Here is a 60948-nt window from a genome sequence, read left to right on the forward strand (position 1 = left end):
CTCTGTGGAGATATTATAAGAAGGCAAATAAGGAGATTGGAAAGGCAAAATTCAGGTGAAAGATGATGGTGGCTTAGAGGGAGGCGGGGGTGAGCTGCTGGGGATGGACAAAAAGAACATTATAAACTGGAAATCCCACGGGGAATTTCTACAAGAAAACTTCCAGATTTTCACCTAGAATTTGATAATATTACAATAAAATACATGAATGGAAATGCGTCAATATGAATCCAAGTAAAAGAGTTAATGAGAAGTGTCTTTTGTCGATCCCTTTACCAATTATAAAGTTTGGAATCCAACTTTGAAATTTAAGTGTATGCATAACAGAAGAAAATACACCAAAATAACGGTGAATAAAACAAACAGGAATAATACTGTTCTTCTGTATGCTTTTCTGAAATTTCCAGGGACATCAACACGGAACAGGGGCAAATACGGGAGAGGCTGAGGAAAGAGGTATGGAGCAGGGGTACTGTTGTGCTGTGGGAACCTACTGAGAGCAGGCAGTGGGTCAACTCTACAATGAACACGTATATACCTTTTATAACCAGTTTTTTAAAAGCAATACATGTTTTAGATAAAACAAATTTCACTGAATTTCCTTCCATCAGCTTGATTTTCAAAAGGAGAGGGGTACTGCTATATTTAAAGTGGATAACCAACAAGGACCTACTGTATAGCACAGGGAACTCTGCTCAATATAAAGTAACAACCTAAACAGGAAAAGAATTTGAAAAAGAATAGATACATGTATATGTATAACTGAATCACTTTTCTGTACTCCCGAAACTAACACAACATTGTTAATCAACTATACTCCAAAACGAAATAAAAAGTTTTAAAAAATAAATAAATAAAAAGGAGAGTGGTTCTGATGGGAGACCGTTCTCTGTCTTTTCGTTCTCTAGTTCTAACTAATAACTTTCTCTTCCCTTTGGACCCTCCACATAATAGAACTGATCGACATTTATGTAGTAAGAATCATGCTCCAGGCAGATTAGTCTGATGCAAGTTTTGCTCACTTGGCTTTCAAGAAGCTTTAGATGGAATTATATGAGTGGTCTTCAGTGCTAAAAGAGTTTTAAGATCCAAAGACCGATACATACACCACCTTTCTGCGCTAAACAAGTATCACTGAGTCCATAGCAATAAAATGAGCAGCCGTATAAGGGTTCAAAGTTGTGCAAAACGTTCTGTGACAATGGAGCTTGCAATCTATATGGGAAGCCGAAACAAAACAGCTATGTCACAGACCACAAAAGAACACGAGTCTGAGTTACTTCCGAAGGGAAGTGAGGGGCGCGTAGGAGGTGGATATGAGCCGCGGGAACTGCAGCGGAGGCGCGGCGCAGCTCACCTTCACGCGCTCGTAGTAGCTCCCGGTGCGCAGCAGCGCGACGCCTTTGAACTCGGACTCACAGCTCTGCAGTCTCCGCAGCAGGTGGTCCGTAAGCCTGTTCACTACCTCCGCCGCCTCAGAGATTTCCTGGCGGCTCAGCCTCAACTTGTCCAATACCGCCCGGGGCTTCCAGGCGCCGGGCGCCTCCTTCCCGCGCCCGAGACTGGAGACTGGGACCAGCGGGCCGGGGACCTCCGTGGGCCCGGGCTGAGGTCTCCGCTCCCGAGCGGAGTGCGCGGTGCCCTCGCGGCGAGATGCACGCCTGGGAAGGGGCGGCCCCGGGGCCGCGGGAGGCATCACCCCTTCGGTCCGAGCAGGCGGACCTTCCACCCGGTCCTCGGCGCGGGCGGCCCGCGCGCGTACCGCCCGCGCGCGTACCTGCCGCTTCTCCTGGGGTTCCGGGCCGCTCTTCTCCCTCCGGGATCCCGACGGCCTGGCGGGGCCGCACCTCCGCGCGCTGGGCCGGGCGGCCTCAGGGACGGCCGGGGACTCTCTAGGCTCGGTCGGGGCGCCCTTCACACGCGGCGCCGAGACCCTGGGGGCGGCGGCTTCCGCCTCCGAAGCTGCTCCCGTCGCCTTTCTGCGCCGCGGGGCCATTGCTGGCGCTCTCGTCTCCCCAGAGGGAGAAGACTCGGCTTCGGAAAAAGGCCTTGGGAGGAGGAGCCAGCAGTGGCGATTGGAAGTGAAACTTCAACATCTGGCGGGAACTCACCAAATGCTTCGCGGAAGAAGAGCCCAGAGCCAGGTGGCCACGGGGAGCCACGCCCCCGCCGCGGAGGGGCGGGCCCACGGCGCTCCCGCAGTCGCCCACTTTCTCGCCTTCGCGTGGAGCGGTACCGGCGGCTTGAGAACCGCAAAAACCCAACCCAGGGCAGCGCACAACACCTTCGCGAGCTTTGAAAGCCAGACGCATTTGCCGGCGTAGCGCCTACAAAATTTGGGGGAAACTATAACACCTTCTCGCACATTGAAGTTGACAGAGAAACTTTTTCAGTGTAAGTTTAAATAAAGCATTTTTTTTTATTAAAGGGAAATAGAAAATAAAATTTTTACTAGATGGAATGAGATGTGGATTGACTATAATTGGAATAAATATTTCATATTATTTGATTTTGTAAAAGCACGCACAATCTTAAACTGTGAAGTTCCTATTGGTGAGTTTTAGCCACTGGTTCTCAAAAGCCCATCAAAAAATGGCACGTGCATTTTAAATAATCCATACTGCTTTGGCGTTGTGATTCAAGAGTATCTTAATACAGGCTTTCAAGTATCGCTGTCTAAAGCCAAATCGTTTACAGAAATACGTATTTGACAGGAAGCCCCTAGGTTTAACGTGCCTGGTAGTTTTCTTTTTAACCATCCTAACCATTTTTAAGTGTACAGTTCTGTGTGAAACCATCTCCACTATCCATCTCAGAACTCTTCATCTTGAAAAACAGAAACTCTACCCACTAAGCCATAACACCCCATTCCCCCTGCTCTCTCCGGCTTCTGGTAAGAGCCCTTCTATTTTCTGTCTCTGAATTTGACACTCTGGGTACCTCATGTAAGTGGAGTCATACAGTATTTGTCCTTTTGTGATGGGCTTATTCACTTAATATAAAGTCCTCAAGGTTTATCTATGTTGGAGCAGGTGTCAGCCTTCCTTTTTAAGGCTGAATAATTTCATTGTACGTATGTACCATATTTTGTTTTCCATTCATCTGTCAATGGACAAAAATGCCTTGATTACCTTTTCAAAAGTTTTCTTTGAAACCAGTATTTTCCTATGTCCTTCTCTTTGAACTGTGATGTAAGAGATGTTTTTCTTTTGTAAAATGGAAGGAGGACTATTGTGTAATCAGACTTGTTGTCAAGCAGACCAATTTCAGGGAAATGTAAGTTGAAATGTGGAAAGCCGTTTCCTTAAAACTGCAGGTGTATTTGGGCTGTCTTCCAGGATGTGCAGGAGTATGCCTGCTCCAGACTGAAGACCTCTGCTCTACGGGTCTATTTTTGCTCTCCAAGGGCTCCGTGCTTGTCATGGAATCCTGTAAATGCCTCTATAGCTGGCTTAATGCTGTCTTCCAGCTGTTTCCAAAGTCTTCTAAAGTGCACTGGTGTTAGCTTAACCGAAAACGTGCAGGCAGCAATCAACCAGACCAGAATCAAATACCTCTTCTGCTGACCCGTCAAAGGAGGAAAACTTGTTTCTTGCTCAATCTTGCAGCAGCAATCAGTGTCCAAATTATAGAAGGAATGACTTTTTAGTTGAATCTTGATAACGAGTTTGGATTTTATCTAGTAGGGAAAAACAAGAGATGTGGGTATATATTTTAACTAGATGATTTTATATCTTCCCCTTTATATCTCATGTTTGTCTCAGTAATTCATTCAGTCACTCAACAAATATTTGGCACAAATACTATGTGCCAAGCTCAGTTCTAGGCTCTTGGGAGATATTGATAAACAAAGATCCTTGTCTTCCTGGAGCTTGCATTCTGTCAGGGAGAAACAGACAATAAACATAATACATATGTAAATTATCCCATATAGTAAAAAAGGATGAGCTATATTGAAAAAGGAAAAAATAGTGCAGGAATAATCAGGAGTGAGGAATGGTACAATACTAAAATAGTGAGAGAGTGACATTTGAGCAAAGATTTAAAGGAGGGGATACCCAGGGGAAGAGTGTTCCAGAAGAAGGAAAAGTTAATGCAAAGGACGTAAAGTGGGACTATGCCTAGTTGTTCAAACAACAACCAGTGTGGCTGGAGCTTATGAACTTTGAGGTGATGTGTGGGTTATCAACTTACTGCCTCTCAGCTCCAAACAAACCCTTCAATAAATGCTTTCTGATAAACAACAGAATTCCTTTAAGCATTTCTCTTTTAAAGTGCCCACTATGTTAACTTTTCTCAGTAGAAGTTGCTGGAGGAACACTGCAGGAGAAAGAGGTTTCCTGCAATCTCCAACGTAACAGAGGGAGTGGAAGGGGATTGACAGGGTGAAGGTCAGACTTGTGGGTGTGAGAACATCTGGTAAAGCCTGCAAAATGATCCCTCTGGGACCTTGCAGCCTTGGCCTGGCCATAACCTATCTAAAGCATACTAGGCAGGGAAACCAAGATTCCTGCCTGACCTACATACAGCTGCCTGTTATCCACAGGGTCCCATACCAGGCATTTGATCCTTCTGCAAGACCCCTATGTTATGTAGCCCATGCTCTCTAAAGGCCTCCTGCCCTTGAGATCTGAATCCCTTCTTTTTTTTTTTTTTTTTTTGCGGTACTGGGGCCTCTCACTGCTGTGGCCCCTCCCTCTGCGGAGCACAGGCTCCGGACGCGCAGGCTCAGCGGTCATGGCTCACGGGCCCAGCCGCTCCGCGGCATGTGGGATCTTCCCGGACCGGGGCGCGAACCCGTGTCCCCTGCATCGGCAGGCGGACTCTCAACCACTGCGCCACCAGGGATGCCCTGAATCCCTTCTTAGTTTATTCTTCCTTGGGTACTCTCCCTCAGCCCTAGGGTACCATATATAGTTTCCTTATATATATAGTTATTCTTTTATTATAGTTAATTATTATTATATTAAACATCTCCTGTTTAATCTACTGAGTGATTTCTATCTCCTGATAGGACCCAGACTGCTACAGAATTGGAACTGGGAGTGGTCCCAGGAGATAAAACCCTAAAGATGGGATTTGGGGATTGGTTTGGTTGTGCCCTTGGGCTAGAGTGCAGTGCTCAAGGAGGAAGAACCAGCAAAATGAGGAGAGACCAGAAAAATAGGAGGAAAACCAGAAAATATTGATGTCTTAGAAGATAAGAAAGTGAATCAAGAAATGGCTGTGAACAAGACATGGAAGCAACCGAGATGTCCATCAACAGATGAATGGATAAAGAACATGTGGTATATATATACACAATGGAATATCGCTCAGCCATAAAAAAAAGAATGAGGGCTTCCCTGGTGGCGCAGTGGTTGAGAGTCCGCCTGCCGATGCAGGGGACACGGGTTCGTGCCCCGGTCCGGGAAGATCCCACGTGCCGCGGAGCGGCTGGGCCCATGAGCCATGGTCGCTGAGCCTGCGTGTCCAGAGCCTGTGCTCCACAACGGGAGAGGCCACAGAAGTGAGAGGCCCGCGTACCGAGAAAAAAAAAAAAAGACATAAACCTGTATTTGTTAGCATAGAAAAATGTCCATGATAATCTATTATGTAAAAAGCAGATCACAATACAATGTATATAGGTCATAGATAGTATGATCACATTTTCATTAAAAAATAATGAAAATATATTTAAAATTAAAACTTAAAATCCAGTGCTGGCTACAGTGTGATGAAATAATCTTACACAGTTCGTACAACCTGATACAAAGTTTTTAGAAAGTTAATTTAGCAGTTATCAAAAATTTAAACATTGAAGAGTCGGTACTTCCCTGGTGGCACAGTGGTTAAGAATCCGCCTGGCAATGCAGGGGACACGGGTTCGAGCCCTGGTCTGGGAAGATCCCACATGCAGCGGAGCAACTAAGCCCGTGAGCCACAACTACCGAGCCTGCGCTCTAGAGCCCACGAGCCACAACTACTGAAGCCCGTGCGCCTAGAGACTGTGCCCTGCAGTAAGAGAAACCACCGCAATGAGAAGCCCGCACACCGCAACGAAGAGTAGCCCCCGCTCGCCGCAACTAGGGAAAGCCCGCACACAGCAACGAAGACCCAACGCAGCCAAAAATAAAAATAAATAAAGAGTTCCATAATTTTAAAAAGATATATGTACAAGGATGATCATAATATCAAAAAATTAGAAACGTGAACTAAGAATGCTGCCTGCCATGTTGGTAAACAAAGGATGTTGCAGCCATCAAGCCCACAAGCCCAGACAGTGAGCCCTGAGGGAACTCAGGATGGAAACCAGGAATGCCCATAACCTAGCAATCAACTGCTGCAGCCACCCACCCCCCAACGGTGCACCCTGAGGAGACTCAGGATGAGAGAACACAGGATACTGGCCCCAGATAGCTGAGGTGAATATCTAAGGAATGATTTCAGTGATCCAAGACTTTGCATCTTCCCATACATAGAAAAGTGCTAATTTTAGTAACCTGAGATGTCTGGCTTTCTTTAATTAACAATAATCTTTTGATGTTCCAACTTGTACCTGCCCTTGGTTGCAAAAACTCCTATATATCCTGGCTTCCCCCACGCCCACCTCTATGGAACAGTCTCTCAGAGTTATCTGAGATGCTGTCTCCCAGGCTTGAAGTCCTCAGAATGTCTGCTAAATAAAACATAACTCTCAACTTTTGGATTGTGCATTTTTTTTCAGTCAACAGAAACAATCCAAATGCTCAGTAATTGGAGTTGATTAAATAAACTATGGTTCACATAAACAACTGACTATAATACTAAAAAGTGAGATAGATTCATATATACTGGCATAGAGATAGTAAAAAAATACATCGTTTAAAAAAGAAGCAAACTGAAAAGCAATATAATCAGTATTATACATGCAAAATAATAGTAGCATTAGTATAAGTATGAAACACTAGGAGGCATTAGCAACAAAATGCTGACAATTATTATGGAGATGAGGGCCGGAAGGCCTGATGGAAGTTACGGGTTCCTTAACTCTCAAAGTTTTGTATTTCTGGAAGCTTTAAATTGTGCATAAAGAATGATTATTAGTAATGTAATAAGAAAAAAATTATGCATTCGATAGATGTTAATAATCAGAACAATTAAACTGCCACATGGGCTGTTTCACTATCTAACTAGTCAAAAGTTTCCTCTCTAAGAAAGATGTTTGTCTGCTCCCCCATGCCTTCAAGGCCTCTACTTGCCCAGCTTCAAGACCGAAGAAAGAGCCCGGAGTCATCAACAGAGACATCAATGGTTTAATGGATAGGGGGAGCTTACCTGTCTGAATCAAGGTCCTAGAGTGACACCGCACTGTGTACGGCGGAGGGCGGGCAGGACACAGGGCAGTCTTTGCTCCCAGGGGCAGAGGGAGGTTAGCAATTATAGGGGTAAGTAACTACAGGTCGACTCATTACCAGGGAAACCAGCCGAGGGGCACGCCCCCTCGCCAGCCCTTTGCTAAGCTATCACTAGCTAGGGCCTGGGGCAAGTATGTAGGAAGGTCAGTCATGTGAGTCGGGTGTAGGTGAGGCAGGAACCGGTTAAGCAGGGGATGTATAGAGAGCAAGAGAACAGCTACCTCCAGCGGCCTAACCATACAGAAGGTTTTAAAAATACCAACTGCAAAAGGCTGGACATTTAACCTTCAACCCTTCCATTCACCTAATTAGCCATCATGAATCTTTCATCCACAAATACATTTGAAGGCCTTTGAAATCGATTCCTATTCAGACTCTAGTCTTCATAAACAGAAGTCAAGGTGATAGCCGCACCAGAAAGTTCAAAGAATCTGATAAAGCAGTCATTCAAATTCTTGTTTGTAGGTGGCCACCTGGTGATCAGGGCAGCAATTCGCTGAAAAGGACAAAAGATGACGGAGTAGGAGTCCCCCCAATCCAGAACCATATGGAATCAAACAGCGTGCGCCAACCAAGAAAGGAGGCACACACCTCGCTGGCCACCTGCACAGCTGCCGGGTCTTGTTTCATCAGTAAAGTTTCGCCAAATTGCCAATCAGCGGCGACGCTGGACGTAGACGCGCTACGCTGTGACATCAGAACAAGATGGCTGCTCCCTGAAGACGTTCATCGAAATGTTGCCCCCTCGCTCGTGTCAGGCTCAGAGTTAAAGACTCGGCCTTTCTCCAACCATGTTCTCCTTCCGAGGCTGTGGTCGCTGGGTCGCGGCTTCACTCACCAAACAGCACCATCCGTCTTCCCGGTTCAGCGGTGACAGCGCGGCGCCCTGGACTCCGCACTTCGACGTGGTAGTCATCGGCGGAGGACATGCGGGGACCGAAGCCGCTGCCGCCGCCGCTCGGTGCGGCTCCCGGACTCTGCTGCTCACGCACCGAGTGGACACCATCGGTGAGTAGCGCGGTGTGGGGCTTGCCTAGGACGCAAGAAGCCAGTGTCCTCCTCCGCCCCCTCCCAGTGCCTGGGATGTGGGCAACCTTTTCCCTCCCTTAAGGCTGGTGAGAATCCTGCCGACTGTGGTTGTAGCCTGATTTGTGTTTCGCAGATCAAGCGGGCCCGGGCCAGAGCTCTAAGACTAGGGGCCATTCTGTGGACCGTGGATTGTGCTGCTGCCGAAAAGTAATTAGTGGGGAGGGTGCGGCGGCCTGGGGGTTGGTGAGAGGGGGTGCCTTGAGAAAAGGGCAAACTGTAGGAACACTGGCTGATGCCTTATTTCATTGTTGCCATTTGCCCTTTACTAGCTTGTTGCTTTGGTTAAAGAGTGAATTAGGACTTCCCTGGTGGCGCCGTGGTTAAAAATCTGCCTGCCCACGCAGGGGACACTGTTGGATCCCTGGTCTGGGAAGATCCCACATGCCGCGGAGCAACTAAGCCCGTGAGCCACAACTACTGAGACCAAGTGCCACTGAGCCTGCGCTCTGGAGCCCGTGAGCCACAACTACTGAAGCCCCCGCGCCTAGAGCCCGTGCTCCGCAACAAGAGAAGCCACCGCAGTGAGAAGCCCGCGCACCGCAACTAGAGAAAGCCCGTCCACGCGCAGCAACCAAGACCCAACGCAGCCAAAAATAAAAATATATAAATAAATAAATTAATTTTTTTAAGTGAATTAACATTATTAGTACTCGTTTATTAAATGACCATTGTGTTTTTCTCGAGATTTTGTGAAGCCCTTTTGAAGAACGAGGGTACTTTTTTATTGCATTCTGTATTCCTACTGAATGTTTATTCCCCAGTTTTGTGCTAGGACGACCCGACAGTGCTTTTTTGCACTTACAGGCTGTGGTTGGACGGCCATAATTTAAACAAGACTCCTCTCTAGCATCATCTTAGATACTAGCTAGGACATTATCCTGTAAATTATGCATGCCTATGTCTTTCCTCTTGCATTTTGCTTAAGAGTGAATAGTAACTGAAATGTTAACTGTGCTTTGTGTAGTGAAATACTTTTTAAAACGACCATTCAGCTCATAACTGTGGAGAAATATGCACTGTTAACAGCGACTCTTTTGGAGCGAGGCTGTATGATTACCCGAGTAAAAACCAGGAATAACAATTTAAAAAATCTAATGAACAAAAAAGTATTGAACTAAGATGATCATTAAATAGTATAAGTAATGTAGTTCTGTCAAGGATAAAGGAATTCCCATCAAAACCCATATTCATTAAGTAGTCATTAATATCCTATAAAAATACCCATTGTATTTATACCAATATAATATGACCAAAAGTTTCTTTTTAAATAAATAGATTTCAGAGATATTTTAATAACTCTTATATTAATAGATGAGCTTAATAAATGACAGTTCTATCTTAAAATCAAAGTCTCATTTTTTTAAGGTAATTGGATGTAGTAGAGTATCAAGTATTTCTGTCCTCAGAAAGATAGCTTTGGCTGAGAAAGTTGAACTTCCGTAAGAATACGGAATGCAGGAATTGTCCTCTTTCAATTCAGTCATATCATCTGCAAATAATGAAGTCAGAGACAGAAAATCTTTTTTACTAACCTGGAAAATAATGCTTTTCGACAAACTATTTTTTGGCATTCACGACAAAAGAGAAAAGTCTTCTGACACTAAATCAGACACTGGCAAGTAGGATTACCATGATTACTTTAGATCAATAAAGGTTTACCCCTAAACTGAATTTAGGTCATACTCCCCAAACAATGCCTCATAGGGAATAGTGTTTACCTAAGTAAATAGTGATTCTGTGTCAAAGGAAGGAGGGAAATAATCTACTGCAGCTGTCATCCCTGTTTTTAGAGTAGGGACGCTGAGGTGCAGAATATTAGATAACTTGCCAAGATCACATGGAGCTTATGAGTGGTAAATCTAGGAACTGAGCCAGATCTCTTGCTCACTCCTAACCCATGCTCCTAATCACAGCACGATTCAGCCTCCCTCTGGAGACCATGAAAACTTTTGGAGGGCATGTAGCTGGCCACAGCGGATCAGCAGATTGTTGACATAGTTTTCCCACTCTGTACCTCCCATAAGACTTGGGGGATTTAAGGAGAAGGTATAAAATGTGAATTCTACTTTCAGGAAGCTTATAATTTAATTATTTCTGCAAAATAAGCATAAAGAAAACAGCAGATGGCATTTATGGAAGACATACTTGATTATAACTGTGAACCAGTGCAAAGGGACTTCTTAAAATTATGCTTGATTTTGGAAGGTTTCATGAGGTAAGAATTTCAAGGTCACATTGAAAAGGAAGAAGAAAAGGCAACATAATGAATGTGTACAAGGGAAAGATTCAAAAGAAACTTTCAGCAATGGTTTGTCTTCCAGGATGCCCTGCATAACTTTTTCTCTTTTTAAAATTTGATTTATTTTTGGCTGTGCAATTGGGTCTTCGTTGCTGCGTGCAGGCCTTCTCCAGTTGCAGAGAGCGGGGGATACTCTTCGTTGCGGTGCGCGGGCTTCTCATTGTGGTGGCTTCTCTTGTTGCAGAGCACGGGCTCTAGGCGCGCGGGCTTCAGTAGTTGTGCCTTGCAGGCCCTAGAGCGCAGGCTCAGTAGTTGTGGTGCACGGACTTAGTTGCTCTGCGGCATGTGGGATCTTCCCAGACCAGGGCTCGAATGCAGGGGGATTCTTAACCACTGTGCCACCAGGAAGTCCCACCCTGAATAACTCTTGCATCCTGTTGGAACTCCAGCATTTTTAGTGTTTGCTTCAAGTTCTTTTATTTTATCAAGACTCACTATATGCAGGATACTAATATATTTATTTTGTTTATGTCTGTTCTCTTTAGGTCAGATGTCCTGCAATCCTTCCTTTGGTGGCATTGGAAAGGGGCATTTAATGAGAGAAGTTGATGCCTTGGATGGCCTGTGTTCTCGAATCTGTGACCAGTCTGGTGTACATTACAAAGTATTAAACCGGCGCAAGGGACCAGCTGTTTGGGGTCTGAGAGCTCAAATTGATAGGAAGCTTTATAAACAGAACATGCAGGTAAGAACAGGGCATGAAACCGGGAAAGATTGTAGTGATTGTTTAACTGTTATGTTTCAGCTTGCTTTCTGTTTTGACAGAAGGAAATCCTAAATACACCGCTGCTTACTGTTCAGGAGGGAGCGGTAGAAGATCTCATTCTTACAGAACCAGAGCCTGAGCACACTGGGAAATATCGCGTCAGTGGTGTTGTTTTGGGTATGTACTGCCTACAGATGATAATAATAGTATCAAACTCCATGTGAGAAATTGATTTTGAGCAGAGTATGGAGATGTTTTGCTAATTCTAGGAAACTGTGTTTTCTGTTCATACATGAGGAAAACTGTATAAAAAAATCATACTTCTCCTTTCATTTTGACAACGAAGCTCACATTCTGTACCATCTTATTTTGGGACTCTGTAGCCTGCATAATTGTGTATTTTCCTCCTGGTATTTCTTATTTCTGATTTTAAATATTTTTAATTTATATTTTACAGGATTATTGTATGTTTTTTGAGTTTTATATTAATTTTTAAATTAAAATAACACATGCATGTAATTTTTACAAAAATCAAATAGAATTTAAATTTGTATGTAAAAACAATTTCTCTCTATTATCTCCCTCTACAGACTTAACCACTTAAACAGTGATGGGAAGATTTGTGTGTGCACAGTTAATTTTATTGCTTGGGCAACTCTGTAGTCTGGTGATTAGGGATTGAACTGGCCTTTTTGTTGGGAACTCCCAAACATCTGTGTCTCTTAGTCCTCAGGCAAAGAATCCATCTTCTGCCAGGGGACTGGACTGTTGGCGCCTGCTAGCATTCTAGGAACAAAATGGTAGGAGGGGCTGTGCTGAAGAATCTCAATCATTTAAAATACAGAGATTAACTTATTTTCCCTATTTTAAAATTAATTTTTATTATACGTTTATTAGTTTTTTTTGAATGGGGAATACATATAATGGTAAACGGTTTAAAGGAGATGAAAGAAGGTAGAATGAAAAGGTGGACTCTCATCTTGTGCCCCAGGCAGCCAGTTTCCTGCCTCGGGAGTATTGCTCGTCTCTGGTGTGATCTTTCTGTGTGTGTGTTTATATTTCCCCCCAACACACATAGCAGTAGCATATTGTACACACTATTCTGTCCTTTTTTTTTTTTTTCAACCACTTAATCTGTGTTTGGTTTTCTTTGCTTTAGGGAGCTATGTTTCTTTCTTAAAAGTTCATGTTTTTGTCCTGTATATTACCTTAGTAACTATGATTTTGTATAATATACTTAATCTTCTCTTTCTTCTGTCAGTGTTTACTGACTTCCCTCTGTTGAACAGTTACTAGTTTTATTTTCATTTCCCTTTCTCTCCCCTGCGTCCTTTCCCCTCCAGATTTGATGATTATATTGTTTGATTAGTGTAAGGTAGATCTGTCTGCAGGCAAACCTTCATACGCAGATTTCAACTCTTTTCTCTCATTTTCAGCCCCCTAGCTTCATTCCTACAGTTCTTATATTCAGTCCTCCAGTTTCTGAGCCTTGGCACGGCAAGTTGCTTCATTGTCATCAGTATGTTCTCTTGAGGTTCTTGAGTTAAGGCCTTCTCCCCTCTGCTAAATCAGTTATCACTCTTCCAACCACTTTTAAAAAATTTTATATTGGAGTATAGTTGATTTACGATATTGTGTTAGTTTTAGGAGTACAGCAAAGTGATTCAGTTATACATATACATATATCCATTTCTTTTTCAGATTCTTTTCCCCTGTAGGTTATTACAGAATATTGAGTAGAGTTCCATGTGCTATACTATACAGTAGGTCCTTGTTGATTATCTAGTTTATATGTAGTGTGAATATGTTAATCCCAAACTCCCTCCCCACTGCAACCACTTTCTATCTTCTGAAAATATTTTGAAGTTTCTCATCTTTTGACAAATTCTTTCCCATTACTTGTCCTGTGATTTTATATCTTTTTTGCCCCTTTATTTCATTTTCTTGGAGTTTAAAGAGGAAGAAGAAATCATGTGAGGTGGTCTGTCATATTTAACCAGAAGTCTAAAATTAATTAATTTAAAAAATTAACTGAGAACAACAAAAAGTGCGCGGGAGCTGGGCGGGTGCGCGGACGCCGGGGCCGGGCCCCGCTGCGCCCCGCCGCGCCCCGCCGCTCGGGGGGTATGTCTCACAGCCCGAACTTGACCGCGCACATGCCCGCCGCCTCCCTCAGCGCCTCTGGGAGCGTCCACCCGCCCTCCACCAGTATGGCGACGTCTTCCCAGTACCGCCAGCTGCTGAGTGACTACGGGCCGCCATCTCTGGGCTACGCCCAGGAAACTGGGAAGAGCCAGGTGCCCCAGAGCAAATACGCGGAGCTGCTGGCCATCACCGCAGAGCTGGGGAGAGAGGTCAGACCCCTCTCCGCGGGCAGCTGGAGCGCGATGGAGAGCCTGAAACGCGGCATCATCCACGCACGAGGGTTGGTGCGGGAGTGCTTGGCAGAAGCGGAACGGAAGGCCGGGTCCTAGCTGCCTCGTTAGCCTGGAAGGTTTTCTGTCTTCTTCCGAGAGGAGAAGTTACAGTAGTTCATTTCCCCTGTTAGGATGAAACTTTGTTTTCAAAATGGTAACAGTTTTGTTTCTCCACCCCCCCGCCCCTCCCGTGGTTCACCAGGCTCCGAATCTACAGCCTGTAAGATTGAGGAAAGATTTTGTGGTTGATGGGGAGTTACATTTTAACTTTTTTTTTTTTTTTTTTTTGCGGTACGCGGGCCGCTCACTGCTGTGGCCTCTCCCGTTGCAGAGCACAGGCTGCGGACGCGCAGGCCCAGCGGCCATGGCTCACGGGCCCAGCCTCTCCGCGGCATCTTCGCGGAGCGGGGCACGAACCCGTGTCCCGAACCCGTGTCCCCTGCATCGGCAGGCGTACTCTCAACCACTGCGCCACCAGGGAAGCCCAATGGGGAGTTACATTTTAAATAGTGAGGAACTACCCAGGTGGTGGTGGTGGTGTTTTTCAAAGCATTGATTCAAAAGAGGCACGTAAAAACTACCTTACAGCACACTAGTTTGCCTCCAAGATACCAGTGTCTCATTCTCCTCTTTTGAATACATTTATGTTACCCGCATTGTTCTTTGTTCCTTTTCGTAAGCTGATACAACTTGAAGGGGTTTTTTTTGTAGTGCGGACTTGACAGCACACTTAACTAGTAGCTGGTCCCCTCATTTCCCATACACTATAGATTCTGCTTAATGTAATTTCTTTTTTGCTTAAGCATTTGCATGACTATTAGTGCTTTGAAGTCAATTTTAAAACCCAATTTTAGAACCCAGAACCACCTAAATGGTCTTGTCAAAAGACTGAACCTGAGGGCTTCCCTGGTGGCGCAGTGGTTGAGAGTCCGCCTGCCGATGCTAGGGGACGTGGGTTCGTGCCCCGGTCCGGGAAGATCCCACATGCCGCGGAGCGGCTGGGCCCGTGAGCCATGGCCTCTGAGCCTGCACATCCGGAGCCTCTGCTCCGCAACCGGAGAGGCCACAACAGTGAGAGGCCCGCGTACCGCAAAAAAAAAAAAAAAAAATGCACGAGTTATAAATACAGAAGAAAGAGCAACCTCCTAAACCAAACCTAACAAGGATCCCGAAATTTTTTCTGAAACTGTATGTAGATTTCAGTTCTGCCTTTCCTGTAAGTTGATCCAAACATCTGGAAGAAAATGGAACTGTTTGCATCTTTTTATTTATTACTCGATGTAATAAGGCTTATTTTCATTAACAGCTTGTAAAAAAAAAAAAGAAAAATCACCTGAGACTATTCAGTGCTGACAAGGTTTTAGGAGCATGTGTGTCGGTGAGAATACATCATGCGCTCCATCCCAGCTTCCTTGGATTCTTGAGATTGATAACATATAGGCTTCTCACTGATTTAAAATCGTTTTCAAGTTTCTAAAGACAAAATTTTTCCGTAGTTTTACTACAAAATAGTCACGTTCCAATTTGATCCATGGTAACAATTAGAACCTGAGTTTTATTTTGTTTCCTATCCTTTAGTGGATGGAAGTACAGTGTATGCGGAGAGTGTGGTTCTAACTACTGGGACGTTTCTGAGAGGCATGATTGTAATTGGATTGGAGATGCATCCAGCAGGACGTTTAGGGGATCAGCCTTCCATAGGGTTGGCTCAGACTCTGGAGAAGTTGGGGTTTGTGGTGGGAAGATTGAAGACTGGGACTCCGCCCCGGATCGCCAAAGAATCCATTAATTTCAGCATTCTAAACAAGCAGACACCAGATAATCCATCCATACCGTTCAGCTTTATCAATGAGACAGTGTGGATCAAGGTGAGATCATTTGTGAAAATCTGGCTTTAAACAGAGGATATAGACTAACCATTTTTTTTTTTTTTTGGTAGCAATTCACTTTTCTTCACTATTAGCGTGCAAAAAAAGGATCTTTAAAAGGATTAGCTGATTTGGCTACTTGGGTATTTCCCCATAAATTCTTAAATTTCATTACTTTGATAACTTTGCCTATTTAAACTTTTTGAAATAGTTTCAGAAAAGTTGTAAGACTGTGAAACTCCTATAAACCATTGAAATTCACCCATTGTTAATATTTTGCCCTCTCTCCATATATAGAGAATAGATACATGTATATATTTAATGTATAAAACAGTAATATACACATTTATTTATTTTAAATTTATTTATTTTTGGTTGCGTTGGGTCTTTGTTGCTGCGCACGGGCTTTCTCTAGTTGCGGCGAGCGGGGGCTACTCTTTGTTGAGGTGTGCGGGTTTCTCATTGCGGTGGCTTCTCGTTGCAGAGCACGGGCTCTAGGGTGCGCGAGCTCAGTAGTTGTGGCGCACGGGCTGAGTTGCTCCGCGGCATGTGGGATCTTCCTGGACCAGGGCTTGAACCCTGTCCCCTGCATTGGCAGGCGGATTCTTAACCACTGCGCCACCAGGGGAGCCCCCCACATTTATTTTTACTCTTTTTTCTTTTCCAGAAACATTTAAAAGTTACAGAGATTATGACCCTTTACCTCGAAATACTTCTGTCTGCATCTCAACTAAGCTCAAAGACATCCTCTTTTTTTTTTTTATAGACATCCTCTTTTATAACCTCAATGTAGTGATGAAATTTGGGGAATTTAACATTGACACAGTGCTGTTATCTAATACAAAATCCATAGATTTTGTTGATTGTCCCAATACTTTTTTTGTCCCAACATTTTTTTTTTCCAATCTAGGATCACATATTGCATTTAATTTCATTTCTCTTTAATCTGCAACAGTTCCTCAGTCTTTTTTTTTTTTAAATAAATTTATTTATTCATTTATTTTTGTCTGCGTTGGGTCTTCGTTGCTGCACACAGGTTTTCTTTAGTTGCGGCGAGCAAGGGCTACTCTTCGTTGCAGTGCACGGGCTTCACATTGTGGTGGCTTCTCTTGTGGAGCACGGGCTCTTGGCATGCAGGCTTCAGTAGTTGTGGCTCGCGGGCTCTAGAGCGCAGGTTCAATAGTGGCGCACGGACTTAGTTGCTCCGCGGCATGTGGGATCTTCCCGGAACAGGGCTCGAACCCATGTCCCCTGCACTGGCAGGCGGATTCTTAACCACTGCGCCGCCAGGGAAGTCCCAGTTCCTCAGTCTTTAATGGCACTGATACTTTTGAAGATACAGGCAACTTCTACCTATCCTTTGAATTTAAAACACAAAAAACTATATTGTGTGTTTAGAATTAAGGGCTAATATTTGATGGTCCTAGTTTCTGGTGAGTGTTACCCTGATGAGTGGCTCCAAGTGTTGTTATTTTGAGCAAGTGACTTTTATATTTTCACTTGGGTAAAATGTAAATCATGATGATACTTTCCTAGTGTGTATATTTTTAAACTTTTGTTTGTTTGTTTGTTTTTGTTTTTGCATTACGTGGGCCTCTCACTGTTGTGGCCTCTCCCGTTGCGGAGCACAGGCTCCGGACGCGCAGGCTCAGCGGCCATGGCTCACGGGCCTAGCCTAGCTGCTCCGCGGCATGTGGGATCTTCCCGGACCAGGGCACAAACCCGTGTCCCCTGCATCGGCAGGCAGACTCTCAACCACTGCGCCACCAGGGAAGCCCAAACTTTTTGTTTTTTAGTTTTATATTTTATTTTTGGCCACGCCACACAGCTTGTGGGATCTCAGTTCCCTGACCGGGGATTGAACCCGTGCCTCCTGCAGCGGCAGTGTGGAGTCCTAACCACTGGACCACTAAGGAATTCCCTGTTTTGACATTCCTGGTTCACCTTCCTCAATACTTTGTTCTTGCTTAGTTTTAAAGCAACAATCCCAGACATCACATTATTTCACTCAGATACACTTTGGTACATGTCTTTAACAAATAAGGACTTTCTAAAAATCGACACAGTACTATTATCACACATAGCAGAACATAATTTTTTAACATCATCTGATATTCAGTGCTCAATTTTCCCTAGTTTTTATAGTTGTTTTTAAATGTTTATTTAAAATGTTTTTTTTTACAGTTGTTTTATTTGAACGAAGAACCAAATGAGGTCCATACATGACTTTGGACTTTGGATAATATGTCTTATAATAGTTCCCCTTTTTTTTTTACACTTATATGTGGAAGAAACTGAGTCATTTCTTTTCTGAAGTTTCCTACATTCTAGATTTGTCTGATTTCAACCCTCTGGTGCCTTAAACATGTTCCTGCATCCTCTGTATTTCCCGTAAACTGTTGATCTGGAGGCTTGCGTAAATTTAGGTTCATCTTTTGGGTTGTTTTTAACAAGCATACTTCACCATTAGCATTTGGCATTATGCATAGATTTAATATCTATAAAAGTAAGTGCATATCATGTGTGGCATTTATTTGAATAATAGGCAAACTAATAGAGAGGCAAAACAATGTTGTAACTAGTTCCTGTGTTTTAGCCAGAAGATCAGCTGCCATGTTACTTGACTCACACCAACCCTCAAGTGGATGAGATTGTCCTTGAGAACCTTCACCTTAACTGTCACGTTAAGGAAACTACAAAAGGACCCCGGTAAGGACAAAATATCAGTGCTCAATTACTGTAAGGAACGATGTTAACCCTCTTTTGTTTGTTTCATTAAATTTTTAAATTTCAATGTCTTTTTCTAGATACTGTCCCTCCATTGAATCAAAGGTTTTGCGTTTTCCAAACCGTCTGCATCAGGTTTGGTTGGAACCTGAAGGATTGGATTCTGACCTCATCTACCCGCAAGGGTTATCTGTGACACTGCCAGCTGAATTACAAGAGAAAATGATCACATGCATCAGAGGCTTGGAGAAAGCTAAAATGATTCAGCCAGGTAAAGAGAATGCCAGCTGCCCTTCAGTCTGAGCTCAGCACTGCTTAGCAGATGGTGAGGAGATCTTAGCCACAGTCATGATTGCTTAGAGCCTCAGAACACAAAGCCCAACATCTGTGCGTTTAAAATAGTCTTCGCTTTTAAAGAGCATTTAATGATAATCTTTGCATCTCTACCTTGAGGCCAATCCAGCACTGTTTTTATTATTTTTTACCATTTATTCTTTGGCCAGGCTATGGTGTTCAGTATGATTACTTGGACCCCCGTCAGATCACTCCTTCTCTCGAGACTCATTTGGTGCAGCGGCTCTTCTTTGCTGGACAGATAAATGGCACTACTGGTTATGAGGAAGCTGCAGCTCAAGTAAGAGGTTGTTCAGGTGTTACTGTACAGAAAAGGACTATTTAACTGGTGTTCCTCCTCTTGATGTCTGTTATGATAGCTGTATAGAGCTTAGATACAACTCAGAACTACAATAGAAGACTTATTCTGTTTCAGAGTATACAACAGGATTTTAAAACCACTGTGCCTTTATTACTCTTTTCTGAGCTCCTAGATCCAATAGCATATTTTGATTAGATTTATTATATTGCTTTTGAAATTTAAAAAAAAGAAAATTTAGTTCTTTTAAACTAACTTTTTTGAAAATTACCCTATTATTATTCCTTTTTTTTTTTTTTTTTTTTTGCGGTGCACGGGCCTCTCACTGTTGTGGCTTCTCCCGTTGTGGAGCACAGGCTCTGGACGCGCAGGCTCAGCGGCCATGACTCACGGGCCCAGCCGCTCCGCGGCATGTGGGATCTTCCCGGACCGGGGCACGAACCCGTGTGCCCTGCATCGGCAGGCGGACTCTCAACCACTGCACCACCAGGGAAGCCCTATTATTCCTTTTTAAGCAGAAAGTTATGTCATTGTTACTTGTAAGTAGGAAAAGGCTAAAAAAAGTCTTACAAGTGGATTTTTTTAAAAAAAATTAGCCCACCTAGGTTTATTAGGAATATTAGATATTTTTTAAAACAATGAATCATAGCATTCTAAACTGGTACATTACCCATATTCTGTTTCCGAATATGGACCACATTTTCTGTCTTTGTTCTATTCCTGCTGGGCAGGGCCTGCTTTCTCACTTCCTGAGCCATTTCTTCCAGGTAGTATCTGAATAGGATAGCTCTTTGTTCAGTTCATAATGGCCTTTTAAACATTTCAGTCCTCTTGTAGGGTGTGATAGCTGGAATCAATGCAAGTCTTCGGGTCAGACACAAGCCTCCTTTTGTCATTAGCCGAACAGAAGGCTACATAGGAGTCTTGATTGATGACCTCACCACGCTGGGTACCAACGAACCATACCGCATGTTTACCAGCCGAGCTGAGTTCCGCTTGTCACTGCGTCCTGATAACGCCGACAGCAGGCTCACGTTCCGAGGTAACTCTTCACTGAGTCTTGCAACCAGATTTCCTCTCCTTTAAGACCTCTTTCATTATAGTCTCTCCCTCCCTCTTCTAGGGTACAAGGAAGCTGGTTGTGTGTCCCAACAACGATATGAAAGAGCTACTTGGATGAAGTCTTCTTTAGAAGAAGGCATTTCTGTGCTAAAATCCATTGAGTTTCCAAGTTCTAAATGGAAAAACTTAATCCCAGAGGCTTCTATAAGTATTGGTAAAAGTCTACCTCTCAGGTATGCATTTTTAATGTAGACCTTTCTTACTTTTTTTTTTTTTTTTTTTTTTGCGGTACGCGGGCCTCTCAGTGTTGTGGCCTCTCCCGTTGCGGAGCACAGGCTCAGCGGCCATGGCTCACGGGCCCAGCTGCTCCGCGGCATGTGGGATCTTCCCGGACCGGGGCACGAACCCGCGTCCCCTGCATCGGCAGGCGGACTCTCAACCACTGCACCACCAGGGAAGCACCTTTCTTACTTTTTAAAGAAAAATGAAATCATTTCAGAGAGATAGTACCTATAAATTCCCTACCTGCACATTTTAAATGAATGCAGCGATTACATTTGCTTCTTTTCAGGATCCTTTAGATGTAACTTATCTCTTTATTCATTAATGACAATATATACGATTCTAAATTATTTTCATTTTTTATTTAATTTCTCTGTGGCTCCCACTGAGTTCTTCTGGCTTGCCTAAGATTTAGGGGGTACAAACCAAGAAATAGAGTGATCTGCTTTCTTTTTTAGGCAGGGAGCAATTGGAGTGGTCTCATCTTGCCTGTGAGGTATAGCAGGGAAACTTTGATTAAGCATAGTGTTATAAATTCTTTGGGCTTAATTGAAGAGTCCCTTGCTACATTTTAGGGTTTTGTCCTTGTTTTTACCATTCTGGTTATATGGACTCTAAGTCTAAAGGGCATTAATATAGAGCTTTTTTGCTTCAGAGGTATGTTCCTAAAAACCTTGCATAATTCAAAATCTGCATCTTTCACCACTGCTTTTTCCCATTTAAAAAATGTAAGCTAATCGGGGGTGTGGGATGCTCAGAAGGCATAAATCTACAATCATCGTATCTTAGAAGCACACATGCTGGCTTGATCTTGCAACTGTGTCTCCAGTATGTTCTTCCTTTATAGTTTTCCTTTATTTCCAACCCCTGCTTTCCTTGTGAGGGATTCTGTGGACTTAAAGGTATACCCATTTTAATGCTACTTTTTATTATCTCTAATCTTTCCAAGTGCTCTCCCCTTAACTAACAGCCAGACATAGCATGTCTTTGTTTGGCTTTCATGTCATCACAGTGTTTTATCGTTTACAATTTCTGTTCCCAGATTTTCATTTTCACGGGAATTTCGCAAAGCACTGGCACCATGGTTAGAGGATAGTAAGCAGGTTTTTAGTTATAGTAACAGTAAGTAATAAATAACCTGTATAGTAGTCACCCAAACCAGGGGATCTCATTCACAGGAAAGACAGCCTGGTTCACAAATAAGGGTGCTGGAGGTATTTGTTTACCAGCTAAGTGGTACCAGGAGATGGTAGTAGTATAAACATAGTTTTATAATTCGCTCAGCTGTCCAGCTATTTGTTTGTGTAAATTTAAGAGGGTTCACATTATTTCAAACTTTGCAAAAGAATTTATAACATTATGCTTTGTTTAGATCAAATATTGCACTATTTCAAATTTTGTATAATTAGAATTTACATTCAATGTGACTAACGTGGATTGAGGTCATAGAGAGAGCATGGGAAGTGATTTTTTTCAACAGTTTAAAATGCGAACTGATGAATAAAAATATGAAAAAGGAGGCTGTCAGTTTTATGTTTTTACCTAACTAATCACATGAGTAGCCATTTTGTTAAGGTGATTTCTTTAAAAACCAGTAATTTGGCCAAATGCTTTCCTTGTTTATTCAGGTGTCTTTCATTTCAGAAGGAAGCGGTGACAGTGACCGGGCCTCATTTGATTTCAGCAGAATATTTATAGTCTAGGGTTCAGCCTCCCTAAAAGAACCCACTTTATCAGTTCCTAGATATGTAAAGCTAAAAAGATAGAAACTTGGGCAAAGGACATGTGTTGCGTCTACGGCACACGTGGTGGGCTCTGTGCCGGCCTGAGAAGTTGAACTGGACTTCGAGCTGGCATTTTGACAGAAGAGATCCACAGGTGCATGTGCACACACATCTCCTGTCATGATTACAGGGAAACGCATTGACCTGCCAGGTAGCGCAGAAGCTGTCTCTTGTGTTCTGTGGAAGTGTGCTAGCTTGTCCTTCTGGGCCAGACCTCTGCACTCTGAGGCTTAGGCTTCATTCAAAGCTGGTCTTGAAGTTTGGGCCTGCAAACAGCTCCAAGCCTTATAAACAAATTATTTAAAACCTTTTTAGAAGTTAAATGGTCACAGGCTTTTCTTTGAGGTCACTATCCTGCAAGATTCCATGGTAGCTGTTTTTTTGGTTAGTCGTTAGGAGGTGTGTTCCAGCATGTTCTATCATTTCTGAAAGGACAACCCCTTTCCTTTTGGAGTTTAGGGTTATTTGGTTTCATTCTAGCTTATCTGATGAGGCCTCTGAAATGAGTTGACATAATTCATCTCGTGGAGCACAACAAAGTCGACAGCTCCTTGTGGAGAGAGGGTGTCTAGCCTTTCCTAGGCCGTCTGAGGAAGAGATGAGTCAGGCATCTGTAGAGGGTGGTGACGCATGACCCTGGTGATAGGATGAGCTGTAAAGAAGGCATCTGGGAGGCCTGGAAGAACTTGGGACCCCAGGATGGGCAGAGCTGACTTTCTGTTGCCTAATTAATTGGTTTAATTGGTTTTGGGTGGACAGAGTTGATCAAAAAAGCAATCTATTAAAAGAGGGAAAGATCAACATAAACAAAAATAAAATTAAGGGAAACTGTACAGATCAGTGAGGCCTTGTGAGAACCAAACAAAATGAGAAGGAAACTGCGGATATTTTGCAGTCCTGGAGAGCAAGCCAGGAGATCTTCAGCTGGTTCCAAGCACACGTGCAAACACACTCACAGTACGTGGGCTTAATGTGACTTAGATGTAAATTCTTATGGAGTTCAATCAAACCCTTGTTATCAGAGGATATTCTGTCCTTACAAGAAAGGGAGGACAAGTAGATTATTGCAGTGCTACCAGCAACTTATCCCTCATGATAAAGGAAGGGAGTTGAGGAGAATCACATGCTAATCTTCTTGAGGTCCTACTGTGTTGCAGTTGCTGCTGCGTTTGCTCACTGTACTTGGGAAGAATTAGAAATATATTGATATTATTTATTCTGAGATTTGTATTATTTTCAGGGTATCTTGCTCTTAATCTGCTTGATATAATATGGACCCCTGTGTTAATGAAACTTTTATGTATTTGTAGAGCTCTCGATGTTCTGAAGTATGAGGAAGTTGACATAGAGTTGTTGGCCAAGGCTGTTCCAGAGCCCTTGAGGAAGTACACCAAATGTAGAGAACTAGCCGAAAGACTGAAAATAGAAGGTAGAAAATATTTTTTTACTTAGGATGTCTGTATGTTCTCCTTCCCTTTCGTGCAAATTGTGAATGGATGGCAGATCCACAAAGAGCTCTCTGTCAAGAGGAGCCATTATTACCATAGGACCAGCATCATCTTAGGCTCTAACCACTCAGAGTGGGGTTCCCAGATAGCATTGCAACATGTGGGGGCATGCTAGGGAGGCAAAATCTCAGGCTCCACCCCAGACCCACTGAGTGAGCATCTGCTTTTTAACAAGATCCCTACATAATTTGTGTGTATATTTCATGTTTGGGAAGTGCTACTGTAGAGCTCTCCTTTAAAAAAAACAACAAAACCCCCCCTTTTTTTTTCTTTTCAACTTTTTTTTAACATTCCCCCCACCCTTTTTCTTTAGATTTTTTTTTTCCCTCCTCCACCCTGCTGCTAAATTATAAGATCTAATGCAAACATGATCAAGGTGTGTTCCAGACTTGTAAACTTGCCTGTTGTAAGAAAGTAATCTTTATTATTTTTTTATATTTATTAATTAATTTATTATTAATTCACTTATTTTGGCTGCACCAGGTCTTAGTTGTGGCATGCGGGATCTCTAGTTGCAGCATGTGGAATTCTTTAGTTGCAGCATGCGAACTCTAAGTTGCGGCATGCATGCGGGATCTAGTTCCCCAACCAGGGATCGAACCCGGGCCCCCTGCATTGGGAGTGCAGTGTCTTACCCACTGGACCACCAGGGTAGTCCCTACATTTTCCCCATTTTAATGTTCTAATAATGAGAAAAATAATGCTATCTTTGGCTTTGACAATATATTGAAATACTCTTCCAGTAACAAATACTTACTTTGTATCAGGCAAAGAAATCCACAGTCTGCCCTTGTACATTATTATAACATCTGGTGTGCTCTCATACTCTTCGTCAGTATATTGACCATCAAGGTCACATGTGACTTTTGGAGTTGCACTGAATTCTTTTAAAGTTTTTCTTTATTTAAAAGAATTTCAAAGATAAATACTGAGAATAACATTAGCTTCTGCATTGTGATAGATTTTTTTCCTCCAGTGGAAAATTATGTGGAGAAAAAGGCAGGGAACAGAATGAGATGGGGGAGAAGGGTAGGAAAAGCAGGATAATGATGGATTGTTCAAACAGGAAAGGACTTTAAGCTCCTTGGGGACCAGCGAAGGTGGTAAGAATGCTGCATTCCTTCTAGCAGTGATAATTTTCTTTCAGTTCCAGAGAGGTCACCTTGCTATACTTTGGCTGCATATATAGGATAACCCAAGTGCTACCTATCATTCTTCCAAATGACCAGACCCTAGTCATTTGCTAATGTGTAAGAAATATTGTTAACCTTTTATCTCAACACCATGACCTTTCTATTGAGTAAAAATTACTTTATTGAACATTTAGGCTGTTAGCATCTAGCTGTTATACTTTAAACTTGGTTTGCAGTTTTGTTTTGTCCAATAAATTATCCAGAATAATTATCTTTAACTTGTTTATAGGAAACCCTGACTTCAGCCACGGAGTAGCTACTGTTTTGCCTTGTTCTTTAAAGACTCTGGCATATATAAAGACTCTAATTTCTATCCATGGCTTAAAAGAAACTACACTAAGTTAAAAAGTAACACATATCAGTGGTTTTCAAATCACTGCCTGGATCCTCCACTAGACAAGTTTCTTCAAGAAACTGCGAGGCAGAAATTAGTTTCAGATTCTTTTTTATAGTTATCTCTCATGTTTTGCTGTATACATATTTGAAAGATTAAATATATCTTTAACATATACATTACCTCTTCATTTATATTCTGTGATCCTATAAAGAGTCTATTCATGAGTCATAAAATTTCATTCCAATTTGTTGTACTAATTTGTTATATATTGTATTAATCACATGCATTATTTCATTTGATACTTGAAAGTGTCCTATGAAGGACAGCTATTAGCATTATGTCTTAATTTTAGAGATAAGTAAGTGATAACTTGCCCAGCAGCACACAATTGGTGAGTGGCAGAGCTGGGATTTGAACCTAGCATGTCTGACTATGAGGCCTGTGCACCTCGCAACTATCCTTTGTTGTCATAAAGACCATCATAAGTCCTCCGGGTCATCCCTTAACATTTCTAGATAAAGCAGCTGAGGCCCAGAAGGATAATGATGTGTCCATAGTTAGAGGGTAGTTTACTGGCAGAGCCAGGCTCAGAGCTGAGATTTTCTGGCTGCCAGTCGAGTGATGGAAGCAGATACTGCCAGAACCTTTAGGGAAGACTTGCTTTCTTAAACAGGACAGAATGACCACCTCAATTTAGGTTTTAAAACAGGTTTTGGATTTACTTTTCTAAGAACAGAATGCTTTAATTACAAAATAATTGCTGAATTATCTTCCTGACTTCTGAATAACACCTTAAATTATTTAAATTACGTTATCACCTAAGAAGATCTACTTTTTTAAATTATAGCTTTATATGGACATAATTTAGAAAACCATCTTCTTGGAGAAACATCTTTTTAAAAAATATTTATTTATTTATTTATGGCTGTGTTGGGTCTTTGTTGCTGCGTGCGGGCTTTCTCTAGTTGTGGCGAGCGGGGGCTACTCTTAGTTGCGGTGCGCGGGCTTCTCATTGCGGTGGCTCCTCTTGTTGCGGAGCACGGGCTGTAGGCGCATGGGCTTCAGTAGTTGTGGCTCGCGGGCTCTAGAGCGCAGGCTCAGTAGTTGTGGCTCGCGGGCTTAGTTGCTCCACGACATGTGGGATCTTCCCGGACCAGGGCTCGAACCCATGTCCCCTGCATTGGCAGGCGGATTCGTAACCACTGCGCCACCAGGGAAGCCCTTGGAGAAACATCTTTAGGACTTAAAATTCAAACCTACGGCCTATTGAAGGAAACGTTCCACCAAAATTTGTACTGAGAAGGAAAGCAATTTCTTTTTTTACTTTTAATTTTCTAGATTTTTGAAATGAAAAGGACATGGAATAAACTACCATACAGAATGTTGTAGTTAATATGCAAGATACGCCCTCTCTTTATTTTAGCCTCAGTGTCCTCATCTATGAAAGGGAACACCTACCCCACCTGTCTCATGGTACTGAGATCATGTATGCAAAAGCTCTCTGTAAATTGTAAAAAACTAAAAATGTAAGTTGTTAATGTAATCTGCATATCATAATTAATTTTGTTCACCAGCCACATATGAATCAGTATTGTTCCATCAGCAACAAGAAATAAAGGAAGTTCAGCGAGATGAAGCTCTCCAACTGCCAAAAGACCTAGATTATTTGACTCTCAGGGATGTGTCTTTGTCCCATGAAGTTCGAGAGAAGCTACATTTCAGTCGCCCACAGACGGTAAGAAAACAGGCAGTGGATAGGAACGGTTTATAAAGAGCCAGAGCTCTAATTTTTAAAACCTGGATTTACAGTGGCCACATAACTAATTTTTATTTCATCATAAAAAGCTTAATCTCTTATTTTCATATTCTCTTTGTATGACAGATGTCAGTATGTTTTTATGAGATGAAAAAGCTTAGTCTAAATAAGTAACTGGAAGTCAAGAATTGGCTTGATTATAATTATCCTCTAGTCCCAACCTTGCGCTAAACTGTCAGTGCAAACTTGTATATGTGCATGACTTAAAAGAAACTACTTTAGGTTAAAATAGAATATATATCAGTAGTTTTCAAATCACTACTTGGATCCCCGCCCTAGGGATTCCATAGTGGTGTGTTGGGAGCCACTAGGAGAAATAAGGGGGCCAAAGAGGCCCCCCACCCCATGCTCCTGCTTGTGTGCGTGTGTGTGTCTATGTGTGTTTTGCATTTGCGTGAGTACACGTGCACCCAGCTGTAAACATCTGGTAAAAACTTTATAGTATATAATATTGGACTTGTAATAACAAATATTTAGACTGGTAGGCTGTATTTATTGATTCTGAGACACATGTTAACATCTCTGAAACTGGGTTGTATCTTAAAAATTGATGATGTATCATAGTTTAATGGGAAGTGGGTTGTGTTTGTTTTGGTTTTGGTTTTGGTAATGGTTCATAAAAATAAAGGGGCACTTAACAAAACCATAGTCTGCAAAAAATTTTAAAAAAAATAGTTTTTAAAGGGAGGAGTGATTTCATGGTGTTCATGAACTTAACATGGTGTTCTTAGTAAAAGTCATTGTGGAAAGTGGGCAAAGAGGCTCTAAGTTTTATAACTGTATCCTATTCATATTGGGTTATGTTTCTGTGGATACTCACGGGCTGCACTGCCCAGTATGATAGCCGTTAGCCAAATGCGACCATTGACATTAATTAAAATTAAATTAAAAATTCAACTCTTCAGTCATACTAGCCACATTTCAAGTGCTCAGTAGCTACAGTAGGCTATTGGCTACCATATTGGACAGTGCATTTTTACTGTGCAAATGTTATAGAAAATTTACATTATCACAGAAAATTGGATTGCACAGAACTGGTCATTGGAGTTCACCTCTTATCCAAAATTCTAAAATACAAAAAGCTCTGACAAATGCCTGCTACAGACTCATTTGGTGGCAAAACAGACCTGAACTGATATGAGGTCTTTATACCACTTGGAGTGAATAATTCATACATTTCACTGTAAAAATATACCACAGAAATATTACTGAGATTAATTATAGAGTGCTGCCCAACACACTGCTAGTGACGTTAGATTAGTTTAATGAAGAGAAAAGGTTAGGTACTCTAACATCTGTTAGTTACAAGATCTTGGACAACTCATTTTAATGTCTGTGAGCCTCAGTTTCCCGTTTGTAAAATGAAGATATTAATAATAACCACATTTCTTTTATCTACTTTCTGAGTTATTTTGAAGATACATTAAGATAATAGTTTTAAAAATATTTCATAAACTGTAACATACAGATTGTTAGCAGGAGGAAAATAGATTTGCTTATAATTGACATAGCTTATTTATGTTTCTCTCGTGGTTTTTAATTCCTAGATTGGGGCTGCCAGTCGTATACCTGGAGTGACACCTGCTGCCATCATCAATCTGCTCAGATTTGTGAAGACCACTCAGCAAAGACAGGCAGCTATGGACAGATTGCCCAAAACTGATCAACATTTATGTAACACAGACAAACTTGAAGATAGGCAGTTATAGCTTTCTATTCATAGAAGACTTTTAATCAATACAAGAGTATAGATAGGAGATAAGATGTATTTTTTTTTAGCTTACTATTAGTAACAAAGTTTATTTAGCTAGTTAAATCCAATCTAATCTTAATCGCTCCTGACAATGTACAAAATTCTTTTCTCAAAGTTTCCTTTTTTCACAAACGTTTTATCACTTTTTATATCCATATGATTTGTCCCTTAGTTTGCCCCATCCAGAAACAAACAGCTCTAGGACAAAATTATTACCATCATTTTTCCTCAACAAAAATATCTCCATTCTTGGGCTTCCTTGGTGGCGCAGTGGCTAAGAATCTGCCTGCCAATGCAGGGGACACAGGTTCAAGCCCTGGTCTGGGAAGATCCCACATGCCGCGGAGCAACTAAGCCCGTACGCCACAACTACTGAGCCTGCGCTCTAGAGCCCACGAGCCACAACTACTGAGCCCGTGTGCCACAACTACTGAAGCCCGTGTACCTAGAGCCCGTGCTCTGCAACAAGAGAAACCACCACAATGAGAAGCCCGCACACCGCAACCAAGAGTAGCCCCCGCTCGCGGCAACTAGAGAAAGCCCATGCACAGTAAGAAAGACACAATGCAGCCAAAAATAAAAATAAGTAAAATAAATAAATTAAAAAAAAAAAAACCTCCATTCTTTTTTTTTTTTTTTTTTTTTTGCGGTACGTGGGTCTCTCACTGTTGTAGCCTCTCCCGTTGCAGAGCACAGGCTCTGGACGCACAGGCTCAGCGGCCATGGCTCATGGGCCCAGCCGCTCCACGGCATGTGGGATCCTCCCGGACCGGGGCACGAACCCGTGTCCCCTGCATCGGCAGGCAGACTCTCAACCACTGCGCCACCGGGGAAGCCCCAACTCCATTCTTTATACCTTCCCTTGCCGACGACACATATCTTACTTGCTTTACACAGTGAAATGCTTCCCTTATCATTTTTAGTAGCTTTAATTACATATTACAATTTTTAACCCTTAAAAGCCTTAACAAAATAAAGAAACAAGTAATTGAACTGTTATACCAGCATTTACTGACTGGCAAACTTATGAACATATTCCATAACCTCTAAAAACTTAACATCTTTCTCATAGCATAATTTCTCTTTAATGTGGTACAAGATACGTGTTTAATAAACCCAAACATCTTCTGAAGTTCCACTAATTAACCCAAGGCTGAAGTCTCAGGCAAAGTGGGCTTTGTATTTTCAGGACATGGTAAGAGTTAACTTCAAGCTTTCTCCTAGGCATATTTTTGTTCTCTCAGGGTCAGAATTCTGAAAACAGTTATTTCATCAAGCTAGCTTCCTCTAAGTGCACTTCCCAACACAAACGGTCCTCAATGTCAGACACATGTCAGAACCAATTGGCAAAATGCCCAAATAGCACTTCATGCTCAAAAAAGTAGTTTGCCGGGCGCACACCGGTGGACTCGGTCTTGGAGCTCGTCAGCTCGTTTGGAGGCATCTTTCCGTTCCACCAAGGAAAAGCGTACATTGGCAGCCAGTGCCGAGCAGGGGACAAACAGGGAGGAGCCCCGAAACAAATGGTTTCGACAGCTGCTAGGAACGTCCCCCCAAATCCCCCTCCTGGGGCCACCGAGCCACGAGCAGCGGGGTCCTCGCAGCCATCCCAGCACGTCGTCAAGGCAGCGGCTCTGCTCCAAGATGTATTTCTATTTAGCACCTGTTAATCTTATTAGGTTATTATAGCTTTGTCATTAATTTATGAATAGGAGAGAGATTATAACTGCTTTTTGTGGATCTGAAAAAATAGTTATAAACTCTTGATTTATACTCTTTCAGGTGCTCTAATACTATTAATGTACGTTTGGGCAGTGTTCATCAAAGAGAGATATGGTGGAACTAAAACTAAACCTGAGAAAAAAATCTCAGCCTGCAGCTAAGGACTCTGTCGGGAATTCCCTGGCGGTCCCGCGGTTGGGACTCTGCACTTCCACTGCAGTGGGCCTGGGTTGGATCTCTGGTCAGGGAACTAAGATCCCGCAAGCCGCGCAGTGCAGCCAACTGAATTAAATTATTTAAAAAATAAGGACTATACAAAATTATCTCACTTAAAGGAATATTTCAAAACAGCCTACCTCCTGGTGCTGCCAGCCAGAAGCACTACAGACTATGACACCCTAGGAAAAATCAGCTAAAAATGTAACCTTACTCAGTACAGTTACTTCATAGAAATCCCCCAACAATGATAATAGCCTCCAACAGCGGTTGGCCTTGTGATTTCCAACACCCACCACAGACCACATTGCCTGGTAGTTTGAAAAGCTGGGCATATACTAAAGTTCATTTCAACAGGAACACAAAAATTAAAAAGAGGAAATGACAAACACTAAGCATCTGTCAAATCATTGATTGAGGGGGGAGGGAGGGAAGATGAAGATAGAGACCTATGCTAAATTAAACCATCACGGCCTTGAATTATGAAGTTACCTAATAGCCAACCAAGAGTTTTAATTTTATTACTGATTGTTTTCAAATATTTTGTCAGGGACTTCCCTAACGGTCCAGTTGTTAACACTTCGCCTTCCAATGCAGGGGGTGCGGGTTTGATGCCTGGTCGGGGAGCTAAGATCCCACATGCCTTGAGGCCAAAAAAACATAAAACAGAAGCAATATTGTAACAAAGACTTTTAAAATGATCCACATCAAAAAAAAAAAAAAAAACTTTAAAATAAAAAAATAAAACAGGGCTTCCCTGGTGGTGCAGTGGTTGAGAGTCCGCCTGCCGATGCAGGGGACACGGGTTCGTGCCCCGGTCTGGGAAGATCCCACATGCCGCAGAGCGGCTGGGCCCGTGAGCCATGGCCGCCGAACCTGCGCGTCCGGAGCCTGTGCTCCGCAACGGGAGAGGCCACAGCAGTGAGAGGCCTGCGTACCGCAAAATATATATATATATATATATAGTCATTTTTGAATTTCAGCCTCGATTGGAATAGCCATGGCTTTTCCCCTTCAGAGATTTCAACTCCTAGGACTTCCCTGGTGGCACAGTGGTTAAGAATCTGCCTGCCAATGCACGGGACACGGGTTCAAGCCCTGGTCCAGGAAGATCCCACGTGCTGCGGAGCAACGAAGCCCTTGCACCACAACTACTGAGCCCGTGCTTTGGAGCTCGTGAGCCACAGCTACTGAGCCCACGTGCCACAACTACTGAAGCCCACGTGCCTAGAGCCCGTGCTCCGCAACAAGAGAAGCCACCGCAATGAGAAGCCCGTACACCACAATGAAGAGTAGCCCCCACTCGCCGCAACTAGAGAAAGCCCGCATGCAGCAACAAAGACCCAACGCAGCCATAAATTAATTAATTAATTTTTTTAAAAAAAGAGAAATTTCAACTCCTAGAAGAATACCCCGTTCAGGAGAAGTGGTCAGAGTTCATTCAGAGCTGGCAGAGCCGTGTGCTGGAAGGCACACAGTGACAACAAACTTTCCCAGGCTCCCTCTTCACAATCTTCTGTTGCTCCACCTTAGTTTTTAGTATCTGTCTTACCTTAACCTCTTATCACCATATAAACCTCTTCAATGCAGGCAACACCAAAGTTACAGACACTCAGGACATAACTTTTTTGAATGACTGAATGAATATTACTAAAGGCAAGAGATGGCAAAGCTAAAACTTAACTGAATAATTAAATGGGATAAAAAGATTCGATCCGTGGTCGGTGAACTAAGATCCCACATTGCTGCAGGGCAACTAAGCCTGCGTGCCACAACTACTGAGCTCATGCGCCTCAACAAGAGAGCCCGTGTGCTACAAGCTACAGAGCCCAAGCACTCTGGAGCCCACGCACCACAACCAGAGAGAGAAAAAAACCCACACACCACAACTAGAGAGAAGCCCGTGCACTGCAACAAAAGATCCTGCGTGCTGCAACTAAGACCCCGACGCAGGGCTTCCCTGGTGGCGCAGTGGTTAAGAATCCGCCTGCCAATGCAGGGGACACGGGTTCAAGCCCTGGTCCAGGAAGATCCCACATGCCACAGAGCAACTAAGCCCATGCACCACAGCTACTGAGCCTGTGCTCTAGAGCCCGCAAGCCACAACTACTGAAGCCCACATGCCTAGAGCCCGTGCTCCGCAACAAGAGAAGCCACTGCAATGAGAAGCCCGTGTACCACAACGAAGAGTAGCCCCTGCTCGCTGCAACTAGAGAAAGCCCGCGTGCAGCAACAAAGACCCAACACAGCCAAAAAATAAATTAATTAATTAATTAAAAAGAAGACCCAACACAGCCAAAAAAATAAATATATATAAAAAAGATTTGACACAAACTAAGAAATGCATACTTTTGTGTTTGCAATTCTGTCTCCCTCACTCTTCTTTCTTCACATTCTCTTCAGCTTCATTTCCTCTCTTTCTGTACCGTTATTCCTGCTTTTCACTGCTCCTAATATGATATTAAAGCTTATTTTTTACATTCATTTTATTTATTAAGCAGAAATTTAGTATTTCCTACTTTAAAAGCCAGATTAAAGACACAATCGAGGGAATTCCCTGACAGTCCAGTGGTTAGGGCTCAGCGCTTTCGTTGCCAGGGCCTGGGTTCGATCCCTGGTCCTGAAAGCCACTGGATGTAGAAAAAAAATAATGACAATTTAAAAGTAAAATGGGCAAAAGACTTGAATAGACATTGCTCCAAAGAAGATATGCAAATGGCCAGTAACCACGTGAAAAGGTGCTCAACATCAGTAGTCATTAGGAAATTGCAAATCAAAACCACAATGAGGGACTTCCCTGGCAGTCCAGTGGTTAGGGCACCATGCTTCCACTGCAGGGGGCACGAGTTCAATCCCTGGTCGGGGAACTAAGATCTCACATGCGGCACAGTGTGGCCAAAAAACGAAACAAAACAAAAAACACAATGAGATACCATCTCACACCTGTTAGGATGGCTGTTAACAAATGATCAGAAAATAGCAAATGTTGAGAGCGCTGTGGAGAAATTAGAACACTTAGAACTGCTGGTGGAAACGTAAAATAGTGTAGCCACTTTGGAAAACAGTATGACAGTTCCCCCCAAAATAAAAAGTAGAGTTACCATATGATCCAGAAATTCCACGCCTAGGTATATATTCAGAAGAACTGAAAGCAGGGTTGAAGACAAGTTCAAGGGTCATGTTCACAGTAGCATTATTCACAACAGCCAAAGGTGGAAGCAACCTAAGTGTCCATCAACAGATGTATGGATAAACAATGTACATAAATACAATGGAATATTTTTCAGCCTTTAAAAGGAAGCAAATTCTGACACACTCCAACTTGGACGAACTTTGAGGACATTATGCTAAGTGTATGATTCCACTCTACTACTGGTCAAATTTACAGAGACAAACTAGAAAGGAAGTTGCCAGAAGTTGGGGGGACGTAGGAATGGGGAGTTATTGTTTGATAGGCAGTTTCAGTTTTGCAAAATGAAACACAGTTCTGGAGGAGGATGGTGTTAATGGTTGCACAACAATGTGAGTGTATTTAATGCCACTTTACACTTAAAAATGGTTAAGATGTTAAATTTTATAACAATTTATTATTTATTTTTGGCTGCGTTGGGTCTTCATTGCTGCATTCTGGCTTTCTCTAGTTGCGGCGAGCGGGGGCTACTCTTTGTTGCGGTGCACAGGCTTCTCATTGCAGTGGCTTCTCTTGTTGTGGAGCACAGGCTCTAGGTGCGTGAGCTTCCGTAGTTGTGGCACATGGGCTCAGTAGTTGTGGCGCACGGGCTTAGTTGCTCCGCGGAATGTGGATCTTCCCGGACCAGGGCTTGAACCCATACCCTCTGCATTAGCAGGTAGATTTTTTTTTTTTAATTTATTTTATTTATTTATTTTTGGCTACGTTGGGTCTTCATTGCTGCGCTCGGGCTTTCTCTAGTTGCGTCGAGTGGGGGCTACTCTTCATGGTGGTGCGCGGGCTTCTCATTGTGGTGGCTTCTTTTGTTGCGGAGCACAGGCTCTAGGCGCGCGGGCTTCAGCAGTTGTGGCTCGCGGGCTCTAGAGCGCAGGCTCAGTAGCTGTGGCGCACGGGCTTAGTTGCTCCGCGGCATGTGGGATCTTTCTGGACCAGGGCTCGAACCCTTGTCCCCTGCATTGGCAGGCGGATTCTTAACCACTGCGCCACCAGGGAAGCCCGGCAGGTGGATTCTTAACCATTGCACCACCAGGGAAGTCCCTGAACAATGATTCTTAAACCTAGTTGGACATCAGAATTCCCAGTAGAGCTTGTAAAAGCCAAGCTTTATGACAAGCAATTCTGATTCAGTTGCCCTGGAAATGTCTTGGCATCTATGTTTAACAAGCTCTGTAGGTTATTCTGATGCTCAGCCAGCTGAGCTTGCCTTGCCTTCATAAATATCCTTCATAAATATCCATTGTCTCAGTGGCTTGTGGCAGAAACAAAGCTGTAATTAATTTTACAGTGTGTGCTGGCTCAGGAACCTAGAACACAAAAAATTTGTATTGTTGAAGATTGAAGTACTAGAGCAGTTCAGTTGTGCAGAAAAGTGAACTCATTCTGTTACGGAAATTCAAGTCTAAAAGCGATTCCAACTTCCAATGAGAGGTGAACTATGACGATTCGTGGGCAAGACCAAATGCTTTTCAAATGTAAACTTTGGGCCTACGTGAATGCCTGTGACAAGTATATAGATTGAGATCCTATACTTTTATGCCATAGAGAAAGAATGCAACTCTTGGGGCTTCCCTGGTGGTGCAGTGGTTAAGAATCCGCCTGCCAATGCAGGGGACACGGGTTCAAGCCCTGGTCCGGGAAGATCCCACATGCCACAGAACAACTAAGCCTGTGCGCCACAACTACTGAGCCTGCGCTCTAGAGCCTGCGAGCCACAACGACTGAGCCCGTGTGCCACAACTACTGAAGGCTGCGCACCTAGAGCCCGTGCTCCGCAACAAGAGAAGCCACCGCAATGAGTAGCCCGGGCACCGCAACAAAGAGTAGCCCCTGCTTGCCACAGCTAGAGAAAGCCCGCGTGCAGCAACGAAGACCCAATGCAGCCAAAAAATAAATAAATTTATTTAGAAAAAGAAAAGAATGCAACTCTTTTGATCTAGAACATCGCTTTTTTTGGCCGTGCCACGCAGCATGCAGGATCTTCCTTGACCAGGGTTCGAACCCGTGCCCCCTGAGCTGGGAGTGCGGAGTCTTAACCACTGAACCACCACCAGGGAAGTCCTAGAACCTCACTTTTGACTGTTTCTGACCTAGATCAACATTTTTCAAACTGCTGGTTGCAATTCATTATCAGGTCATGAAATTAATTTTTTGTCATACATAGTACTATTCTCTGAAACTTTTGTTTCAGTAATTCATATACACATTATATTTCATCAATTTTAAGATGTATATTTTTTCTATATTTATCATCTCTAAATTGGTGTGTCCTATAATCAATAATATCTTACAGTCATAATTGGCAGCATTTGTGACTTCCAATTTAAAACATCTTAGGTGCAATGAAATGCGATGTGTGTTTGTACTGTATTACAACAGAAAATATATTTCTTACTGTGGATCCTAACCAAAAAAGTTTGGAAAAGACCAATCTGTTTGAATAGCACTACTCCCTGATGGGAAAGCCTCCAATACTTTAGGATTCTTTTACATCTGTGTATTCCTCAAAGTAAATTTTCTAAAAAGCTTTTAAAAACAAGTCTTATTGGTCTCTTCCTATGCTGTAACTTAAGTGATGTGATTAAAATGTAATTCCAAGTTGCTGTTCAGCATGGATCTCAGGTATTCTGACTTCCCAATGCCTTTCTGTCAAGTGGGTTTTTTCCTCCTAAGGAAAGGTCCTCCTTTCCTTACCCAGAGGTCCTACACGGGATAAAAAGTGTCTCCATCCCTTCTAAACAATGTTTCTTTTGGCTTAACCTTCAGTTCCCACTCCCACCCTTTGTTGACCGTTTCATGCTAAGCATTTATGGAGTTGCTATGCTTTTCAAGTGTTTGCTAGACTAAACAACTCTTTTTTAAAATCCAGTGCCTCATAATTAATTCATTTTTAGTCTTTTGTTGGTTGCTCTTTGAATTCTCTTTTAGAGTTGGTCTGTACCCTGTTAATACATGGCCAATTGAAATTTTAAAATGCATAAATATACATAAAAAACACACCGCCTAACTTTAAAAGGAAACATTTCTAGATTATACTGTATTTAATACAAGATCAGACTGTGTGCGTGTGTGCAGGCATGCAGTGTTTCAAACAATGAAAAGAAACTTACAGATGTTATTTCCAATTTCACACAGAACCACCTCAAGCGGAGGGGGGGCAGTTTAACACACTTCAGAGACAGTTATCAGAGCTTTGAAGAACACCCATAAGGAGTTATATAAAATATGAGAAACTGAGTTCCAAGAGATGCATTCCCTAACCTCAACATAAAGACAGTATGAGAAAATGTTTTCTACACCCAACCATGACTGAATAAAAACTACATCATTTATCATTAGACGTTATACTGAGTTGCCAGTTTCTACACAGAATCCTGTAGGAGGCTAAACAGAGAAGTCCAAAGGGTCAATCAGGAAGGTAGGACAATAGCTAAAGTGAGGGGCTACAGGTCAAGTCTGGGTCAGGCCCTTGCTTTGTTGCCATGACATAGCTGCACCCCTTACATCTAAATGGTTACAACCTAGGCCTCATAAAATGTTGCAGATGCCCTCACCAGCGGGCTGAGAGGACCACATCCTCAGCTTGGGTGGCTCCAGACAGCACTGACTGGAACTCAAACTCAGACTGCTTATGTGGTAACCCTACTAGTGCAACACCAACTAGGGTATTCTCGCAACCACAGGATTTTATTGAAAATTTAACCAAGTGGATTTTTTTTTTTTTAAGTAGCCATCCATTGCTTAACCTATGGAAACCACAGTTGCAGGATCATACTACGCTTGTAGTATGAAAAGCCTTGTCTTGGCTTTTGCTACCAGTTACTCTCACTAGAATAAACAAAACTACCTACTTTTGACAAAGTCATTTTAAAATCTATTTGGCTTTACACAAGCAATAACCTACACTTTACACAATGTCTCAAAAGAGACTGTGCCAAAGGCAGTATCCAAACTGTGTATGTTGTAAAGTTTGACAAAAAGCCAAAAGTACCTGAACTCTCTTAGGGAAACGATGATTGGTTAAAATAGAAAATGTAAATTCCTTACACAAAGACTTTACGCCCACCGTGACTTTATTAAGTGGCAGAGCAAAGTTTTTGTGTGTGCTCAAAAAGGGTAAGTAAATTTAAAGCTATCACCTACTTCACCTTGCTTTAACCAAGCATGATAACAATTTTCATTATGACTACCTTGTGATTAAAACGGTAAAGGATGGCATAGGTTATAGTATTAATTAAGTGAATGTGCAATTGGCGAGACCATCAAAATTAAACAGCAGTTCTCTAGTGCAATACCACAGTCCCCTGTTTTGGGACCTGGTTTGTTTAGTACGTATCAATAATTTAAGTAAAACTACAGAAACATAAAATATTAGATGTGTAAATGACAAAGTCCACACTTTTATTTAACATGCTAGGTAGCAGCCTCCAAATTCAGAATTATCTCAACAAAATGATGAAGTATACCAGAGATGTAAATATAAACTCCCAACAACTGAGTGTTTAAAATTAATCACACAGCGGTGTCTTGGATGGGGTCCTGGGACAGAAAAAAGGCCATTAGTAGAAAAAACTGGCGAAATCTGAATAAAGTCTGGAGATTAACCGTAACAACCAATGTTGGCTTCTTAGTTTTGATAAATGTTCTGTGGTAATGCAGGATGATAACATCAGGGGAAACAAACTAGGTGAGGCATAGATGGGAAATCTTACCTATCTTCACAACTTTTCTATAAATCTAAAGTTATTCCAAAATAAAGATTTGTAAAAAAAGAAAAAATAACGATGCAATACAGTTTAAAGGAGATCTTCCTAAAATATATTTTATATTAAAAAAATCAGGTAATGACTCAGTTCTCATGGCTGGTCAGTGAGAGTGAGGGCAGGGGTGTCCCACCGCTGTGCCCAGGCATGGAGGGCTGAGGATGGTGCCTAGTAACAGTGACTCTGGCTGTCACTCCTGTTTTCTGCCATTTTATATATTCACATATATATGTACATATATATACACGTTTTCTTTTTCATGATATAATTTACCCTTTTAATATGTACAATTCAGTGGTTTTTAGTAAATTCACAAGGTTGCACAACTATCATCACTATTTAATTCTGGAACATTATCATCACCGCCCCCCCCAAAAAAAGCCCATACCCCTTAATTAAAGGTTACTCCCTATTCCCCCCTCTGCCAGCCTCTGGCAAATACCAATCAACTTTGTCTCTATGGATCTGCCTATTCTAGACATATCATATAAATGGAATCATACCAAAAATATGTATATATATTTATCAGGTAATGCTTGTTTACCATAATCCACAAGTACAATGCAGTTGCTGAAAGTAACTGTGATCTTCCAAACAACTGTAATAATAAAAGTTTCCTTTTGGGACTTCCCAAAGTGATGCAGTGGATAAGAATCTGCCTGCCAAAGCAGAGGACATGGCTTGGAGCCCTGCTCCTGGAATATCCCACATGCCATGGAGCAACTAAGCCCGTGAACCACAACTACTGAGCCCCCGTGCCACAACTGCGGAAGCACACGTGCCTAGAGCCTGTGTTCTGCAACGAGAAGCCACCCCAACGAGAAGCCTGTGCACACTGCAATGAAGAGTAGCCCCCGCTCACCGCAACTAGAGAAAGACTGTACACGGCAACGAAGACCCAATGCAGCCAAAAATAAATACATTAAAAATAATAAATAATTTTAAAATTACCTTTTATTGGCTACTTACAGTAGGCCAATCCACTAACTCGCTGCATCCTCACAACAATCTTACGAGATAGATAGTATCGTGCCCACTGGCTAGATGAAGAAAGGGACATTTGCCCATTTGCAGCACTCTGATCATCTAGTCCAAATGTATCAATTAAGGAAACTAGGAAATTTAGGAAACAAGGTGACTTTATCTCTTGGGTCACATTAATAAAGGTACACTCTAGGTTAAGAAACCAGTCTTTTACGCATCCGCAGCCATAATATGTTTAATTTTGGTGAAAACACTTTAAAGCTATAAACTGTGAGGGAGAACGGCATGGGAAGAATCTACGTCAAGAAACAGCTGTAGCCTACGACCAGTCCCTCCCATCAGGAAACCTGCACAAGCCTCTTAGAAAGCTTCATCCACCAGAGGACAGACAGCAGAAGCAAGAGGAACTACAATCCTGCAGCCTGTGGAACAAAAACCACATTCACAGAAAGACAGACAAGATGAAAAGGCAGAGGGCTATGTACCAGATGAAGGAACAAGATAAAACCCCAGAAAAACAACTAAATGAAGTGGAGACAGACAAACTTCCAGAAAAAGAATTCAGAATAATGATAGTGAAGATGATCCAGGACCTCAGAAAAAAACGGAGGCAAAGATCAAGAAGATGCAAGAAATGTTTAACAAAGACGTAGAAGAATTAAAGAACAAACAAACAGAGATGAACAACACAATAACTGAAAGGAAAAATACACTAGAAGGGATCAATAGCAGAATAACTGAGGCAGAAGAACGGATAAGTGACCTGGAAGACAGAATGGTGGAATTCACTGCTGCAGAACAGAATAAAGAAAAAAGAATGAAAAGAAATGAAGACAGCCTGAGAGACCTCTGGGACAACATTAAACGCAACAACATTCACATTATAGGGGTCCCAGAAGGAGAAGAGAGAGAGAAAGGACCAGAGAAAATATTTGAAGAGATTATAGTCGAAAACTTCCCTAACATGGGAAAGGAAATAGCTACCCAAGTCCAGGAAGCACAGCGAGTCCCATACCGGATAGTTTCCAAGGAGAAACACGCCGAGACACATAGTAATCAAACTGGCAAAAATTAAAGACAAAGAAAAATTATTGAAAGCAGCAAGGGAAAAATGACAAATAACATACAAGGGAACTCCCATAAGGTTAACAACTGATTTCTCAGCAGAAACTCTACAAGCCAGAAGGGAGTGGCATGATACACTTTAAGTGATGGACGGGAAGAACCCACAACCAAGATTACTCTACCCGGCAAGGATCTCATTCAGATTCGATGGAGAGATCAAAAGCTTTACAGACAAGCAAAAGCTACAAGAATTCAGCACCAACAAACCAGCTCTACAACAAATGCTAAAGGAACTTCTCTAAGTGGGAAACACAAGAGAAGGAAAGGACCTACAAAAGCAAACCCAAAACAATTAAGAAAATGGTCACAGGAACATACATATCGATAACTACCTTCAACATGAATGGATTCAGTGCTCCAATCAAAAGACACAGGCTTACTGAATGGATACAAAAGAAGACCCATATATAAGCTGTCTACAAGAGACGCACCTCAGACCTAGGGACTGAAAGTGAGGGGATGGAAAAAGATATTCCATGCAAATGGAAATCAAAAGAAAGCTGGAGTAGCAATACTCAGATAAAATAGCCTTCAAAATAAAGAATGTTACAAGAGACAAGGAAGGACACTACATAATGATCAAGGGATCAATCCAAGAGGAAGATATAACCATTATAAATATATATGCACCCAACATAGGAACACCTCAATACATAAGGCAACTGCTAACAGCTGTAAAAGAGGAAATCGACAGTAACACAATAGTGGTGGACTTGAACACCTCACTTACACCAATGGACAGATCATCCAAAATGAAAATTAATAAGGAAACACAAGCTTTAAATGACACAACAGACCAGACAGACTTGATATTTGTAGGACATTCCATCCAAAAACAGCAGATTACACCTTCTCCTCAAGTGCGCATGGAACATTCTCCAGGATAGATCACATCTTGGGTCACAAATCAAGGCCCAGTAAATTTAAGAAAACTGAAATCATATCAAGCATCTTTTCTGACCACAATGCTATGAGATTAGAAATGAATTACAGGGGAAAAAAACGTAAAAAACACAAACACGTGGAGGCTAAACAATACGTTACTAAATAAACAAGAGATCACTGAAGAAATCAAAGAGGAAATCAAAAAATACCTAGAGACAAATGACAATGCAAACAGGATGATTCAAAACCTATGGGATGCAGCAAAAGCAGTTCTAAGAGGGAAGTTTATAGCTATACAAGACTACCTCAAGAAACAAGAAAAATCTCAAATAAACAATCTAACCTTACACCTAAAGGAACTAGAGAAAGAAAAACAAAACCCAAAGTTAGCAGAAGGAAAGAAATCATAAAGATCAGAGCAGAAATAAATGAAATAGAAACAAAGAAAACAATAGCAAGGATCAATAAAACTAAAAGCTGGTTCTTTGAGAAGATAAACAAAATTGATAAACCATTAGCCAGACTCATCAAGTAAAAGAGGGAGAAGACTCAAATCAATAAAATCAGAAACGAAAAAGGAGACGTTACAACAGACACTGCAGAAATACAAAGCATCCTAAGAGACTACTACAAGCAACTCTATGCCAATAAATTGGACAACCTGGAAGAAATGGACAAATTCTTAGAAAGGTATAACCTTCCAAGACTGAGCCAGGAAGAAAGAGAAAATATGAACAGACCAATCACATGTAATGAAATTGAAACTGTGATTAAAAATCTTCCAACAAACGAAAGTCCAGGACCAGATGGCTTCACAGGTGAATTCTATCAAACATTTAGAGAAGAGCTAACACCCATCCTTCTCAAACTCTTCCCAAAAATTGCAGAGGAAGGAACACTCCCAAACTCATTCTATGAAGCCACCATCACCCTGATACCAAAACCACACAAAGATACTACAAAAAAAGAAAATTACAGACCAATATCACTCATGAATATAGATGCAAAAATCCTCAACAAAATACTAGCAAACAGAATCCAACAACACATTAAAAGGATCATACACCATGATCAAGTGGGATTTATCCCAGGGATGCAAGGATTCTTCAATATATGCAAATCAATCAATGTGATACACCATATTAACAAGTTGAAGAATAAAAACCATATGATCATCTCAATAGATGCAGAAAAAGCTTTTGACAAAATTCAACACCCATTTACGATTAAAACTCTCCAGAAAGTGGGCATAGAGAGTACCTACCTCAACATAATAAAGGCCATATATGACAAACCCACAGCAAACATTATTCTTAATGGTGAAAAACTGAAAGCATTTCCTCTAAGATCAGGAGCAAGACAAGGATGTCCACTCTCACCACTATTATTCAACATAGCTGAATATTCAACCTATTCAACATAGTTTCCTAACCACAGCAATCAGAGAAAAAAATAAAAGGAATACAAACTGGAAAAGAAGTAATGCTGTCTCTGTTTGCAGATGACATGATCCTCTACATAGAGAATCCTAAAGATGCCACCAGAAAACTACTAAAGCTCATCAAATTTGGTAAAGTTCAAGGATACAAAATTAATGCACAGAAATCTCTTGCATTCCTATACACTAATGATGAAAAATCTGAAAGAGAAATTAAGGAAACACTCCCATTTACCACTGCAACAAAAAGAATAAAATACCTAGGTATAAACCCACCTAGGGAGACAAAAGACCTGTATGCAGAAAACTAAGACACTGATGAAAGAAATTAAAGATGATACCAACAGATGGAGAGATATACCACGTTCTTGGATTGGAAGAATCAATATTGTGAAAATGACTGTACTACCCAAAGCAATGTACAGATTCAATGCAATCCCTATCAAATTACCAATGGCATTTTTTACAGAACTAGAACAAAAAAATCTTAAAATTTGTATGGAGACACAAATGACCTCGAATAGCCAAAGCAGTCTTGAGGGAACAAAACGGAGCTGGAGGGAGACTTCCGGGAAGATGGCGGAAGAGTAAGACGCGGAGATCACGTTCCTCCCCACAGATACACCAGAAATACATCTACGCATGGAACAACTCCTACAGAGCATCTACTGAAAGCTGGCAGAAGACCTCAGACCTCCCAAAAGGCAAGAAACCCCCCACGTACCTGGGTAGGGCAAAAGAAAAAACTAAACAGAGACAAAAGGATAGGGACGGGTCCTGCACCAGCGGGAGAGAGCTGTGAAGGAGGAAAAGTGTCCACACACTAGGAAGCCCCTTCGCGGGTGGAGGCTTCGGGAGGCGGAGTGAGGGAGCTTGGGAGCCGCGGAGGAGAGCACAGCAACAGGGGTGCGGAGGACAAAGCGGACAGATTCCAGCGCAGAGGATCGGGCCGACCGGAACTCGCCAGCCGAGAGGCTTGTCTGCTCGCCCGCCGGGGCGGGCGGGACTGGGAGCTGAGGCTCCGGCTTTTGTCGGAGCGCCGGGAGAGGACTGAGGTTGGCGGCGTGAACACAGCCTGCAGGGCGTTAGTGCACCGCGGCTGGCCGGGAGAGAGTCCGGGGAGAAGTCTGGAACTGCCGAAGAGGCAAGAGACTTTTACGTCCCTCTTTGTTTCCTGGTGCACGAGGAGAGGGGATTAAGAACGCTGCTTGAGAGAGCTCCAGGGACGGGCGCGAGCCGCGGCTAAAAGTGCGGAGCCCAGAGACAGACATGAGACGCTAGGGCCGCTGCTGCCGCCACCGGGAGGCCTGTGTGCGAACACAGGTCACTAGCCACACGCCCTTCCGGGGAGCCTGTGCAGCCCGCCACTGCCAGGGTCCCGGGATCCAGGGACAACTCCCCCGGGAGAACGCACAGGCGCGCCTCAGGCTGCAACTTCTCGCCGGCCTCTGCCGCCGCAGGCCCGCCCCACACTCCGTGCCCCTCCCTACCCCCGGGCCTGAGTGACCCAGAGCCTCCGAATCAGCGGCTCCTTTAACCCCGTCCTGTCTGAGCAAAGAACAGACGCCCTCCGGCGACCTACACGCACAGGCGGGGCTAAATCCAAAGCTGAGCCCTTGGGAGCTGTGAGAACAAAGAAGAGAAAGGGAAATCTCTCCCAGCAGCATCAGAAGCAGCGGATTAAAGCTCCACAATCAACTTGATGTACCCTGCATCTGTGGAATACCTGAAAAGACAACCAATCATCCCAAATTAAGGAGCCCTGTGGATGAAAGGCTCTTGGTGCTGCAGCCAGGAGTCAGTGCTGTGCCTCTGAGGTGGGAGAGCCAACTTCAGGACACTGATCCACAAGAGACCTCCCAGCTGCACATAATATCAAACAGCAAAAATTTCCGAGAGATCTCCATCTCAACGCCAGCACCCAGCTTCACTCAACGACCAGCAAGCTACAGTGCTGGACATCCTATGCCAAACAACTAGCAAGACAGGAACACAACCCCACCCATTAGCAGAGAGGCGGCCCAAAATCATAATAAGTCTACAGACACCCCAAAACACACCACCAGACGTGGACCTGCCCACCAGAAAGACAAGATCTAGCCTCATCCACCAGAACACAGGCACTAGTACCCTCCACCAGGAAGCCTACACAACCCACTGAACCAAACTTAGCCACTGGGGACAGACACAAAAAACAACAGGAACTACGAACCTTCAGCCTGCAAAAAAGGAGACCCCAAACACAGTAAGATAAGCAAAATGAAAAGACAGAAAAACACACCGCAGATGAAGGAGCAAGATAAAAACCCATCAGACCTAACAAATGAAGAGGAAATAGGCAGTCTACCTGAAAAAGAATTCAAAATAATGATAGTAAGGTTGATCCGAAATCTTGGAGATAGAATGGACAATAGAATGGACAAAATGCAAGAATCAGTTAACAAGGACCTAGAAGAACTAAAGATGAAACAAGCAACGATGAACAACACAATAAATGAAATTAAAAGTACTCTAGATGGGATCAATAGCAGAATAACTGAGGCAGAAGAACGGATAAGTGACCTGGAAGATAAAATAGTGGAAATAACTACTGCAGAGCAGAATAAAGAAAAAAGAATGAAAAGAACTGAGGACAGTCTCAGAGACCTCTGGGACAACATTAAACGTACCAACATTCGAATTATAGGGGTTCCAGAAGAAGAAGAGAAAAAGAAAGGGACTGAGAAAATATTTGAAGAGATTATAGTTGAAAACTTCCCTAATATGGGAAAGGAAATAGTTAATCAAGTCCAGGAAGCACAGAGAGTCCCATACAGGATAAATCCAAGGAGAAATACGCCAAGACACATATTAATCAAACTGTCAAAAATTAAATACAAAGAAAACATATTAAAAGCAGCAAGGGAAAAACAACAAATAACACACAAGGGAATCCCCATAAGGTTAACAGCTGATCTTTCAGCAGAAACTCTGCAAGCCAGAAGGGAGTGGCAGGACATATTGAAAGTGTTGAAGGAGAAAAACCTGCAACCAAGATTACTCTACCCAGCAAGGATCTCATTCCGATTTGATGGAGAAATTAAAACCTTTAGAGACAAGCAAAAGCTGAGAGAGTTCAGCACCACCAAACCAGCTCTACAACAACTGCTAAAGGAACTTCTCTAGGCAAGAAACACAAAAGAAGGAAAAGACCTACAATAACAAACCCAAAACAATTAAGAAAATGGGAATGGGAACACACATATCGATAATTACCTTAAATGTAAATGGACTAAATGCTCCCACCAAAAGACACAGATTGGCTGAATGGATACAAAAACAAGACCCATATATTTGCTGTCTACAAGAGACCCGTATGCTAACACATATATATGGAATTTAAGAAAAAAAAAAATGTCATGAAAAACCTAGGGGTGAAACAGGAATAAAGACAGACTTACTAGAGAATGGACTTGAGGCTATGGGGAGGGGGAAGGGTAAACGGTGACAAAGCAATAAAGAGGCATGGACATGTATACACTACCAAACGTAAGGTAGATAGCTAGTGGGAAGCAGCCACATAGCACAGGGAGATCAGCTCGGTGCTGTGTGACCGCCTGGAGGGGTGGGATAGGGAGGGTGGGAGGGAGGGTGACGCAAGCGGGAAGAGATATGGGAACATATGTATATATATAACTGATTCATTTTGTTGTGAAGCTGAAACTAACATACCATTGTAAAGCAATTATGCTCCAATAAAGATGTTTAAAAAAAAAAAAAAAAAACGGAGCTGGAGGAATCAGACTCCCTGACTCCAGGTTATACTACAAAGCTACAGTAATCAAGATAATATGGTAGTGGCACAAAAACAGAAACATAGATCAATGGAACAACATAGAAAGCCCAGAGATAAACCCACGCACCTATGGTCAACTAATCTACGACAAAGGAGGCAAGGACATACAATGGAGAAAAGACAGTCTCTTCAATAAGTGGTGCTGGGAAAACTGGACAGCTACATGTAAAAGAATGAAATTAGGGTGTTACACTCCCTAACACCATACACAAAAATCAACTCAAAATGGGTTCGAGACCTAAATGTAAGACCGGACACTATAAAACTCTTAGAGGGAAACATAGGAAGAACACTCTTTGACATAAATCACAGCAAGATCTTTTTTGATCCACCTCCTAGAGTAATGGAAATGTAAACAAACAAATGGGACCTAATGAAACTTAAAAGCTTTTGCACAGCAAAGGAAACCATAAACAAGACGAAAAGACAACCCTCAGAACCGGAGAAAATATTTGCAAACGAATCAACGGACAAAGGATTAATCTCCAAAATATATAAACAGCTCATGCAGCTCAATATTAAAGAAACAACCCAATCCAAAAATGGGCAGCAGACCTAAATAGACATTTCTCCAAAGAAGACATACAGATGGCCAAGAGGCACATGAAAAGCTGCTCAACATCACTAATTATTAGAGAAATGCAAATCAAAACTACAATGAGGTGTCACCTCACACCAGTTAGAATGGGCATCTTCAGAAAATCTACAAACAACAAATGCTGGAGAGGGTGTGGAGAAAAGGGAACCCTCTTGCACTGCTGGTGGGAATGTAAATTGATACAGCCACTATGGAGAACAGTATGGAGGTTCCTCAAAAAACTAAAAAGAGAGCTGTCATATGACCCAGCAATCCCACTACTGCGCATATATCTGGAGGAAACTATAATTCAAAAAGATATATGCACCCCTATGTTCATAACAGCACTACTTACAACAGTCAAGACATGGAAGCAACCTAAATGTCCTTCAGCAGATGACTGGAGAAAGAAGATAATGGTATATATACACAATGGACTACTACTCAGACATTAAAAAAAAACAAACCTATTTGCAGCAACATGGATGGACCTAGAGATTACCATATAAGTCAGTCAAAGACAAGTATCATGATATCCCTCATATGTGGAATCTAAAAAAAAAATGATACCAATGAACCTATGTACAAAACAGAAATAAGACCCACAGATAGAAAACAAGCGTATGGTTCACAGGGGTAGGAGGTAGGGGGATAAGTTAGGAGTTTGGTGTTAACATACACACACTTTTACATAAAAAATAGGGTATTTTCCAAACATGGTCACCATAACATCTCCCCTCCCACATGCTCTTACTACAACATGATGGTGACACTCCTCTTACCTAGAGTTGGGGGTCTATGGCATGAGCCAGTGACTACAGCAGAAGTGACGTTATATGAATTCCAAGGCCGAGTCCTATAAATGGTAATAAGGCTACTACCTGGTTCCCTTGGGATACTCACTCTTGGAACCTAGCCGCCATGCTACAAAGAAGCCCAGGCCACATGGAACGGTCAGGGGTAGGTATTCCAGCTGACAGTTCCAGCTGAGGTCCCAGCCAGCATCGATTGCCAGACAAATGTGTGAGAAAGCCTTCTAGATAGCTCCAGGCCCTATCATGGTTGGACTGCAACTGAGAAATCCTGAGGAAGAACTGGTCTAGCTGAGCCCAGGGGACCCCCCCGAACCATGAGAGGGTAATTCTTGGGGTCATTAAGAGGCATTTAGCATAGAAAACTGGGACACCTTCCATCCTGTCCCTGCTCACACACACCTGAAGCCAGCCAGGGCCTGGTACACAGGTGATGCTACTCCAAGTCACTTTTGTTCACAAGCCATATTCCCACACACACAACCGCACTCCCCCACCAGTATCAGCCTATTCAGGGGAATTGAGGCTTCCCAACTGCACAGAGAGGTCTCTATCACGGCCAGGAAAGACTTCAACATTTTGTAGCAACAGCCTTGTATAGTGTGTTGATCAAAGACAAGACAGCAAAATCAACCCATGATGGACACTTGCCCACAGGACACAGGGCTCTCCTGATCCCTAACATTTTTAAAAGTTTTTTTTGAGATATAATTCATATACTATAACATTCACCTCTTTTAAAAAAAAATTTTTTTTTTGGCTGCATTGGGTCTTCGTCGCTGCACACGGGCTTTCTCTAGTTGCAGCAAGCGGGGGCTACTCTTTGTTGCGGTGTGCGGGCTTCTCATTATGGTGGCGTCTCTTGTTGTAGAGCACAGGCTCTAGGCACATGGGCTCAGTAGTTGTGGCTCATGGGCTCAGTAGTTGTGGTGCACAGGCTTAGCTGCTCCGCAGCATGTGGGATCTCTGGCTCGAACCCGTGTCCCCTGCATTGGCAGGCAGATTCTTAACCACTGTGCCACTATGGAAGCCCAACATTCATTCACCTCTTTAAAGTATACAAGTCAATGTTTTTGAGTACATCCACAGTTGTGTAACCATCACTAAATTTTAGAACATTTTTAATCACTGCTTTCTCTATGGCTCTGTTTAGTCTAGACATTTCATATAAATGGGATCATACAAAAAAAGAAAAATAGATACCCAGGGACTCCCCTGGTAGTCCAGTGGTTAAGACTCCGCGCTTCCACCGCAGGGGGCGTGCAGGTTCAATCCCTCGTCAGGGAATTAAGATCCCGCATGCTGCGTGGTGAGGCCAAAAACAAAAAGAAACAAAAAAACAGATAACCAACAAGGACCTACTGTATAGCACAGGGAACTAACCTCAATATTTTTAACAACCTATAAGGAAAAAGAGTCTAAAGAAGAATAGCTATAACTGAATCACTTCGCTGTACACCTGAAACACAACAGTTGTAAATCAACTACAATTAAAAAAAAGAAACAGCTGTAGGAACTGCAAATGTTTAGCTCAGATGTGACTAAGTATTCATTGGTGTCCTCAAGTAAATTAGTGATTCTTACAGAAAAGGGAATGACATTGTTTAATTATTCCAAAAGAATAGCCTAGGTATGATTTTTTTTGGCTGCTTCGGGTCTTATAGGTATGATTTTTAATTACCAGCAGTCAAGTTTAAGTAAATATCAAGAAAAAATGTCATCCAGCAATGGGATGATTTAGGAGCCTCTCCATCCCTCAGTCTGTCATCTGTAATAGGAGTATAGTATCTGCCCCTACAAAGAATGTTGTGAGGATTCAATGAGATGTCTCTGCCCTCCAATATGACCACCACACACACTGATGAAGTAATCAAGCAAAAATTTCAATGAATATATTCAAAGTTGATCCGAGTAGTTTACATTAAAAGGCTTTTAGGTTTTCTTAGACTTTTCTGATTCTATGTAATTGTTACGAGGCCAAGGTAAGCCTCATATATGGAGATGTCTAAGAAGTAATGCAATGTTTTCACATCCTCTAATTCAGTAACTTCTACTTATCCTTCAGATCTCAGCTATTTCTGACAAATACCGTCTCTAGCCAACCTAAATTATGTCCCTTTCACTCTCCTCCCTCATAGTATCCTCTTTCCCTTCAGAGCATCACCAGAACTCAAAATTATCTACTTATTCAGTTAGTACCCAGCTCCCCCAGTATATTATATAAACTCAAAGGGCAAGAACTGTGTCCATTTTGTTCACAACACTAGGCACAAATGTCAGTGTAACACTCACTTAGTCAAATTAACTTTCTTCCTTGAAAAATTAGTATCAAAATAAAATTTAGGGGCTTCCCTGGTGGCACAATGGTTGAGAATCTGCCTGCCAATGCACGGGACACAGGTTCGAGCCCTGGTCTGGGAAGATCCCACATGCTGTGGAGCAACTAGGCCGGTGAGATACAATTAGTGAGCCTGCGCGTCTGGAGCCTGTGCTCCGCAACAAGAGAGGCCGCGACAGTGAGAGGCCCGTGCACCGCGATGAAGAGTGGCCCCCGCTTGCCGCAACTGGAGAAAGCCCTCGCACAGAAACGAAGACCCAACACAGCCAAAAATTTTAAAAAATAAAATTAAATAGTAAAAAAATAAAATTTCACTTAATCTATTACTAACAGTTCATCCACTTCGCAAAACAGTTCAGCAGTTTCTTAACAAAGGTAAGGTATATGCTTGCCAACAACTAAGCAATCCCACTCCTAAGTATTTAAACAAGTAAAATGAAAACCTATAGTCACACACAAACCTATATGTGCATATTTATAGCAGTTTATTCGTAATTAATCCCAAACTGGAAACAACCAACATCCCTCAGCTGTAAACAACAGTCATTAAAAAGGAACAGATTACTGATATATGCCAAACAGATTAATCTCAAATGCATCTTGCTAAATGAAAGAAACCACTCAAAAGGCTACATACTGTATGAATCCAGGTATGTGACATGGCTGCAAAACAAAATTATAGGCACAGAATATATGTCAGTGGTTACCAAGGGTTAGAGGAAGAGAAGAGGGGCTGACTACAAAGGGGCACAGAGGAATTTCGGGGAAGGGGAGGGGTGATGGAAGTACTCTATATACCTTGATTGTGAACTGCATTTATCAAAACTTGCAGAACTACATACTTTAAAAGGGTGAATTTTAGTGTTGTTACCTCAATTAAAAAATGGGGAAAACTTCTTAAATCTCTTGCTTACTAAGTTTCCTAATAACTCTTTGCTTACTTGTAATTATTGTGACATTAACAGTTTTCTAATACTCTTGCTTACTTGTTATTGTAACATTAATTTAACAGTATCTTTGTTGTCATGTTTTTCCCACGGAGACCACAAACTGAGCTCTAAATGCTTAAGAGATACACGGGCCTGCTGAGGGCTGTCCAAGGTAAATGATAATTTCACTACTTATTTCACTCATTTCTGATGACTGCAGGACTACAGCATAACCTTCTATTTAGAAAAGGACAAAGCCATATGACCTTTTCAAGGTTTCCACTGGATCAGAGGTCAGTGATCTTTCAGGAGCCATGTAGCAATTTCCTAACAAAGTTTTCTTTTTTCTAAATCACTATCAACTGAGCAAGCAATGTCAAACTTCAATTGTAGTCTTAACTAGTCATGGAAGTTCCCAGAGGCTGGCAAATAACAGAGGACTCCGATGAAGTGAAAAAAGAACAGAAGTCATGAAATGTAAAACCAGATCAGGAAAAGAAAATTTCAGGAAGGTTAAAAAAAAAAAAAAAAAGGAAAATACATCTTATTCTTCCCTCTGTCTCATGAAAGTGCATGTTCTCCCCCAATCACAGGATTGAGCACTCATGCTGTTCACTCCCTTCAAGACAGTTCCTAACTGTAATGTAACTTTAATTCTCTACTATACTTATTTCACAATGACAAGCATCATCTATCAATGAATAACATGAAAGTGCATCTTGACACACAAGAAATTAGTTGTCACCCCTTTTCTACAGTTGCCCATTTCAGGAACTGTGAATATACAGCCAGGAACAGCTTCTTCTTGAGCTCAGTGCTCAACTCAGCGGAAAAGTTAACTAAGGTAAATACATTTTAATAAAAAGAAAACCCATAGTCCTGTCCTGATAATATTCAAGATTTTTACACCACATTCTGCAAATTACTGAAAATCAAGAACTCTTCACCACTTAGGCAGTTAGCCTTTGTTGGGCACATCAGACAGAACTCAAATAACCAGATGAATTGCTCTTGCTCTTGAAAAAGCTGCATCTTCAGAAACTGCATCTCATCAGACCTCAAAGTCACGCTCCTAATTTGGCAATTTATTATCGACACTTTCCAACAAGATTTGTAAGGCGTAGTCAATTTACACTTTTGTCTAAAAAAGAACATTTAAAACAAATATTCAAAAAACTAAGGTGATTTCAGTTGTTTTGAGGGCCACGGGAATATTTACACATCAGTCTCCAGTTAAAACATTTTGAAATTACCACACTGAAACAGATTAATTAGTTCAGAGTAAGTTGTGTCATCCAGATAGCTGAGCTCTTGATGCATCTGAGATTTGAGATAAATTATCAATAATTAACTGTAGGAGAATTATAAGCATAAAATTATTGAGTTCTGATCTAGCCAAAACTCACTTATTCTAGACTATTCTGGGAATAAAGGGTGAGTATTCACAATACTTTTTTGAAACTGAGATACACATTACTGGCAATCTGTTAAACTCCTGAACCAAAATGCCTTTCTCACTTTTCATATTCTGAAATCACACCAGAATTCCTGGCAACAAATTTCAACAAGATTCCATCTGAGAGTCCTTACACTGTTATTTCAACAGCTGACCAATGTAGAATGTGGTTTAGGGACTTCTCTGGTGGTCCAGTGGTTGAGACTCATGCGCTCCCAGCGTAGGGGGCGCAACGTGCCACAACCAAAGGTCCTGCATGCAGCAACTGAAGATCCTGCATGCCCCAACTAAGACCCAGAGCAGCCAAATATTTAAAAAAATAAAATGTGGTTTAAGGTCAAGCACCAGTTTGTTTTATAAATCTGCTGGTTAATCAGCTCATATACATGGAAAGGCAATTAGTGGAAAAAATTCAAGTGAGCAAAACACTCCTTCATCCAGAACCTAGAAATCCCAAGTTTCAAACTGTAGTTACCAGTAGGTGGTGCTCAAAGAAATTACATACAGACTAGAATCCATGTAGTATGCAAACTGCCCTACTCTCCCATTTAATGAAAAGCAATTTTCTGCAGTGAAACCTTCATTGTGGGGAAGTCAAATCCCTTGGTAAATCCTACAGCTGTGAGATATGCGTCTATCAGCTACCATTTATACTAGCCAGCAATGCTTAAAAATCCTATTCTTGCCTCTGATCTTCATAGTAAACACTATTACTTGTCAAAACATTAAGGGGCAAGCTGGGGACAAAATCTTTTAATCATTTAGAGCCCTTACCAAGGGCCTCATGTATAAGTGAGAAAACATTTTACCCAGGAAAATTTAAAAAGAAAAAAATGCTCCAATTGCAGTTAATTCACCTGTGTACACCCTACAGGATGCTATTAGCCAAAAAAGCCTGTAGGATTAGGTATCTGGTGATTTCACCAGTTCCAGCTACCTTAATTTCTCTTTCATATCCTAAAAGCAAAGATATCAAACACAGAATTAGACTGTTTCCTCAAATGCACAAGTGTTTAGATTTACCAAATATCAAAACCAGGTATTTACATCAGACAGTTGTCAGTTATACCCTAGATCAATTACTATTAACTGCGACCACCTAGTTTTTCCCCTTTGTGACCAGTCCCTTGCAATTTACAGGTTACCAAATTATTATAGTTAAGAGCTGTTTTCACCCTGCCCAAATGTCAAATTTCAGCAACTTTCAAATTATAATCTTCCAACGTTCCTTTCCAGTAAGTACTTTTTAAAATGGAACTTCATAAAACATTTTCAAACTAGAATTTAAGCTTCGCCTACACTCAGTCCCAAATGGACCTTAGTATTTACGATCATACCTCTTTAAACTGTTTTAATCTCCTGGGTGGCAATGTTCTTCTCTTTACCCAACCTTGCTCATTAGATGAAAATTCCTATAGAAAGTGAATTTCTATTTAAGTGACAGGAAACACACTTAGCTTCCAACATCTTTTATTTTTTCCTAGAATCTGGATACAATAACTCTAGCAGGGCAGTGCTCAATACTACTTAGGCTTCCCATTTTAGGTTAATTACTTGAATATTGTAAATGTGAATGCACTTTCCCATAACTGGGAACTTAAGTTTGATGTAACTCATTTACTCAATACTTATGTAACCATACAAAATTTTATATGCAACATGAGCTTTCATATTATAGAATTTGACCTTCTTACAAACTAGCTTATGTAACAGTTACTTTGCTTATCCTGTGTTGTACCAACGCGTTTCTATGACTTACTTCGACAGGTGAATTCTCCTTACACAAGGGTAAGAAACCTGAAGCTCCAACCATAAATACAAAATTCATTGTTTCAGCAGACTTAATACCAGAAACAGATTATGGACAACTCTTACCTAAGTAGTTAGTACTATAGGAAGTTACAGTGTTGACCAAAAGAAAACACAGGCTTCTCATTAAACTTTTTTAATGGGTCTCAAATTCTGTGACAGATTTTTGGTCAAGTTGTTTCCATTAAAAAGTACTGATTTTAAAAACTAATAACTTAAAACTGCCACACACAAAACAAATGGTCCACAACACATTCTCCTTTCCTTCTGAAGGTTTTACGATGCATTGTTATCATTAACCAGTCTTTTGCTATTAAACTTAAATGGCCAATTGAGACAAACAGTTCTGAGACCGTTCTTCCACCACTGATTAAGACTGGGGTGGCAGGTATTGGGGATAATATTCATTTAGCCCTCTGAGCTTTCTGGGCAGACTTGGTGACCTTGCCAGCTCCAGCTGCCTTCTTGTCCACTGCTTTGATGACACCCACAGCAACCGTCTGTCTCATGTCACGAACAGCAAAGCGGCCTATTAAAACAAATATTACCATTAGAAACACTTTTTCCCCCCAAACCTTTAGAAAACTTTTTAATTACACCAAAAAAGCATCCTTACCCAGAGGAGGATAGTCAGAGAAGCTCTCAACACACATGGGTTTGCCAGGAACCATATCAACGATGGCTGCATCACCAGATTTCAAGAATTTGGGGCCATCTTCCAGCTTTTTCCCAGAACGACGATCAATCTTCTCCTTCAGCTCAGCAAACTTGCAGGCAATGTGAGCCGTGTGACAATCCAGCACAGGTGCATAGCCAGCACTGATTTGGCCTGGATGGTTCAAGATAATCACCTGGAGAGAAGACTTGCATTTAATGAGTCTCAAAGACACTTAAAGAGTTACAGCAGTAAATAAAAACCTGTCACTTCAGTGTTACCTGAGCTGTGAAGCCAGCTGCTTCCATCGGTGGGTCATTTTTGCTGTCACCAGCTACATTGCCACGACGAACATCTTTGACAGACACGTTCTTGACATTGAAGCCCACATTGTCCCCAGGAAGGGCTTCACTCAAAGCTTCATGATGCATTTCAACAGACTTCACTTCAGTTGTCACATTGACTGGAGCAAAGGTGACCACCATGCCAGGTTTGAGAACACCAGTCTCCACTCGACCCACAGGGACAGTGCCAATACCTAAAATGTTTACAAATAATAATAAATACCTCTTATGAAGAGACGTCATAGCAACCCAAACAGGTTCTAATCGTAACGTTCAACTTACCACCAATTTTGTAGACGTCCTGAAGGGGCAAACGCAAGGGTTTGTCAGTTGGGCGAGTTGGTGGCAGGATGCAATCCAGAGCTTCAAGCAGTGTGGTTCCACTGGCATTGCCATCTTTACGAGTGACTTTCCATCCCTTGAACCACGGCATCTAAAACACAAGACAGTCAGTGCTACCATCAAACGCGCCTTTCTGGGACAATCCTAAAACTCTTGAAAATCACTTACGTTAGCACTTGGCTCCAGCATGTTGTCGCCATTCCAGCCAGAAATTGGCACAAATGCTACCGTGTCTGGGTTGTAGCCAATTTTCTTAATGTAGGTGCTGACTTCCTTTACAATTTCCTCGTATCTCTTCTGGCTGTATGGTGGCTCGGTGGAATCCATTTTGTTAACTCCAACAATTAGTTGTTTCACACCCAGAGTGTAGGCCAGAAGGGCATGCTCACGGGTCTGCCCATTCTTGGAAATACCTGCTTCAAATTCACCAACACCAGCAGCAACAATCAGGACAGCACAGTCAGCCTTTGAAAGAAAACAAGGCCACATCCTGTTAAACAAAAGCTCTTCAAATGGAGAAACTCATGGCTTTGCCAATGCAGAAAACAGGCCCAATTATTTTCAGAAGTTTTTAATCCTACAAACCTGGGATGTGCCTGTAATCATGTTTTTGATGAAGTCTCTGTGTCCTGGGGCATCAATGATGGTCACATAGTACTTGCTGGTCTCGAATTTCCATAGGGATATATCAATGGTGATACCACGCTCACGTTCAGCTTTCAGTTTGTCCAAGACCCAAGCATACTTAAAGGAGCCCTTCCCCATCTGAAAGGATTAAGGATGGTTACTTGGTAACTAAAACACGACCAAACTCCAGCATGAAATCCCTTCCCCCCACTTATTCCGAAGAAATGCTGCATTCCACTTAATATCGCTAAACTTGGGCGCATCCGCGTTTTTCTTGGAAGTTCGCGTTCCATGACTTGACCGCAAACTCCGCGACGTACCTTAACTAGTGCAAGTCGGATCTAGACCAGGGGCCAGTTTCTGGAAAATTACCACATAACGTACTTGCAGACAAGCTCCTTACACCATCCTGTTTCACCTACCTCGGCAGCCTCCTTCTCGAACTTTTCAATGGTTCTCTTGTCGATCCCACCACATTTGTAGATCAGATGGCCAGTAGTGGTGGACTTCCCCGAATCTACGTGTCCAATGACAACGATGTTGATGTGCGTCTTCTCCTTTCCCATTTTTGCTTAGGTTTAATGGTGGTTTTCACGACACCTAAACGGCGGGGGGGCGAACCCTTCAGATCACTGTCCCGGAGGCTCGGGGAAAAGCCACGATGCCAACTGCAAGCAGGATTATAACCGGCGCCCAGCTGACCCGACTCTGGTCAACCATCGAACGTGGCGGGAACACTCCCCCATCGCGAGGAAGGGCGCCCCTGGAGCCGCGAGGAACCGAGGTGCCAGGACAGCGCCCGTCCGCCGCGAGTTCACAGGAAGCAGCGCCGGGCAGGCATCGGCCCGATGCCTTTGTGTGGTGACTCACCCGCCGCTCCCTCCCGGGCCGCCGCGTCCTCCATTTTGAGGCCGTGCAGCGGGGCCGGGGAGCGGCCATCTTTCCGCGCACGCAACTGGTGCCGAGCGGGGCGGCGCTCGGCTCGCCCTGCCGCCGCGGCTCGCGGGCCCCGCCTCGCCCCAACGAGGCTGCGCCGGCATGTGCGCCGGCCAGGCGGGCCCGCTGCCCTCCGCGCCTCGCGGCGCCCCCCCCCCCCCGAAACCGACGAGCGCCGAAAAGCCTGTCCTGTCAGACCCCGGCCGGCCTCGGCTGAACCGCCCAGAACGGAAAAAATCCGCGGCCGCTTGAGTTAAATAGCGGGGGCGGACGAGGCGGGCGAGAAGGCGCGGCGGGATCCCCACACAGCGGCCACAACGTCCCTGCCAGGCCTCCACCGAAGCACGAGGCCAAGGGGTTTCGAAAAACCGCCAAGGCCTCGAACTCTACCCGCACCCAAAATTCGGCTTCAAGAACATGGGGAGGGGGCCCAAGGGCCCGGTGGGAGAAAAAGGCACGCAAAGGCCGCGGCCGCCCGCCGAGGCCAGGCCCACGGAAGCCACACCCGGAACTCACCTGTATCCTGGCGGCAAACCCGTTGCGAAAAAGAACGTTCACGGGGCCTACGGCACTTATATATGGTCCTCCCCCACCCTCGGGAAAAGGGCGGAGCCAGCACACGACACCACTTTCCCAGTTTACCCTGCGCCACCTCCACCAGGCACCCATTCGATCGCCGTCCCCTCCCCCCATTTCTCGGGGACCGTGGGCGATGTGCGCTCAGCCCACTGACGAGCACACGGTGTCTCGCGCATGCTCCTCTTGACCCAGAGGATGACGAGAGTGTGTGGGAGGGGGGCGGGGACGAGCGCTCCCTCGGCTCCAGGTTCGTGGGAGTTTATCGACGGTCCCTGGGATTCCCCCGGGCAGAGGCGAGTCCTCCTTTTGTATGAATTACTCTCAGCACAGCTGGGGGGGGGGGGGGGTGGAGCGGCTAGGAGGCACCCCGGCGGGCACGTCCAGAATCTTCCCTGTACCGTTCCTGGTTTAACTGGAAAGGCGGACCGAGGTTGGAGTATTCCTTCACCCCGCAGTTCATCTCTAGTCCTCAGACTTGCCGTCTCACAGGTCCGGGGCCAGCCCCTCGAGCCGCTTCCTCTGCCGGGGCTGGCTTCTCCCCCGCCCCTGCCCTCCGCGCCCCTTTCGGCTGGAGAGGAGTTCAAGGCCCGTCTTTGGCCCGGGAATCCGCGAGTGGTTCAGTTCCGAGACCAAGAGCCCGCCGAGTATGCTCCTGGGCTGTTCTCTTGGCTTTCTCCGTCCAAAGATTTTATTCGAAGTTCGTATCACACATTCATACCATATGGTACATCAGACGTCCAGTTTTTCAGTTTACAATAGACTTCACTGCTACAGTTTGCTTTACTTCTAACTCTAGTGTTATTATATTAACGAGACCCTGAGTGTGTGTCTACTCTCCTGGTATATTTTTTCCAGTGTACACTCATTTGATTGCAAGCATGAAAAACCTGAAAAGAATTTCTCAAATTCAGTCTTTCCACGTGATCTCATGTAGAGACAAAGATCCACAAGCATCAGCAAGCTTATCCAGCCAGTTTACTATCCCCAACACTTGCTGTGGATCACTGCTTCTCAAAAATGGCCTACCCCATTCAAATAAATAGCTTCATTTTCCATCATCCTATTGATTATAACTGCATTTTAGGCATAAATCTAGGGTGAGACTGGATAAGGCCTTTTCGCTTTGGCAATCAGGGCAGACAGACTCAGAAATACTCCTGAGAGAAGAAGAACCTTTATTTTTAATGAGCTTAATTACTAGATAATTATGTCTCTTCTTCCACGTGTAGAACATCACGGCAACTTTTTGAGCCAATCTGTTAACAAATATTTGAGAACTTACTATGTGTCCAGGGCTAAGTGAAGAACCGTGGCTTGTGCAAAAGAAATACCACCTTTTGGACAGGAACCCACAATCAAACTGGAAGAGGAAAACTAATATATAAAAGAGTGGGAAGCAGTTAAATGCAAATTTGTATGGTGCTTACTTTCTATTTTATTGTAGAATATACTTCTTCCAGTCCTAGCTTTCAGTCACTTCTCACAGCCCAAATGCCCTTTTTTCTTTTTAAAAGAAATTCTTTTGTTATAGCCTTCCTATATCTTGTTTTACCATCCTTTGTAGATACAAACGTCTAAAATTAAGTTTTTCTTTCTTCATTAGGAGTTTGTAGCCTTGTTTTTTTTTTTTTTGTAGCCTTGTTTTGAGATAGTTTTCATGAAAGAAACTAGGCTATATAAAGTTTCCATAGAAATACATATAACTAATCTTTTTCTAGCAACAAAAGCCTTTTCTTTTTAAATTAATTTATTTTTGGCTGTCTTGGGTCTTCGTTGCTGCACGCGGCTTTCTCTAGTTGCGGCGAGCGAGGGCTACTTTTCGTTGCGGTGCGCAGGCTTCTCACTGCGGTGGCTTCTCTTGTTGCGGAGCACGGGCTTCAGTAGTTGTGGCTCACGGGCTCTAGAGCGCAGGCTCAGTAGTTGTGGTGCATGGGCTTAGTTGCTTCACGGCATGTGGAATCTTCCCAGACCGGGGCTCGAACCCGTGTCTCCAGCACTGGCAGGCAGATTCTCAACCACTGCGCCACCAGGGAAGTCCAAGCCTTTTTTATAAGGTCTATATTTCTAGCTTGTCTCCTTTCACAAATTCTTTTTTCACAATGCATTTTCCTAGTGCCCTTACCCAGTCGTACACATGTGGAATGAGATTATCTTGATATGCAAGTCCATGTTTGTAATAAGATAAAGATGTAAGAAGTACCAGTGAAAATCAATCACTAGCAATAGAACAATGCAAATTACCTCATCTCTTATTAACTTTGAAATATTAATTAGTGGCTAATCTCTTGGAACTAGATTCCCACAATCAGCCAAATCTGTATATCACAGTAATATTAACTGCATAGGGTGCCACACTAGTTTTATTATTTTCCATGCTTCTTTACCATGCTTTCTTTCCATACACCTCAAATGGTTTAGGTTTGTACATTATTGGAGATAATACTAACAGGACTGACAACATTTTGAAAACTGAACCAGTTATTTAGTGACAGGAGGGAAAGAAGCAAAACCCAAAGAAAC

The 60948-nt window shown here is 42.7% G+C and overlaps 4 protein-coding genes across 5 annotated transcripts in view; 2 read left to right on the forward strand and 2 right to left on the reverse strand.

Annotated features, from left to right (window-relative positions):
• Positions 1-1996, reverse strand: part of CGAS (cyclic GMP-AMP synthase) — a gene marked incomplete at both ends in the record, with an annotated part of 16910 nt that extends 14914 nt beyond the window's left edge. Inside the window, one exon of the mRNA XM_082668909.1 lies at positions 1358-1996. Coding sequence (XP_082525035.1) covers positions 1358-1996 — 639 coding nt within the window. The remainder of the gene's footprint in view (positions 1-1357) is intronic.
• Positions 1997-8083: 6087 nt separating this feature from the next.
• Positions 8084-29761, forward strand: MTO1 (mitochondrial tRNA translation optimization 1). Of its 2 annotated transcripts, none has more exons than XM_082669399.1 (12): positions 8084-8384; positions 11250-11449; positions 11530-11647; positions 15466-15755; positions 18352-18464; positions 18563-18753; positions 18986-19116; positions 19972-20176; positions 20258-20429; positions 23573-23691; positions 26875-27035; positions 28664-29756. In XM_082669399.1, the coding sequence occupies exons 1-12, from the start codon at positions 8168-8170 to the stop codon at positions 28823-28825; spliced, it is 2079 nt and encodes a 692-aa protein (XP_082525525.1). In that variant the 5' UTR covers positions 8084-8167; the 3' UTR covers positions 28826-29756. The 2 variants fall into 2 exon arrangements, with proteins under 2 accessions (XP_082525525.1, XP_082525526.1); XM_082669400.1 differs by lacking the exon at positions 8084-8384 and adding an exon at positions 10405-10511 and having other exon boundaries at positions 28664-29761.
• LOC309831596 (cyclin-dependent kinase 2-associated protein 1-like) lies at positions 11665-13944 on the forward strand (the record flags this gene model as incomplete). Its single annotated transcript, XM_082668867.1, has 1 exon — positions 11665-13944. The coding sequence occupies exon 1, from the start codon at positions 13597-13599 to the stop codon at positions 13942-13944; it is 348 nt and encodes a 115-aa protein (XP_082524993.1). The 5' UTR covers positions 11665-13596.
• A 25304-nt stretch (positions 29762-55065) lies between the features above and the next one.
• EEF1A1 (eukaryotic translation elongation factor 1 alpha 1) lies at positions 55066-58492 on the reverse strand. The gene is made up of 8 exons (XM_082668648.1): positions 58366-58492; positions 57336-57513; positions 56872-57051; positions 56455-56751; positions 56227-56377; positions 55882-56138; positions 55562-55796; positions 55066-55474 (listed from the first exon to the last, which is right to left on the reverse strand). Exons 2-8 carry the CDS (start codon positions 57477-57479, stop codon positions 55350-55352), a joined length of 1389 nt encoding a protein of 462 aa, XP_082524774.1. The 5' UTR covers positions 57480-57513; positions 58366-58492; the 3' UTR covers positions 55066-55349.
• Positions 58493-60948: the final 2456 nt, after the last annotated feature.

The sequence above is a fragment of the Grampus griseus genome, assembly GCF_964374135.1.
Source record: "Grampus griseus genome assembly, chromosome: 13".
In the NCBI taxonomy this organism is placed as follows: Eukaryota; Metazoa; Chordata; class Mammalia; order Artiodactyla; family Delphinidae; genus Grampus; species Grampus griseus.

Excerpts from the sequence above, each read along its gene's own strand:
- MTO1 (XM_082669399.1), top strand. The coding sequence starts at position 8,168 with ATGTTCTCCTTCCGAGGCTGTGGTCGCTGGGTCGCGGCTTCACTCACC. Across the intron at positions 15,756-18,351 it reads ATGAGACAGTGTGGATCAAG|CCAGAAGATCAGCTGCCATG; the intron begins GTGAGATCATTT and ends CCTGTGTTTTAG. Across the intron at positions 19,117-19,971 it reads ATGAGGAAGCTGCAGCTCAA|GGTGTGATAGCTGGAATCAA; the intron begins GTAAGAGGTTGT and ends GTCCTCTTGTAG.
- EEF1A1 (XM_082668648.1), bottom strand. The coding sequence starts at position 57,479 with ATGGGAAAGGAGAAGACGCACATCAACATCGTTGTCATTGGACACGTA. Across the intron at positions 56,378-56,454 it reads TGCTGGAGCCAAGTGCTAAC|ATGCCGTGGTTCAAGGGATG; the intron begins GTAAGTGATTTT and ends CTTGTGTTTTAG. Across the intron at positions 55,475-55,561 it reads CTCTGACTATCCTCCTCTGG|GCCGCTTTGCTGTTCGTGAC; the intron begins GTAAGGATGCTT and ends TTGTTTTAATAG.